Raw genomic sequence first — 72,089 nt, forward strand, 5'->3', positions numbered from 1 at the left:
TGGTGTGTATTAGTGTGGCGTTCTTTTGTAGCCTAATAGGACACTCGGCTATACGATGTGGACCTACACACTCACAACATTGAAGATGTGGTCTCTTAGCAGTGTCATTGATATTTTGGCCTCTTGCAGCAAGAGCAGCTACTTGATAGACAAGTTTGACTTGTCCCCAATAGTCCTCCGTGTCGTATTGTGGACTTTCTTCAAGCACATCCATCCCATAGGAAATATTAGGGTCCATATCTTCCTCACAGCCTTCCAAACAAGCAATAGATGACTCACAACCCACTTGATTCACAGAAGTGATTCTGGGATGTGGTGGTTGCGGTCCTAGCACTGGAGGTGTTAAGGGTGTTGTTTGAACAACATTTTGGGTCCTAGGGACCATGTGTTGTGCTGTTTTTTCAAGAGGTGGGGCCGGCATCAATGCAGGCACTCGAGGTGTGTCTGTCCATGCTAAGGTTTGTCTATTGGCCATCGTGCGCTTAAATACTATGCAATCCTTAGCTTGATGACCATACCTTCGACAGGCATTGCAATTCCCATTGGATTTTACTATAAAAGTAGGGCATTCACTGGTACTATGCGGTCCATAGCATACTAACCACCATTTTTGCTCCCTTCTTGGATACATATGATTGTTTTACGGAGCACGATTGTCTCTAAGACTCTCTTGAATAGCCTTGGTGAGATCTGCTAAATTCATCTCAGATATCTTTGACTCCTTAGCAATAGGCTTTAGGGTCATTGGATGATGCCTTGATGCTTGCAAGCTAATAGATTTAGGCTCAACAGACACTCTTTCTCCTTGAATCATTAAATTATCCTCCAATTGGATCGCATTGGTGGTGACTGCCTCCCAAGTGGTGATACCTCTAATGACTAGGCCATTGTAGATATCCTCATGTCATAATCCCCTAATGAATCTATCAAGAAATTGGTTATTGTTGAAGCGTTCATTTGGATTGCAATGATAATTAAAATGCTTTAAGCGACTAATAAAGTCTCTCACCGACTCTCCTTCCTCTCATTGGGCTTTCTGGAGCTAAGAGGCTACACCCCAAAGCACTCCCTCTCGTATGTATTCTTTCAAGAACAGCCTCCTAAGAGTAGGGTAAATCATTTTATTCTTCCACCCTTAGGGTTCTATACCAATCCCCTGCCTTCCTACTTAAGGTTAGGCTTAAAGAATTACTCTGATGCAGGTCATTGTGTTCTCCTAGAGAATCACATATTTGTTCAAACACTTTGATATGCTTTCTCACATCCCCGTCTCCACTAAATTTTTGTGTGAGCTTGGCTATTTGTACTGCCTTACTTCTAGGCTCTCTATCAGGCGTGTTACGCATATTCTCAGCAATAGATCGACCAATAGCTTGAGAAAATGTTGCCAAGTCACCTAAGTGAGCAGGCACTGTGGGTGAAGATACGCCAGAGACTACATGTGGAGTAAGTATTGGAATTGGTCTTGGCGCATAGGAAGCCCTTGGATTCCACATTCGGTACGATGTTGTGGCATGGGGTGGCCCAAAGTTCATATGTGTGGCCCTAAGCATAGCAGACGTTGGATGTGACATGCTAATGCTAGCCGGTATGGTCCCATGGAAATAAGAACTTGGGTGTTGTGGTTGTGGAGCATAGGTAGTTGAAACAATGGGAGGGGTAGGGACTACATGAGTACGAGGACCCATGGGTATATACAATTGATACACACTTGTAGGTACTGTTGCAGGCATTGAGCTACCTTGTAGTGGTGCTTTACTAACAAATGAGGTCCATGGCGTGTTTTTTGGAATGCCTATCATTGGGGTAGGCATGGTAGCCATGGTGTCATCAAGGGAAAGATGAGCTAGACTTGAAAAGGTAAAGCTATCACTTGTGGGCTTAGATTGCACTGAGACCCCTGGCGAAACAACATATGGGGGATCCATTGGACTTACCGAAGGAGTCTCCATTTGCAATAAGGTTGGTTGTTTAGCCTATCCTGTATCCAAGAATCTTATAAGACCCGTTGAAGGCATGTTGATCCCCTTGTTCTGTCTCTCTAACTCAATGACCCTATGGATGACCTCACAAACTCTTTGTTGTTGATCCTTCACACTAGTAGCACCCATTGTGGATTGGAGGACATCTAACCAACCCACGTGATAGGTGTGACCTGTGTATAGGTCGTTTAGAGTTTCTGTTTGTAGTTCGTACTCCTAGTCCTCATTTAGGAACGCTCCATCTAAGCTTGAGGTGCTAGGGGTGTCCTTTGAACAAGATGCAATGTTGCTTTCTAGGGGTTGGCCCTTAGCGGTTGCTAAGTCAGGAGTACTCAATTGATCTCCTAGCAAGGATATTGACATAGGGGCTTTCTCTTTTAACTATGTTCATTACTCCGCCTTGTGTAAGCTCTTGATTTTCTTTTCCCCTGCTGCAAGGAGATACCGCTCAAACTCTTGCACTTTGGCAAGGCTTCTACCATCAGGTAATACAACCTCAGAGGGGAATAGTTCTGAAAAGTCAGAGGGTACAATGAATGGAGTATTCACGTGCACATTCTCTAAGGGTATATGGTCTACTTGGTCATGAATGGAGAATTTACTTCCCCACCCCCCCTATCTATATCACTAGCTCCATGTTCGGAGCGAGTGGCACTACTAAAGGTTTCCTTCAAGCAGATAAGCACGCTCAACCCGGACCGCCAGCCCATGGCATGAATTTCTTGGCTTGAGCTATCGGGATTAGGCATTCGAAAACCTTCCATGACATCGTAGTCAGAGGAAGAGTCACTAGCCGCTATGTTCGGGTCTTGATTTGTACTACCTTGGGTCCCCGCCGAGGGCCCGGAACCTAAGGTAAGTGGATATTGAGAACTCGCGTAAGTCAAAATTATCTCTAGTTGCTCCGTCTCTAGCACATGACCAGAGCGCAAATGCATGTGTCTTTGGCACCGTACAAGCGTTGGCAAACAACCTCGAAGGTCAACCGCTTACGTTTTTAGGCATCTGTTTTCACTCGTTTTTTTATGTTTTTTAATGATCGGTTTTTTGATTAAAGTGTGTGATAGCTCAAAACGAGCATATCACGCAGAGGGTCGTGGTGTGCTTTACAGCACAATGTCCGGTCACCTGAAGCTCCGTTGGTCCTCAAAAAAGTCAATTTTTAGCTACGTGTGAAGCTAAAATACGTAATTTTAAAGGGTGACTGAGGCCTGAGCCTGAGCGTGAACTTGGGCTTGGGACTGGGCTTCGGTCTAGGAGATATTCCCGATCCCTGTCCTACCTTTAAATTTTTTTTCAAGTTTTTTTTTTTTGGGATAAAGTCGTCGCGGCCTACGCGCGAGCACACACACACTCTACCTACCTACTTACAACTAATACACCTATTGTTACACACTAACACACTTCATTAGCTCTAACAAATCTACTTCCTACTTACTGTACTTTACATTACACAGAACTAACAACCTTAATACTAACACCTTATCACAGAGAAAACACAGTACATTTCAAAACCTCATTAACAAAGAAATACACAGTAGCAAAAGAAAATCCTTCTTCTCAACACACACACCTTCCTTTCCTACCTTTCCTACAATTGAAATTGCACCACAAAGAAGCACAGAGTGCCACTCAAGCTTAGTGTATGGAATTTCCCCGGCAACGGCGCCAAAAATGTGCGCGTCTCTCGCACGTGTCAATGCAAGGAACTTGCCGATACACTGTGTGCGAGCCACAAAAGGCTGCAAGCATGCAACTAGCCTAAATTAGTAAGATCAAAGATGGCGATGGTGTGTCACTCACCGCTTTACGCTTGTTGTCGTGGAGGATTCCTCGCCATGAAGAAGAAGGAGCCACCACTGCGCCACGCTCAACCGCTTCGTTGCCGTCGTGCCGTCATCGCAATGCTCGACTACACTCTCTCTCTCTCTCTCTCTCTCTCTCTCTCTCTCTCTCTCTCTCTCTCTCACGCATACACACAGACACACACAAAGAGGTGAAGAAGAAGAAGATGGAGATGGAGCAAGAGCACTTTTCAATTGCACAAATGAAAGAATGAGTGAATTTTAGGTTTAGTTGACTTTTATATGAGCTCGCCCCATTCACACTTGGGCGCCCATGCTTAACCAACTAATCCCTTGAATGTTCCAGTTAGAGTGCGCCTCTCATCGACGATCACTCTTACCCTTTTCCTATTGGACCGACAATCCCGGTACTTGACTCTACCAAATAAATAATACAGCACCCGTTGTAGGTGATAGGAATGTGTGTGAGGGTTAACACTTGCTCACCAAGAATTTTTGGATTTGAATCAATTTTGCCCAACCAAAACTAACTTCTACAGTCTGTTGTGACGTTTGACACTGTTCTGTTTTTGGATCTTTTGACCACTTTTTGGAATTTTTTTGCATATGGTTCTTTTGGGAAAGTTGGTTATCTATGTTTGCCAAAAAAAAAATCAAAAAAATTTCATGAGGTACATGGATCGCGATCCATGTTTGACCTCATTTTGATATGAAACGTGGTCAACTTGTAGCCCTTGTTATAGTGACACTATTCCCCAAATCTTTTTGAATTTAGCCAACTTTTTCCTAATCAAAAGTGAGTTTTTCTGTCTGCCCTGCGATTTTTTACTAGTTTTTGTATTTGGCTATTTTGACTAGTTTCTGTATTTGGCTATTTTGACCAACTTTTTTCAATTTTTTGACATGGTCCCTTTTGGCAAAGTTGTTCCACTAGTTATCAAGGATGTACTTGTCAAATATCAGTCCCAAATGTCAAAAAGGTACATGGATCGTGATCCATGTTTGACAACATTTTTTCATGAATTTTATTCTGTTGGTTCACTATCCCCTGTAGAAGCCAAATCTCACCCCTTTTTGAATTTGGATCCCAAAAGTTGAAAAAACCCAACTTTTGTGTCTGAATCCGTGTTTTTTCTAATTTTTCCCCTAACAATCAATTCTGATGTGATTTTTCAATTTTTCTTTCAAGCAAACTTAATTAGAGCAATATCCCACACTGATGCTCAATGTCACTGATCACTTTTCACCAAAAATGGTCTCTAGGGTACATGGATCGCGATCCATGTTCCTCCATAGATTTTGGTCAAACTTTCCAGATTGCTTCTAGAGAGTTTGCTAATGCCCTTGATCCACAAATTTTTGAATTTGGGTCACTTTTGAAGTCTCTATCATCAAATTTTCACAATTTCAGAGTTATCGTCATTTCAACCAAAATATGGTTTTCACCCTTTTTTCCCTCAATCTTTTAGCCCAAATTTAATGGTGGTCTTATCCTACTCCTAAGTGCTGAAATGAAACATGAAACAAAAACAAACAAAACGGTACAAAAAAAAAGTCAAAACGGAAAATGGAACAACACTCTGAAAGCATAGAGAAAATTGAAGAATGAAATGCTTTTGGCTATCTCACTCACAACCCTCTTTACTTCTTAAGAATAGATCTAGCAAGTCCTCGACTTCTAGACTCTATCAAGCAGTAAACCCCGTGTCTAGCTGCTTCACTGCTAAGGTGTAAATGGAATGGAGAGACAAATCTTCGAAAAAAGGTGCTCTAAATATGCACTAGGTCACTCACCATCTAAGGATCATATCCCCGACAATGGCACCAATGTTAGCGGGTCGCCGTGACGAACGTCTGCAACATAGCTTTTTGGTACTAACATAATGTCAATACTCAGGGAAGTGACTCGGATGGGACACAAAGACTCTTTGAGATTGTCAATCTCAAGAAGTGAACCTTAACAAGTAGACACAACAACTCCACAAGAAAACCAACACTCAATGATTAGGGAAATCTGCCTATGTCCTTTCTCACAGCTCTAGGTCATCATGCCATTTTGGCACTCAAACGGACTTGAAATGCAACAAAACTTTAGGAGGGGGTCTAATACACCTAGGGGCACTATCCTAGCAAGTCTAGTTGCAATCCGACAAGGTACCAAAATCACGATCCATCATGAAAAAGGTCCTAAAAACTGCAACAGAACATTGCAAAAAATGTCGTCCTATGGTCTAAGAACACTCTCCTATGTTCAAAAGACTAAAAACAAATGATTTAAGCACTCAAATTTGCAATTAAGACTCACTAACATGTAGCCGTGAACCACAACAAAACTGACAATGCTTACACTAGAATGAAAGAGCAAAGAAAGAGGAGCACAATGCAAGTTTTGGAATTTTGAAAACTGATTACCCATTCATTAATTGTGATGATTACAAGTTGGAGCAGCTCGTAGCTTGAGCGTACGTTTTCAGAGCTCCGTTCTTCCCTAAAGATAAGCCTTCTTTTCACATTAAGGTTATTGACTTTATACTTAGGGCATTCTAAATGGCCAGTGGCCGGTTCACATGTACCTTTACAATTGTCATGATAGAATTACAACTTAGGAATTGACTGCTACTTTGGAATCAGGATTTACAAAGAGTATCACTACACTAGCTCGACAAAATAATAAACTACAAATGTGGTGTCCGGCTACGTGTCCAACCATTTGGGTGCCCGTTCAGTTTCTCCTCAAACACACACCCTTGCTCTCTTTGAGATTTCTAGGCTAGCTTGGTTGTGTGCTTGCAATCATCCGTGGCTCGTACACGTTGCTTGGCAAGTCTCCAGCTACGACATGTGTGATAGACATGTACAAAAACCAACTTCCCATATTGCTACCCTTATAGTTTCTGCCCTCTTATTTCCATATCCATCAGCAAATAATCCCTTTAGTACTTTATTAATATTTCTCATGCTAATAACTACTCCAATAATGCACATATCCAAAGGTACTTTTTTTGCACTGGTTTTTTTGAAGGAGTACGAGCGGAAGTGCGACGCGAGAGAGAGTGCGAGAAGAAGAGCACGACGATATGGTGAACTCTCTCTACTGTAATGTGTAGAGCATAGTGAGTTCTTATTAGGTTTTTACAAAAGAATATGTGTACATACCTGGCGGCCCGCCCACTTACCTAGGCAACCTCATTGGGCTTTATACCCCAACAACCTCCCACTTAAAGTCCAATGTGGTACTTTAAGTGTGAGAGAAGCTACTATACAAGCTAATATACAAGAGATGTAGAGAAGTGATGTACTACCCTACACCTAACTGCTTGCAAAAATGCGCAAAGCTCTCTGAGGGAAGTCCTTTTGTAAGTAGATCAACAGGATTTTCTGTGGTGTGAACTTTGACAAGCTGAAGTTCCCTGATGAAATGATACTTCACATCCACATGCTTTGTCTTTGAGTGATAAACAGGATTGCGAGCCAATTGTATAGCACTTTGACTATCACAATATAACACAGGCATCTCTTCTTTGATTCCCAAATCTGTTACTAGTCGATTAAGCCTAATTGATTCTTTGCATGCCTCTGATGCTGCAACATATTCAGCCTCTGTAGTAGACTGAGTAACACAATCTTGTAATCTAGAATGCCATGATACTGCTCCACCAGCCAATGTAAAGACATACCCTGACATAGACCTTCGATTGTCTAAGTCACCTGCATAATCTGAGTCTGTAAAACCCTTTACACTTAGCTCCTGACTCCCATAGCATATACGCATACTCTTTGTAGCTTTCAGGTATCTCAATATTCCTTTCACTGCCTCCCAATGTTTCTTGCCTGGGTTTGACATGTATCGACTTACTACTCCCACTGCAAATGCAATGTCTGGGTGAGTAGCAATCATTGCATACATCAAACTACCCATTGCAGACGCATATGGAATCTTATCCATTTCAGCCTGTTCTTCCTCAGACACAGGACAATCTTGTTTGCTAAGTTTCACATATGGTGGCAATGGAACACTCAATGCCTTTCCCTTATCCATATTGAAACGTTGCAAAACCTTGTCAATATAATCTATTTGAGATAACCAAATCAACTTCTTTGATCTGTCTCTCTCAATGCGCATACCAAGTATATGACTTACCTCACCCATGTCTTTCATGTCAAACGATTTTGCCATCTTTGACTTCAAAGATGAAATTTCTTCCAAGTGCTTGCCAGCAATCAACATGTCATCCACATACAAAATAAGGATCAGCCAACTGCCATCCTTAGCCTGCTTTGTATATAGACAGTGATTGAACTCACTACGTTTGTAGCCTTGAGAAAGCATAAACTTGTGGAATTTATGGTACCATGCCCTCGGTGATTGTTTTAAGCCATAAAGACTCTTTAACAACTGGCATACCCAATCTTCCTTGCCTTTCTCAACAAACCCTTCTGGCTGCTGCATGTAAATTTCCACATCTAAATCACCATGCAAGAACGCTGTCTTGACATCCATTTGGTGCAACACCAAATCTAATATGGCAACCAATGCAAGAAAGCATCTCAATGTAGTCATCTTGACCACTGGAGAGAAGACTTCATCAAAGTCAATGCCTTGTTCTTGCTTAAAGCCCTTGGCAACAAGCCTTGCTTTGTACTTTGGCTGACTATCATGAGCGGTGATCTTATACCTGTAAACCCATTTACAAGGTAGAGCCTTTTTTCCCTGGGGTAATTTAACTAGCTTCCATGTCTTGTTTTTATGCAAAGTTGTCATCTCTGACTGCATGGCCAATTGCCAATTCCCGGAGTCCTTCATTTGCACTGCTTCCTTGTAACATGAAGGCTCATTGCAATCAGTCAACATGACATAATCCATAGATGGAACAAACCTATCAGGAGGTCGCGTGACACGTCCAGATCTACGCACAATAGGTGGCTCAGGCTCAGCCACAACCTGTGGTTCCACTCTATCCTGTCCTTGCTCCTCTTGAGCTCTGACATTTTGTCTTGCACGTGCAGGTCCATCTTCTTGGAAGACAACTCTTCTAATCTCCTCAACCCTCTCTGGTTTAGAATGATATTTGGATTCATTAAAGTGAACATCATTGCTGCGGACAACCTTTCTGGATTCGGGATCCCAAAGTCTGTACCCCATCTCACCAGAATTACCATAGCCTAGAAAGATGCACTTTCTACTCTTTGGCTCAAGTTTGTTCCTAAATTCCTTTGGAACGTGAGTATATGCCTCACAGCCAAAGACTCTGAGATGTTTGTATGAGGGCATTTTGCCTGACCATACCATCTCTGGCACTGAATCCTTCTGCAAAACCTTGCTAGGAGATCTATTTATAAGATGAACAGCTGTTGATAAACCTTCAGCCCAAAACCCATTTGGCAGCTGTCTATTAGACAACATACTTTTGACCTTCTCTTGTATGGTCCTATTCATCCTCTCAGCAACACCATTTTGAGGAGGATTGTAAGGAGCAGTAAGTTCACGTTTTATACCTTTTGACTCACAAAAGTCCTGAAAGGCCTTTGAAACATACTCTCCACCATTGTCAGTGCGTAAGCATTTAAGCTTCTTGCCACTCTGGTTCTCCACAAGTGTCACAAACGTTTTGAAAACACTAAACGTTTCATCCTTGTGCTTGAGAAAGTAAACCCATACTTTCCTCGAGTAATCATCTATAAATTTCATAAAGTAAGAAGCTCCCCCTAGAGATAGGTTAGGCATAGGTCCACACAAATCACTATGAACAAGTGCCAACTGTGTATCTCTTCTACTCCTTCTATGCTTATGTGGCTGCTGTGTTTGCTTACCATATAGACAATGTTCACAGAATTCAAAATCATTAAATGAAAAGCCAGGCAAATAACCAGAACGAGACAAGATTTCCATTCCGTTCTTGGACATATGTCCTAACCGGCTATGCCACAAAGAAACGTTCGGCTGCTCGATTACATTGATTACATTTTTAGAGACATTTGATACATAAATCATGTAAAGTCCTCCAGACTTTACTCCATGTGCTACTGTCATAGAACCCTTGGATATCTTCCACATGTTCTGTCCAAAAATGGTGACGTAGCCAGCATTATCGAGTAAACCTGTGCTGATCAAGCTCTTTGTAATTGCGGGAACATGTCTCACATTCTTCAGCGTGAAAGAAGAGCCATTCTGAAACTTCAATTGAACATCTCCAACACCTAAGATCTCACATGTCTACCCATTGCCTAGCCGAACATGATCTTTAGTGATCACATAAGAAGTAAACCACTCCTTGTTTGGAGACACATGAAGTGATGCCCCTGAGTCTATAATCCAGTCACTGAGTGCATTTCCATCAGATGCTGTAAGAAGAGCTGAGTCCATTGTATTCTTCAAGAAGTAGATGTCTCCTGACACTAGACTGTCATCCTCTACAACAGTGTTTGTCACATTTATTTCTTGAATCTTCACTGAGGACTTGTTCTTCTCACCATGGTCTTCAGCTTTCTCTTTGCCTTTTTCTGCTTTCCATTCTCTGCAGTCTCTTTTCATGTGACCCTTGTTGCCACAATGGTAGCATTCTATGTCACTCTTGCCTTTAACACTGCGGGACTTGCTACGAGACTGATTCCTCTTTCCACCTTTGTACTTTTCTTTAGTCCTTCCCCTGACAACTAAGGCTGTTCCTTTGCCTTTGTCCATTGTCTTTCTATTGGTTTCTTCAGTAAGCAGACTTCCTTCTACACCTGCTATGTTCAAACCATCTGGAGGTGCAGAATTACTCAAAGTTGTGCGAAAAGTGTCCCAACTTTCCGGCAATGTGATCAACGGGAACATAGCTCTAACAGGTTCATCAAACTTGACACCTTGAGCTGACAACTGACTATAGATTGTGTTGAATTCATTCAGATGATTGGACATAGGTGTCCCTTCTTTCATCTTCAAGTCAATAAGCTTCTTAAGCCAGTATACTTGTGAAGTTGCACTCTGCTTCTCATAAAGATCACTCAGCTTTAACCATGCTTGATAAGCCGACATCTCGTCTGTTACATTGAAGTAAACGCTTTCTGCCAAAGTCAGCATAATGGTAGAAAGTGCTAATTCATCCATTTCGCTCCATTCATCTTCGTCCATATCTTCTGGTTTTATCCCCTTGAGCTTTATAGGTTTTATCTGCTTCTTTTGTACCAACACGTGCCAAATCTACTTCTTCCACAATGGGAAATTGGTTCCATCCAGCTTCTTGATATTGTAAAGAGCAGTGTCCTGTGATCCAGCCATAGCTACGCTTCACAGTAGTTTACTTTCCTGGGAAAAATTCGACAGAATTTCCCCTGTAAACTGACCTCTGAACCAATATCAACCTGTCAAATGAACCAAGAAAGCTTCAGATTTTGCAGAAATTTTCGCAGAGTCTCCTTTGTAAAATGGCTCTGGTGTACTAAAAACAGACCAAAAAACAGCTCAAAAAACATTGTCTCTCTGACACTGTAAGCTGTGGGTAAACCTGTCCTGCACCTGTACTGTCCTGTCACTGTCCTATAAGCATAGACTGCGACAATGCCTCAACGGCAGTAAAGCAAAGATGCAATCCCAACTGTCTAACTCACAGTCAATACATCCTAGCTGCCTATCTAAGGGTGCTCGAGGGATTGCTCCAAGACCTGTATCACCGAAAGCATCTCAACATTCGAGAATCCCCCAGTTCAATAAAACCTCACTCGACCCTCAACAAAGGCGGCAGTAAATCTGACAGTACATAGACTTCCCACAAAGTCATACATCCACAAATTTCCCACTGTATGCTGTAACCGCTGCGGCGGTTGTTTGCTGCGTGACTCACAGCCAGCAAACCCTCAACAGACATACATCATCTCTGACAATACATCCCATGTGGAAGTACCTGCAATGTCAGGATGAAATCTAGAATATCAAGCAGCAAACACAAGCTACCTGATGAACTAGTGGATGTCGCCTACAATCTGTGTGTAGATGCGCCCGTGTCGTATGTGACACGCCTCCAAGAACTGTGAGCCGTCCTTCGATGTGTAGACAGCCACAAATCAACACTCTGTGAGTGTCGATATCCTCAGCACCTGCAGTCGTAGGCCGAAAACCCCAAATTTGCAAAGTCGGATCTGCACCCGTCGAGACCACGTAGTCGAAAATGGCCTATGCAGACCTTTGTCGAAGTCGAACGGTGGCCGAGATGACCTCAGAATCAAATTCTGACAACATCGAGCCCTTCGAGATGTCCCACGAGATTTGGGACCGTGTCTTCGCCTGTCGAATTTCACTCCAATCTGAGTTGGTGACTCTAGCCTCCTGCAGTGCTGCCCCGAACCTCGATCTGAGCTCTGATACCAGTTGAAGGAGTACGAGCGGAAGTGCGACGCGAGAGAGAGAGTGCGAGAAGAAGAGCACGACGATATGGTGAACTCGCTCTACTGTAATGTGTAGAGCATAGTGAGTTCTTATTAGGTTTTTACAAAAGAATATGTGTACATACCTGGCGGCCCGCCCACTTACCTGGGAGACCTCATTGGGCTTTATACCCCAACATTTTTCCCTTTGATCATCCAATTTAGAACCTCACCATTCTACTTCTCTTGTATGCACTCATAATAAAAAAATAAACAGAAGCCTCACCATTATGCTACTACAACGGAAAAATGTGGCATCACCTCTTCCATAAGAGACAAATTTGGAACATTTTGATCTACAGCAGAATGAATCTCATCAACAGATTCAGTGAAAAATGAAGATAGCCCATCAAAAACCTTCCAAATCCTCCACGGACACTTCTCAATAGTGCCCAAGGATGGGCACTAAAATCAAAAGAGGGGAATGAAAACTGAGTCAACATCAATTAACAAAAGCTGCAAAATGCCCAAGTCTTGCAAGTTCACATCAAGGACAAATACGAAGAAACAATGAAGATTGGAGTTACACATTTTTCACATTTTCCCAAAATGGCCATGTATTGTAATCTCCCTATTTATTTCGAACCATTGTAATATTTGTAATGTGTTACGGGCTCAATGAGAGTTCCAAGCTATAAAGAATAGGTCAGTTATTGAACATAGATTTTAGATTTAATAAGTTGTGGAGCCCCAAAGGCCCTGGGTACCCAGACATTGCATAATTTTACCCTAGGTATATAAGGTAATGTGTAAATGGAATTAGGGTTCTCATCCTCATTTGTTGAGACTAATCTTTTAGTGAGATCTCATGAGATGTGTGGCTATGAAGTCCTTGAGAATCTCCTTGCTCATGTGATTTGATTATCACCAATCCATGCTTAATTCTCTTTCACTATGACTCTCTCATACTCTCTTGTGATTGTTAATGATACTTGATTAGCTTGATCTTAACTAGCTAGTGGTTAATCTTGCTCTAATCTTGTGTGATTTCCCTCTATTATTTGTGTGTGGATATAGGTTTGAATGGAGTGCAGATGCTCAATAGATCTATGTGCGTGTGCTTGTGGTTAGTGTGCATGATGGGATTAGTGATGTGTGCAATGTTGCAATTGTTAGTGTGTGATTGGGTTGATGTGAGGTGGAGAGAAGTGGATGTGGATATTTCCAATCATTGTGGATTAGCTCCTCCATAGGCCAAGAAGCTCACCTTGTAGAATTGTTGTTCATGTTGCCATGATTAGCTCACTAATCGGGCGAGTGTTTCCATGCCCTACTCGTGTAGCTCATCACTGCCGATTGACAATTTTTGTTGGTCTTCATTGGAGCTATGCTACGATAGTACCCCCAAAAATTAGCTATGTGCTAAAAAAATTTAAGAAATTTAGGCATTACTTATTAGCTAATAAGTTTGTCTTCTTTGTGGACCAACAAGCCCTACTTTATCTTGTCAACAAGCCTTGTAATACTAGTAGGATTGTGAGATGGTTTATCATCTTGTTAAAGTTTGATTTTACGGTAGTAGTCAAGAAGGGCACCACACATCAACAAGAAGATCACCTTTTAAGGATCACTTCAAGAGAACCTCCCAAAGGATTTGATGATGATTTGCCAAATGCTTATCTATTCTCTGTTGAAATGGTTTCAAGATGATCAAAAGAACTTGTCTCTCTAATGACCATAGCTCAAGTAGATTTGTAGATCCCACTTCCAACTAATCAAGCAATCTGCTTTGTATTTGTTGACTGGAAATTTGTACCCGAAAAGACAAGGATGGGATTCTACTTTTGAGCATAAGTCCCAAAGAATAAGCTAACTACTTAAATCAAGCTCATGTAACTATAGTGGGAATCCATTTTGCAGAAGACCCAACTTTGCAATGACTAACGTTGTTGGTGTTTACTGGCCTACTATCATGTGTACCACTTATGTACTCAATAGGTGTCCTACAAAATCCTTGTAGTCTATGACTCCATATGAAGCTCGGAGGGTGCACTATCTAATCATGTTAATGTATAACGTGGGTTCGAAAGGAGGGTTTTAAAATGCAAAAACTTTAGGTAATTTAATAGAGATATATTAAAATAAGGGGTTTTTATATTCAATTTTAGAAAAAAAATCCTAAAATAAGGGGTCATTTTATTCATTTAGACATGTTAAAAAGGGGGTTTTTTTAAAACCCCGCGAACGCACGTTATATGGGGGGTACTGAACGGTGAACCCCCTAAGATATGAAGCATGGCATGATAGAAAGCCTTCTATTGATCACATGCGCGTTTTTGGATGTTTGGCTTATGCTTTGGTGCCATAAATGCAACATAGAAAATTGGATGATAAAGGCTAAAAAATGTATTTTTGTTGACTACAGTACTGAAAGCAAAGGTTACAAGTTGTACCATCCGCAAACAAAGTGTATCTTGGTTTCACGGGATGTTGTGTTTGTGGAAGATTTTGTTTATCCCTTGCTATCATGTATTAGAGACTATAATATAAGCTCATAGGACATTTATGACAATTTGTTGGAAATGTGAATGTAAATTCAAATGAGGAAATCAACCTATTATTGATGCAGATGTACATGATCTACTTGATGTGGAAAGGGCTGAGAATGAACAGGCTAGAGGTATGCCAAAATGACTAGAGCATACTTTGCGTGACAATAAATTGGATGCAGCTTTGTCTAATCGTACTTGTTCAGGTTCTTGCCATGCATCTTATGCAGTATTATTATGCTTTGTTTGTCTCTAGTTTATGGGATATTGAGGAAAAATTGGATGGCTATCATGCAATCAGAATATGATGCACTTATAGAAAATGACACATGGACTCTATGTGATTTGCCTCGTGGAAAAAGACCATTCGTACAAAGTGATTTTACAAGTTGAAATGCAAGCCGGATGGTGAGATTGATTGTTATATAAGGCGCGACTTGCTACAAAAGGTTATGCAAAGCAGAAAGGCATAGATTATGAAGAGACTTTTGCTCCCCTCTTGTGGTATGACTACTATGCATTTTCTATGTGCATTGGCAGTTTATTTTGGATAAGATGTACATCAATCAGGTATTGTTACTACTTTCTTGAATGGGGACATATTTGAGGAAGTTTATGTAATGCAGCCTCGCGGTTTTGTCATTAAAGGACAGGAAGATAAAGTGTGAAAATGTAAGAAAGCTTTGTATGCATTGAAGCAATCTCCTCATGCTTGGTATGAGAAAGTTGCAATTCATTTGGTTAATCGAGCCTTCTATAACAGTTCAACACAAAGCACTTTGTAAGTAAAATGTGAAGGCAATGTACTTCTCATCGTTGTTCTATATGTGGATGATTTGTTGATCATTGGTATGAATGAGGAACATATTGTTGAATTTAAGGTTGATTTGAAAGCTATATTCAAGATAAAAGATTTGTGGTTGTTGCATCATTGCTTGGGCATATAGTTTAAGCAGTGTGATTGGTGGTATTGCCTTGTGTCAGACAAGCTGCATAGAGATATTGCTATGTAAGTTTGGACTTGAGGTTTGAAAACCTATTGCCACTTCCATGGAAACACGTTTGAAATTGAGTCTTCATGATGCTGGTGATTGTGTCAATGTCACTCTTTACCAAACTTTTGTTGGATGCCTTATTTATGTATGCAACATGAGGTTGGATATTCAGTTTGCAGTCTCACAGGTCAGCAAATTTATGCATAACCCATGGTCTAAGCATTGGCAAGCTGTTAAGTGGATTTTTCACTACTTGAGTGGCACTTCACATCTTGGGTTGTTTTATCCCAAGGGGGGATCATTCCAACCAGATTTGCATGATTTTTCAAACTCATATTGGGCAGGTTGTTATGATGTTTTTGTCTCATGCTTGTCAGTTCATGCATATCATGGTTGAGCAAGAAGCAACCTATTGTACGGACTTCAAGTTGTGAGGCTGAATATAGAGCAGTGTTACAACTTCAATTGAGCGTGTATGGCTCAAACACCTTCTGCCTGATTTGGATGTTGGACAAGACACTTCCAATATCATCTACACTGATAGACATAGTGCATTGCCAATTGCAAGTAACCAGTATTTCATGCTTGCACAAAGCCAATTGAGGTGCATTACTACTTTGTCATGGAGAAACTCTCAGAAGGAGAGATTAGTTTGGCTTATGTGTCAACCGTTGGGACAACATTGCAGATCTTTTCACAAAGGCATTGTCTCATGAGAAGTTCGAAGCTTTCCACAAAGATTTGGGCTTACTCTATAAATTCCAAAAACATGACTATATCAATGTACAGAATACAAAATTGAGAAAATAAGGCTTGCTAAGCATCCCCACGTACGTATTCCAAGATGATTTTGACCTTGGACTCTTTTTAGATGAAGCCCGTGTGTATGTTTTGGATGACCTTGAAAGGTCATATCATGATAGCCCTCACCCTTCTTCCTAGAAAGAACATATGCATTACCAACCACCTTCAAGTACAATAAGCATCGGTTGTTGTGATGTAAAGTTGGAACTTTTGGAAACAAAATCCCATTAGCAAATGAGACACAAAATCCCTCTAGATTTATGGCACATGTTGTGTCCATGATCATCCCTTTGAAAGGCCTCTAGATTTTTAATCACTTTCTTGTATGAATGAGTGGAGTCTTTCTACTAGTAATCATTTATCATATAAATGCATTTGTTTTGTATCCATCTTAATCTTCAATTACTTCAAATATTGGTATGAAAACCTATAGATGAGATTAATGTATTCTTTATCTCTTAGATCCTAGGAATAAGCTCATGTTGGTAAAATTTACAATCCCTTTTCTATTTTTTTAAACATTATTCCTTAATAAAGTCATAAAGTGACTATTAGCTAGAAAGATAATAAAACCTTTCTACCTCCCTAATATGAAGGAGGGATCCTTTGATAATTGTATGTCATGCTCTATACTTGGTTTCAAGTCCAAATATACATAAAGAAATGTGGGTTGAGCTCAAGAAACACTTTTCAGCACCCTAGTCCTCTCAATTCCTAGTTTGGCACTAACAAAACCATCAAGTAGTTCACTCATCTATTCTCACCGAAAGCACTTGATTATGCAATGCCTCTTGGGTTAGACCTATCATATAGCTTGCCATGTCACCTTTCAAGATCTCACCTCAAAGGGTTACTCATACTAGGAGAACCACCTTCCAAGTGTGGTCTTTGTCTGTGGAGTAACCCTTCCAAGTGTGGTCTTTGTCTGTGGAGTAAACACAGTTGGCCATAGAGAATATATGGAGTAAACACCACCTTGGTCTTAAGTTTTTACTTGATGCACATATTACCATTTGTACGTGGTCTATTATTTTACCAAATAGACTAGCTAGAAGCAATCCTTGAGAAATGTGGGATGGAGCAAGTGCTTGGTGCATTACCCTTATCTCTTGGATGGATAGCTCCTCCTTCACTTCACCATTAGGGTCTCATTTTGTAAGAACCCCCCATAGGGAGATAAGTAATTTTTAAAACAAGAAAAGAAAACAAAAAGATGAAGATTGAGCAACTATATACGTTCTTCACAACAAAGCTTCTCACCCTCCTTTTGTAAGAGTGGACCCCACCCCTTGAAAAATGCTACTCAAAATACACAGGCATGAAAACTCTTTAGATTCATCCCTCTTTCACTTCTCTCTTATCATTCGTTACTTTCTATCTCTCTTCTCGTATCTCAAATGTATAGATATATATTTGACATTATTTAATTTCCAAATCTACATCAAAGGCAAAGAAGAAATTTATTTATCTATGAACTCAGTATTAGTGTTGTTGAGTAAGCATTGCATATCTTATCTAAACTCCATTATAGGACCAAAAAGTAAGAATTGCATGAAAACTATCCATTAGGAAGAGAATGGGGTCTAGGAGGGTCTGTAATTTAAGGAAGTCAAACATCTAGTATTAAGAAAGCAAGCAAAGGACGACTTTTGAATTCAAAAAAGCAAAATGGCTACTTTATTTGAATTCAAAATTTCTCCCAAATTGAAATTTAGAATCTAGTGGACAAAACTATATCATGTAATATATCTACGGAAATAGTCCAGCTCGGCATGTAGATCACAGATCTATAATCTCTGTTTAAATCAAAGATTTCATGTGGGAGTTATCAAAGGTCAAAAATAATAAAATTATCCCCGTCCCCCCCCCCCCCCCCCCCCCCCCCCCCCCCCCTCTCTTTGGAATGCACCTATCTTACATCTCTCTTACACACCCACCATTCCTACACACATAACATGCACCTGTTCATCAAAATGCTAATCTCAAGTTTTAGGGCAGGAAATAATAATCGTGATTATTATCTTCTAGCCTAAAATGAGGATTTTTCCACAGTTCTTGACCTACTTTAGATGTGCAAATTGTAGGCATGCTACTTGACAAGTTTCATGAGGTTTGGATTACTCTTCAAGTTTTTAGCTCACTTTGGATATAACTAGCAATCAATAGATTCAAATCACTTTCAACTTAAATCATAGGCTCAATACACTATAGTCTAGCCTGTGGTATACTTAATTCATGAATAGTCTACAATTTTGGAGCCGGGGATAATAATTGTGGTTTTTATTTGTGAGCCTAGAATTGCAAAACTTTCAACTCTTGGTGATTTCCATAGTTAGTACAAAGTATTTCAAGATTTGTCAACAATTTTAAAAAAATTTGGCTCAATTTTGATATACTTACCTTCACTTTACCAGTCAATCAAAGGAGGATGTAATTTTGGCATGAAATTTCAAGACAATTCAACTCAAAACTAGTGAAGCTTTCAGAAAATTTCTATTACTTCACCTTGACAAGACACACCTTGACCCAAGGTGCAATTTTTGTAGCCTAAAATTAATGGTGATTATTGTCTGATGGTAAAAAAATTGCACTTTTTTGCAAGTTTGATGTCAATCAATTTTTTACAATGTATTGCAAGCACTCTTAGCAAGAAAAACTTAGATTTTCATGCATTAATCTCAAGGGAGATAATAATCTCTTTTTTCACAAACCTTTGAAAATTTCCTCCAATGTTATGACTTACCACGATGCTCCTACAGCTTCCACAAGATTAGGTTTTGACCTAAAACACCATTTGGTGGTCTTTTAAGCTTACCTTAAGAGCCCAAAACTTGAAACTCTAAAATTTCAAAGAGCAATTCAATGATAATTATTCAGAGAGTGAGATATATTGGAAATCCATCTTGTTGCCTGCTTACCCTCCTACTCTTAATCCAAACAAAACGTGGGTAGTGGAAAGTGTCCACAAACATTGACTTTTTCCTTGTTTTTTATGAAGTGAGTGTCAATTTTCAGACTTTGACATCGTCTAACTCATCAAACTTTTGGATGTGAGGTGCAACTTAAATGTATCGCACAATATGGCATCGACAGTGCAAAACGAATAGCTCAATTGTGCCAATTGTTGTCTACTTAATAGATTGACAAAGGAGTGCAGATTTGGAGCGAGCTTTGCGAGCAAGCTGTGGAGCAAGCTTTTGGGTTTTCTCGTGCCACGTGGCTGGTCTGCCCTAAAAAATCTCACCTTCAAAGCTCTATTCCAACAAAAATAGCTCTCTTCAAGCTCACTCTTGAAGCAACAATATTTCCATCAATTTCTCAACACTTGAGTGAGGAGTACTAACACAATTACAAAAATCAATAAAGTCACAATTTACTCTCAGTGGAGATCTCTAATGAGGAGTCTGATTGAAAGACATGAAATTTCCACAATCTAGAAGGTGTGATGCGCATTGAACACGCGTGCAAGGTTCTCATTTGTGAGCTTACATTGATGGATGAACATGTCATGGTTTACATCCAACCCAAAGATACGCAAGAAGATATAGTAGACGGGTTTGCATGCTATGTATGGTCATCCTTGTGCTGCTCGATCTGCAAAGTCTCTACATGTACATATGGGGTTTCTGGTCATGTGCACTTCATACACCTCATCACGTACAAGTGAACTCGACCTTCTCACAACTCTTCATCTAAGCATTATATGATTATATACATATGGGGTGACTTATGATATCTTTCACTTAGTGTTTTGCCAAAGAGAAGCTCACTCTAGCATGCATAAAGCTTGAGAGCTTTGCATTGAGCATATCTCACAAAGTCTTTTGCACACAAAGGTTAAGCTTGGCACAAGGCAATTGGAGTTATGCATTTTTCTTTCTAGTAATACCCAATTGTTATAGGTGATTGGAGGTGATTATGATTGCATATTTGAGCTTAATTGCAAGATATGTCTTGAGAAGTAAGGTGAAAGAGGGTGGGAACTAGACTTTGATCTAATAGGTCAGTAAAATTAGTAAATAAAAAGGGTATCTAGAGATGATCCATATAGAAATTTATAAATGGTGGATAATGAGGGTGGAAATCTCAACGAGATAGAATTATTTTTTGGTCCATTCTAAAAAAAATGGTGATTTGGTTCCTCCATTGTTTGCATGTCAAGACTCCCTTACCTTTTCCTCATACATTCAAGTAGATATGCTTTTGCTTTGGATTAGACTCTTCCCAAAGTTGTTAGGTGTTATTTTTTTTCATACTATTTATAATGGCAATTATAGCTAGAAGTGCATTTAAATAAATAGGATAGTAAAAAACATACCTTTATTGGAATAAAATAAATATAAAAACGGACACTTATTAATGGTGCCCACTTAGGGTTAGGATTTGTGGGCAAGTACACTTTTTAGGAGTACGTATGCATGTCCAATTTGATTTTTTTTTGGGCTATACTTAGACCAAAAAACAATTGATAGGAATTGAAACCTAAAGCAAACACAACATATAAATGCAAACAACAACATATAAATGCAAAAAACAACACATAAATATTTGCAAGCACCACACACATAAATTGGGAATCATAATGGCACCACCTAGTTTTGTGGACCACAAACTGAGGCACTTGGGAAGGGGGGGCGGAGAGAGAGAGAGAGAGAGAGAGAGAGAGAGAGAGAGAGAGAGAGAGAGAGAGAGAGAGAGAGAGAGAGAGAGAATATATATGACACTGCGGTAACAAAACTTTTAATAAAAACTCTTTGAAAACTTCAACTACACAAGAAAGAGAGCATAATTATGACTTAATCAAACTGAACACTTGAACTTGAAAATCACAAGCTTTGACTTGGCCATTTCATAGATGGGCTCCTTAAATCAAACCACAACATGCATAGAACCAATTTATCATAATGCTTGCAAGAACTCATCAAAACCCTTAACCATAACTAAATCTTACACTCAAGAGAACCATGACATGCACTACCTCAGCGCTAGGGGAGTCTTCTTCACCTTGCCACCGTCTTCTTGCAACTTACTAAGGGCTATGGCCTTTACCTTGCCACCCTCTTTCCACAATATTAAGGGCTATGGCCACAATCACACTCATATATTAATCCAAGGTAGCACCAATCACATGAAAAACAAAGAGAAACTTGAAAAATTATGATGCATGGGTTTCATGATAAGTAGTTGATAAGATGAAAGGAAAATTGCAACAATATGGAGCTCAATCACATCTTCAGATCCACCAAATGGAAGCTTAAACAAGTAGAAATAGGGCCACACAATACTCCCCTCACTCTTGACTTCTCTAGCTAATGTGCATGTTGCACTCTCTTTCAATTGTCCTAGCCTAAGAGGTACTCATGTATTACCACTAATTAATAAGCTTTAACTCTTGTGGCACCAAACCACCAATGATGGTAGTTAAGCTAGATAGTGTGAAGATTCACCAACAATCCAAGGTCATCGAACAACTCAAGATTTAAAACTAGAAGGGTTAAACTGATGAAAAAGAATTAACATAAACCAAACAACAAAAGCATGCCAATCCCTAGATATTAGCAAAAATATTTCCATCAATTTCTCAACACATGAGTGAGGAGTACCAACAAAATTACAGAAATCAATAAAGTCACAATTGTACTCCCAGTGGAGATCTCTAATGAGGAGTCTGATTGAAAGACATGAAATTTCCACAATCTAGAAGGTGCGATACGCATTGAACACGCGAGCAAGGTTCTCATTTGTGAGCTTGCATTGATGGATGAACATGTTATGGTTTACATCTAACCCAAAGATACGCAAGAAGATATAGTAGATGTGTTTGCATGCTATGTATGGTTGTCCTTGTGCTGCTCGATTTGCAAAGTCTCTACATGTACACATGGGGTTTGTGGCGATGTGCACCTTGTACACCTCATCACCTACAAAAGTCCCCACCATAAACCTCTCATGCTGTTTTTCTTTGATTACAACATGCTCCTCAATCTTAGCCTCCATAGATATTGCAGAGTCAATTCTTTTGGCTGAAGCGGTTGAGACACCTGGACGATACCGCATGTTTGTCGGCTCATTTGCTAGCCTCTTTTGAATCTTAAATCCTCCTTCCTCTAACATCTTCATTTCCACTAGATTCAAATTTGTTCCTTTTTCCAAAGGCCATGTGTTTGGCACTCGCCCTGGACAATGGGTTATTGTGTTGCAAATTTGCCACGTGTGATCCACACTGTCGTTGCAAAACCACATGTATTGGGCTTTTGATCCACGACCTTTCCCTCCCTCATTTCCATTGTCCCAAGTTCTAATGCCCCAAAATGATGGTTCTACTACACCCATTCCACTGTTTCTAATATTGTTTTTGCATTTTCCAGCTTGACCACCCAGCCATCATTGACATTGTACTCTGCTATCTCTAGGGACTCTTCGAATTGCCCACATTGTTTTGTGAATATCAGATTCTTCAGCAATCATATCTTCATTTTTATCGTCTTCCATGATTGTTGGTGTTGCTTGAGATGTATTTCTTCCCCTCCTTGGTAAATTTTGAGTGACATACTCTGGTCTATGGGAAGCATTTTCCTCCTCTTGTGTCATAGTACTAGTCGTTCTTCACTTTCGTGTTACTGTGATATTATCCCCTTCCACATGAGGCCATTGGTAAATTGGGGTTCCCCCAATCGCCTCATCTACCTCTCGAGAAAGTGTTGCAGCAGCTGGAGCAGGCCCTTGTGGCATCCGTCTTGCTAGTTTTTCTACAGTAGGTCTAGCCCCATGGTATCTACCTTCCACAAATGCAAGCATCTTCACGCTTTGCAGCGGGTTTGCTAGATCAGAAACACTTGCATCATACAGATTGAGCATTTGTTTGTTTCCTTCTCTTGCTAGCCAACTTGCATGTTTTGTCTCAGATAAATTTGTTGTCGGAATGAATGTAATGTCTTCTGGATCCTAAAAACATTTCCCATCATAAAAAAATTGTTCAAAATTTGACCAACGATAACACGCACACTACATCTACTTACAGCCACTAGAAACTTTCTCCAACGTGGATAGCGAACATGCCACCAACTCATCCAACAATCCATTTGGGGAATATTTAGATCTGAGACCTTGTAGAAGCCCACCAAGCACGGATCCAACGCCACATTTCACAAAGGCTTTTGTGCTCGTCTTGAAAGTTCTTGTTTACAAACTGGTTAGTGTGAATATTTAGGATTTCTTCCCAATGAAACAAACATGAGCGTTCTCTACCATCCATCACATTTTGCGGTCCTCCGTTGAAAACAGTTCGAACTGCTCTCCAGTTTGTAGCAGCTTCATCAGCCATGAACCCTCGAAAATCTGCTGGCAAATGTCCATTATCTAGCATCACTGCATTCATCATCTCCAAGAACATGACCTGGAATTTTGTATCCTTCTCTTTCATTTCACATATTGCTATCGTTTGCATCTCTTGGATCCTGCAATATAATATAAGACAAACTCATTTTCAGAAGCAATGACTCGACTGATTGTATTCACACAAACGTACGTTGGATCGTACACATGTGCTGCCATGGTTATCCAACTGGACACCCTTCTAACATGATAAAAGCAAACCCAACTCCTACGTAGATCACTGGATCCATCCCGACGCATTCTATTAACTAGCTCAATTCCAGAACCAGGTCTAGTGGTTGACATTTTGAAAACGTGACATCTTCTATCTTGGTCAGTACTTTGACCAGGAAACAAAATGCCATGGAAAAAAGGATATATAATTTTAGTAGCTGTGTTTCAATACCAACACCAATTCTGCTACCACTGGCCTCCTTCATCATTTGTTTGAATCTACATTAAACAAAATGTGTAAGTGCCTAAAAATGAACAGGAAATATGTTTCTAGTTAAGCTAGTTACAGGAAAAACCTTTGCATATGCACCAAGGGTCTCATCTCTTCCAAAATTGACAAGAGTTCATTGCTGTTTAATTCACCACCATCCTCTCGTATGACAACTCCGATCACCATTTGTTTAGCAAGATTCAATTGCATCTGTCTTGGTCGTGCTGAGGGTACATTGGAAATGACACGGGACACAAGTTCACGTGTTCTTATAATAGCAGACCTCAACACTCCTTTGGCCACTGGATGATTGTGTGTACCTTGATGAATGAACAAACGAGTCTTGTTGTTATCTGTTAACACATAATATACATAGCATGGGCAATCCTGTAACATTATCGGTGCTTCATCGCAATGGAAGCAAGCGAGAGAACCATTTGCATTGCTTTTTATACCAATTGATGGGATGACATGCAAAAGTTTTCCAATCCATGCTGTCTCATTTGGTACACCACTATGGGCTCTAATGGGACACATGGGGTTATTGCACATCAGATGTCCGCCACATTTACTTTGCCTCACCATAGCAAGAAACTTCATTCTAGTTTGCACCGGCTTCACCCAACAATGACCATCATATTTTTGTTCCATCCCCACCATAGTTGAGCCTCCATCACGAACAGGGGGCAATTCGTATACGCAATTTCCATTGTAGTGCTCTGGAATCTCATCAACTTGTTCAATAATTTCACAACTTAAAATAATTATGCTCAATCTATGATACTTGTGCTTAGAAAGAAGAATGCACTGCAAAGTGCTTTCTGCACCAGCAAAATCAAGTGCAATACTCTCAAAATTCTCCATTTTCTGATACGTTCCATGTTTGCCATGGCAACCAAGGAAGCCAAAGTCCTTTACTATTTCTTCATTGCAACTGTCACTCAAAACCTCATATTCAAAGGATGGACGAATTGGTTTTTCATCAAGTGCATCCGAAGAACTTGATGATATATCGATAATAGGCTCTTTGTTCTTTTTTTGAAAAATGTCAAGTGTCATATTACTTGAGGATCCTTTGTTTTGAATGATCAAGAACTTCTTTGCAAAAGTCAAATCCAACACAAAGTGGAAATCCCCCCCTATCATGACACCATCTGTGACACGAGTTTGAATCTCACCCTCAGGAGCAGGCACAAGAGCAAACACCTCAAAGTTGCTTGACCCTCCATGATCTTTTGGGTTGAGCATAGCATATCTCTGTGAACAATCAATAGCAATAGGTTGTGAAGCAGTAGAGCCCAAAAATAAACTCACCATATGAGAAGAATTCATAATACGAGACTTGTTGATAAACTAGTGATATTTAGGATAGATTAATGCTCAAGACCATATTAGGTAAACTGGGAAAATCCCAATTCCCAGGTTGGACAACTTTCAATATATCATGTACAAAATATAGAGATTTTGTCAAAAATTTAAGTTTTCTTAAGGTCTCATTCCACTTTATGCACATACAATACACAATGAAAACAACTAAAATACCATGGTTTCAATCAATTGGATTATTAGGAGACGAGTATATTGCATCCATTATCGTTGTCTATGTTCTACTGTCCTACCTACAACTTATCTCAACATGGAGATCTTGGTTTCTAGGTCCACCACTTGTCCAAGTTAATGTAAAAGTGACTCAAGGTTCACAACTTGTGAAAGCAAGGATCCATTGAGGAATACAATCCACTTGGCTATTTTTCCTTAATTTATTGCATGTGACATTCAAGCAAGGTCCACTTCTAATCTATAACTTCTTAATTTGAGGCATGGGGCATACATAAAATATGTAGCATATGCTCTATTGCCTCATAGGAAGGTTGGTTTCAAGGTGCACTTATCCATGCTAGCCTATCTTGGAGAAATGATGGAGCTTGCTTCTCTCCTTGTTTCAATGGAGACTAGCTTGGACAAGTGGTGGACCTTTGCTTCTCTCTATGTTTCAATAGAGTTAGCTTGGACAAGTGGTGATCTTGGAACAAAACCCCCATGTAAAACATATCATGGGTATTCCAAGTGATTAGAAAGATTACCATTTAAGATATAACCTTATAGGTTGGACAAATGGAGCTTGGCTTGGAGAAATGGTGGACCTTTGATTCTCTCCATGTTTCAATGGAGCCTATCTTGGAGAAATGGTGGAGCTTGCTTCTGTCCATGTTTCGATGGAGCCTAGCTTGAACAGTTGGTGGACCTTTTCTTCTCTCTATGTTTCAATAGAGTTAGCTTAGACACGTGGTGGATCTTCAAACTAAGCCAACTACTATCAATGTTTCCTAATTTGGACAAGTGGTGGAGTGTTTCTCTACTCCATGTTTCAATGGATCTTATCTTGGACAAGTGTTGGACCTTAAAACAAAAACCCCATGTACAACATAGAATGGATTTTCTAGATTTCAATGGAGTCTAGATTTAACAAATGGTGGAGCTTGTCTTCATCCATGTTTCAATGAAACTAGCTTGGAAAAGTGGTGGACCTTGTAACAAACCCCCCCATGTACAACATATCATTGGTTTTCTAAGTGATGGGAAGGAATACCATTCAAGATATAAACTTATAGCTTGGATAAGTAGTTGACTTTAAAACCAAATTCATCATAATACAATGAAATACAGGTTAGCCAATTCCTAAATCTTGAGACCAAACCTCCCATGCTATTAGAGATAATATATTGGATAAGTGGTGGACCTTCTATTATTTTCCCATGCCTAGTTTAGACTATCGGTACACTTTGCAGCTATAAAGGTTGGACGAGTTGTGGAGCCTTGTTTCTATCCATGTTTTAATGGATCCTAGCTTGGACAAGTGGTGGACCTTGGAAAAAAGCTTCCATGTACAACATATATGAGGTTTTCCATGTTTTAATGGAACCTATCTTGGACAAATGGTGAAGCTTGCTTCTCTCCATGTTGATTTTGGAACTACCTTAGACAAGTGGTGGAGCTTTGCTTTTCTACTCTTCATAATACAATGAAGTATAGGTTGGTTACATGGTGAATCTTAAGGCCAAACCTCCCATTTTACTAGAGATGATAGGTTGGACAAGTGGATCAACCTTCTATCATTTCTCCATGACTATATTGGACAATTAGTAGACCTAACATCTCTCTATTTTGTCTAGAGATAAGCTTGGACAAGTGATGGACCCTGCTTCTCTCTTCCCTTGGTTTACTAGTTTGAAGACTCAGTATATATACTTTCTTAGATCTAGCTTGAACAAGTGGTGGACCTTGTATCCACAATCTTAATTCATTACAAAAAAATATATGATAAAATAACATAGGAATCTTGGTTTGAAGGTCAAGCAATTAGGTTCCAAATGCACATAATAATATATTTTCCACCCATAATAAAAGAAAGTTAAATATGTTATTACCAAATTGACAAAGGTAACGTACTCCAAGAATTCTAGCTTTGCATCTTGTCAGATCTAAATCTTCATCAAGGCGACATGCATGTATACATCAACTTTGAAGCCATTCAAGAATACATGCACTTAGATTCCATAGTTTTGTTTTCAAAGTCTTTTAGGTTCTAAAACTCTTTCACGTAAAGTATGTAATGACAAAATTCTTGAAGCAAACATTTGTGCCCAAGAAAAAGATCCCTCTCACATATTTAAAGTCCATGAATTCTCTGATCCATACTTACAAGTTTTATTTTGACATCAAACATCAATTCTCTCATAGTTACAAATAAATGCAACCTCGATATGAATCGACAAAAAATGAATTTCTTTTACTATATGACCCAACATAGGCCCCAATCAAATAAAAAATGAGTCTCCAAAAATTTGGGTGCACTCTAGCAATACATCAGAGTCCCCTTACAAAAGGATGCACTCCAATAGTACATTGAAGTCCCCTTAGAGTAGGGTGCACTCCATTCAAGTGTTCATAAAATTGACACACCTTTGTTTTTTTATAAAAAAGACTATATCAAATTATACAAATGTTGAAAGATACACACTAGAATAAAAAAATCATCTTATGGCCATATTTATTCAATTCTTTCGTGTTGACAAGTACACACCAAGGACATAATTTGTTTCAGAATCACTATACTGATTTACAATTGTGTTGTATGTATAGACTCTCTTATCTCTTGCATACAACCATCCTACCAACCATGGAATTATGGTTCTCTGCAAGAAGTTTTGAAGTTGCTCGGAAGTTTACCTCCACATCTTTGGAAATATAAGATATGTCCCTGGCATGTTCCACATCACCCTATATGGAGTGTCATCAAAAATTAAGGTATTGTTTGCATCCAAATCCTCAAATATCTTCCAAATATCACTCAAATTTTTGTGATAAACCCTTGTAAATCCTAACATAATATTTGGATTTTGGCAATTTTTGTTACTCATAAACACCTTGAACTTGGTATACTGCTCAGGAAAACATTTTTGTGTGATGCGTTGCACCCTTGTTAAGTTATAGCAACTCCATATCCATAGCTCAAAGTATTCAGCACAAAAATCCAAAAAACTTTGTGCGTCTGGTCGCACCACATGATAAACTTAATCTTTATCCTCCACAAGTCGCATGTGTTGAGCCCAAGATGGCATAGAATCTCCATGTTTCATTTCAATTGTCTTGAGAAGTAACCCCTCTAGATCCAAGATAAGTACTCTTTTGATGTCCTTGAAAGAAAGTGGTAGGTGATAAGGAGGTGATTCATTCCTTGGACAAGGTCTTGGAGGAGGTTGGATGGGTAATTCAATAGTTTTCTTCAATTTATGCCAGCATATAGCCAATCTATTTTTCTGTAATGGTTCTGAAATTAAAGAACAAGAACACTTAATGCAAACACAATAATAGACATGAGTTTTACATTGTCTACCCTAAGGTTTTATTAGATACCAAAATCCATCTATGATCTACTCATTAATAGAAAGAAAGTCAAATTAAGATCCTGACTCTTTTTTATGCTACACTCTCTCTTAGTCTCAATACCATGGAGGTCAACTAGACTTAAGTCAACTAATAACTACTACTTGTTCTTAAAGGTATGCTTGAAGTGCATAAGGCTTAACCAATGCTCTAGTGTAGAATGGGTATTTAGGTCTCAAGGTCTACCACTTATCCAAGAAAAGATCCATTTAGATATGGAAACCCAATTTTTCTTAATATAATGATATAGAGTGGACAAGTGGTGAATCCTGAGACCAAACCACTCATGCTACTAGGGATAATAGGTTGGACAAGTGGTGGACCTTGAATGTAAACCCCCCATGTACAAAGTATCAGGGGTTTTGGGTATTTCAATCGACTCTAGCATCTTCGAGACATTGTGGAGCTTACTTCTCTCCATGTTTCAATGGAGTCTATCTTGGATAAATGGTGGAGCATCATTCTCTCCATGTTTCAATGGAGCCTAGCTTGAACAAGTGGTGGACGTTTGTTTCTCTCTATGTTTGAACAGATTTAGCTTGGACAAGTGGTGGACCTTGGAACAAAATCCCCATGTAAAACATATCATGGACATTACAAGTGGTGAGAAAAAATACCATTCAATATATAACCTTATAGGTTGGACAAGTGGTGGACCTTAACACCCAATTATTATTAATATAATGACATAGAGTGGACAAGTGGTGAATCTTGCGACCAAACCTACTAGGAAAAGTAGGTTGGACAAGTGGTGGACCTTGAATGCAAACCCCCCATGTACAAAATATCACTCATGCTACTAGGAATAATTTGGTATTAAGGTCCATGTTTCAATGGAGCCTAGCTTGGAAAAGTGGTGGACCTTTGCTTCTCTCTATGTTTCAATAGAATTAGCTTGGACAAGTGGTGAACCTTGGAACAAAACCCCCATGTAAAGCATGTCATGGGCATTACAAGTGGTGAGAAAAAATACCATTCAAGGTATAACCTTATAGGTTGGACAAGTGGTGGACCTTAGCACCCAATTCCTCTTATTATAATGACATAGAGTGGAAAAGTGGTGAATTGTGAGACCAAACCTACTAGGGATAATAGGGTGGACAAATGGTTGACCTTGAATGTAAATCACCCATGTACAAAATATCATGGGTTTTGCGTATTTCAATGGAGCTTAGCATCTAGGAGACCTGGTGGAACTTACTTATGTCCATGTTTTAATGGAGCCTATCTAGGAGAAATGGTAGAGGTTCCTTCTCTCCATGTTTCAATGGAGCCTAGCTTGGACAAGTCGTGGACCTTTGTTTCTCTCTATGTTTAAATATGGTTAGCTTGGACAAGTGGTGGATCTTGGAATGAAACTCCCATGTAAAACATATCATGGGCATTTCAAGTGGCGAGAAAGGATACCATTTAATATATATCCTTATAGGTTGGACAAGTGGTGAACCTTAACACAATATAATGACATAGAGTGTACAAGTGGTGAATCTTGAAACCAAACCACTCATGCTACTAGGGATAATAGGTTAAACAAGTGGTGGGCCTTGAAATAAAACCCCCTAGAGTGTTTCAATGGAGCCTAGCTTGGAAACATGGTAAAGCTTGCTTCTATCCATGTTTCAATGCAGCCTATCTTGGATAAATGGTGGAGCATCATTCTCTCCATGTTTCAATGGAGCCTAGCTTGGACAAGTGGTGGACCTTTATTTCTCTCTATGTTTGAATAGAGTTATCTTGGAAAAGTGGTGGACCTTGGAACAAAACCCCCATGTAAAACATATCATGGGCATTACAAGTGGTGAGAAAAAATACCATTTAATATATAACCTTATAGGTTGGACAAGTGGTGGACCTTAACACCCAATTATTTTTAATATAATGACATAGAGTGGATAAGTGGTGAACTTGGGACCAAACCTACTAGGGAAATAGGTTCGACAAGTGGTGGACCTTGAATGTAAACCCCCCATGTACAAAATATCACTCATGCTACTAGAAATAATTTGGTATTAAGGTCCATGTTTCAATGCATCCTAGCTTGGAAAAGTGGTGGACCTTTGTTTCTCTCTATGTTTCAATAGATTTAGCTTGGACACGTGGTGGACCTTGGAACAAAACCCCCATGTAAATTGAAACATTTAATGGCCTAAAATCTTATGTGTAGCGGAAATTAGCATGAACATAGTGAGCATTTCATTAGAGTTGATTCCTAATGAGAATTACAAGAGTGCTTGGGTGGAGAGAGCAACAAAAAGCATAACACCTAGTTAGATAGCATCGACAATACTTTCAAAAGAGAGAGCAATTAAGCTATTGACAACAGTTGAGGACCGGATTTGCATGGAGCCGGTCCCCCCTCCAAAAGGCTTTGTATTATGGTTTCTCCCATCAAGAGAGACATTGTACAATACAATTCTTTGTGTTCCTTCAAGACGAGCTAGTGCAATGAAGATGGAAGCTTCATACACCAAGCAAAACACTTAATCAAACACAACTTGAATTATCCCCGTTCTCAGACCCAAGACCTCACACACCTTCGAAGATGGTGAGAGCTAGCAGGGTATGAGAGTAGATTGAGAGGAAAAAGAAGTATCTTACGAGAAAGAAGTACATCTCCTCACATAATCACTCATATTAGCATAGCTTAGCTTAGTAATTAGCTTGGTAGAGAAGATGAGCATGCATTGAAGCTTGGCTCTTGGTTGGATTTGCATCCACATGCCAAGAGAGTGTTGATGTAGGCTTCTAGCTCACAAGCTTGGAGTAGGTGATGAGCTCTCCATTAAAGCTTGGGAGGAGATAGAGTATTTTCCCTTCACACATGGTCAAGTGTGAGAGTGTGTGTGTCAATGCCAAGCAAAAATCAGCCCCCTCTCTCTCTTGGGCGAGCCCTAGCTGCTAAGTTAGTCTGGCTTTTGCCTCATTGGACCTCCCCAGGTCAAGCCAATAGGGATTAAGCAGCATAAGTGATAGCCTTCTGACATGTGTCCCCCTTTCCCCTTTTGTGAGAGCTTTAGATAATTAAATAATTAAACTAAACTCTCATTGGACCCCTTTGCCTCCTGGCCAATAGGAATCAGGCAAGCCATGGGGCTCCTGAATGCTCATTGGACCCCTTGGGAGACTGCCCAATAGTCTTCTAGGACACTTAATTCTTATTGGTTTCTTTTATTAAATGTTTTTAAATTAATTAAACTAGATTTACTCTAGCCTAATTCTCATTGGTCCACTTCAAGGGTCTTCCAATAGGAATTGGGCATACCTTGTGGGCATCTGGCCTAGGGAGCTGACATGTGTCCCTCATTCCCTTTGTGTAAAGGGAGCCTGTGTGTGTGTGTGTGGCTTTCTCTCTCATCCCCTAGCTTTGGGGCTCGCCCCCTCCCATGTAGGGATGTAGAAAGACTTTTTGGGCACACACTAAGCATCCAATTTTCCCTAAGGTTGACCTTTGGACACAACCTTTGAATTTTGGAACCTTAGCATTTTGGAAGTCTTAATGGGCTGAACCTTAGGGTCTTTTTAGCCCGTTGTTTCACATGGCTCTTTTGCAGATGGCCCCCCCTTTGGATCCCTATTTTCCCTCCTTTGGATCCCTACTGTGGCCGGTCTGCTAACTTAACCAATATTCTAGCTTTTTCTCCCTTGGCACTTCCCCACATTAAATGATCAGTTTAATATGAGAAAATCATTTAGGAGAATTAGATATTGATTATGAAAAGCATTGTGTATGAGCCAATGATTGGGCAACTTAAGTTGATAGGCCATCTCATTGATTGGCCTAAGAATCTGGAAGGGACCATAGTACCTTTTTGCTAGTTTAGCATAGTACTTTTGGTGGCCCGTAGGATTCTTGCCCGTCGTGTGCCTTAATCGAGCCTTGGGAAACTTTAACAAGACCCAATCGTTTTCTTTAAAGGCTTGGGCTCTTCTGTGCTTGTCAGCAGTAGCCTTTTGCCTTTGCTGTGAGATAGAGATAGCATCCTTAATCTTTTGGAAAGATTCTTGTAGGTCTCGGCTATACTCATCTGCAGCGAAGATCTTCCCATGTACCTTAAGTAGCAAGGGACTTTTTGATCTTCCCTCAATTACCTCGAAAGGTGCTTTTCCTGTAGAAGTATGTACAGTGTTATTGTAAGCATACTCTACTAAGGGTAAGTACTTCTCCCATTGGGATCTTTGATCTACTTCCGTTACATAGGCTTTTAGTAGATCGAGAATAGTTAGGTTAGCTATTTCACTTTGGCCATCAGTTTGTGGATGATAGGCCGAAGAGAAGTTTAGCCTTGTTCCTAAATTCTCAAAGAGACCCTTCCAGAAATTACTGGTCATTCTAGGATCTCTATCCGACACTATGGACATTGGCAAGCCATGGTACTTGAAAATTTGCGAAATGAAGAGGGTTGCCATTTGATGGGCTTTGATAGTCTTTTTGACAGGTATAAAATGAGCTTGTTTACTGAACCTGTCTACTATCGTCCATATTCCCGTATTCCCATGGATAGACTTAGGCAATCCAAAGATAAAATCCATGGATATGCTCTCCCATGGTGAATTAGGGATTGGCAAGGGTTGAAGCAATCCAAGTTGCTTCCCTCTATCAAATTTTGTCTTTTGACATACCACACATTTGGAAACATACTCATGTATGTTCACTTTCATGGTAGGCCAATAGAAATATGTTTCAATTCCCTTTAGGGTAGACTGAATCCCTCTATGCCCCGCATATGGGGGAGCATGAGATTCATACATTACTTTCTCACGTAGTGAGTTAGTAACGCATAGTCTATTGCCATAGAGAAGATAGCCATCTTGTAAAGTAAATGGTTCTTCTTTCTTCCCTAAGGCAAGGGCTGAAATCACATCTCTAAAATCGGGATCAATAGCATACTCATCTATCATTAAAGATAGATCATTGTGAGTTGCTATGGAAACCGCATTCACTCTCGGTCGTCTTGAGAGTGCATCGGCTACTTGATTATGCTTGCCAGCAATGTGAGCAATATGAAAATGAAATTGCGAAAGGAAATTTGCCCACCTCATTTGTTTGTCGGAGAGCTTGGTCTGCGTCATGAAGTACTTAAGACTTTGGTGATCCGTTCGCAGAATGAAAGGAGTCCCCAATAAATAGTGCTTCCATGAGTCTAAGGCATGTAGAACTGCAAGGAGTTCTTTTTCGTATATGCCTAGAGCTTGCTCAACAGGGTCGAGCCTTCGACTCTCATAGCCTATGGCGTGCCCTTCTTGGAGCAAAACAGTCCCAAGGCAATCACCACAAGCATCACATTGGACCTCAAATGGTTTTGAGAGATCCGGTAGTGTAAGCACAGGTTGAGAGATAAGCTTTTCTTTAAGCTTTTCGAAAGCATTGTTCTCCTTAGCAGACCACGTATACCTAACATTTTTCTTTGTTAGGTCATGTAATGGTCCCGCAATTTGTGAGAACTTTTCTATGAAGCGTCTATAGTATGCACACATACCTATAAAGCTTCTTAGTTCATGAAGATTCCTTGGTTTAGGCCATCCTTTTATTACCTCTAACTTGGATGGATCCATTTGGATTCCATCTTGAGAGATAATGTGACCTAAATATTGAATCTCTTGCAAGAAAAATTCACTTTTCTTTCGATTAACATAAAGTTTATTCTCTCTTAAAACTTGAAATATTACCTGGAGGTGTTGCTTATGTTCCTCTAATGAATTAGAGTAGATGATAATATCATCAAAGAACACTCCAGTGAAGGTTCGATGAGGTCTGAACAGCTTCTCCATCAAGCGGTTAAATGTGGCTGGTGCATTAGTCAAGCCAAAAGGCATGACAATGTATTCGTAAAGACCAAATGTAGTACGAAATGCGGTCTTTACAATGTCTTGATCAACTATCCTTATTTGATGATAGCCACTTTTTAGGTCAATCCTACTGAAGTAGGTCGATCCTTGTAGCTTATCAAATAGGTCTTCTACCCGTGGAACGGGAAACCTATTCTTGATAGTGATCCTATTTAGTGCTCTATAGTCGACACACATACGATATGTGCCGTCTTTCTTTTGCACTAATAGCACAGGTGAGCAAAATGGAGATGAGCTAGGCCTAACCATGCCCTTCTCAATTAACTCATGCACTTGCCGCATAATCTCCTCTTGTTGAGCTTGAGAAACTCTATAAGGAGGTTTGTTAGGCGGTGAACTTCCTGGAAGAAGTTCAATTGCATGGTCGTCATTACCTCGTTTAGGAGGTAGCTCAGAAGGGATGTCGTCAATAAAGACATCTTGAAACCCCTTGAGAAAATTGGATAACTCTAATTCCTTTTGGTTGCTTTTATTTTCTTTTGCTAAAGCATTAGGTTCATTTTGAGAATCTTTAACAAAAATCATGTACACGGAAATAGAGCTCTTTATTGACTTGTTGAAAGCTGGTGTATGTACAATGGGGATGGTGTTACCCATCTCCCTAGCATCTATATACATGTCCTTTTCCCTGAACTTAAAGGAGATTCTCCTTTCAGGAAATTTAACATGGGCAGCCAGACGGTCAAACCATGGTGCCCCTAGGATTACATCCTCATGCTTGAGAGGAGAGATAAAGAAATCCTCTTTGTCCACATAGCCTTGGACATGAAGCCTCAATTTCCCGATTAAGGGAGTGACTGAAGCTTCTTGCCCCTTGAAGGCACTGTCTGCGGGTAGGATATCTCCCATCTCGTAGGATTGTATGCCTAGCTTGGTGGCTAACTCCATAGATATGAAATTGTGAGTAGAACCAGGGTCAAAGAGAATAAAAGCATCATGTTCTCTTACCTTTCCCCAAGCATGGCATAGAGGAGATCCTTTGTGGTGAGTTTGGTGAATCTCCTCCTCTTGGATTTCAACCAAAGAAGCTCTAGGAGGATCTTGGCGGTTGTTCTTTTGGGGACAAGCGCGGTACGCATGCCCTTGTTCGCCGCACTTGAAACACCGGTTATCTTTACGATAACGCTCAAGCTCTTCAGGAGAGAGTTTATTCTTTCCTTTGTAAACTCCCTTCTCTTTAGCTTTGTTGGAATTGCCCTTAGGAGACTTTTGGACATTGTCCTTCCCCTTAGGCTCATTGGAACCTTTGTTTTCCGGGGGCTTATTATTTCTTTTACCCCCCGTTTGGAAATTGATTCGCGAGGCCACCATAGTATGGTGTATTACCGCCGATATGGTACGTGGCCTTTGGGAGTTGACATACTCCGCCATTTCTTCGGTTAAGCCCGCACAAAATTGTTGCTTTTGCTCTCCAAAATCCAACTTTTTGAAGACAGTGGCTTTGAGTTGTAGGTCCCAAAACTTGTCTACATATTTGTGGATGGATTCATTGGGAGAGAGCTTTAAGCTTCGCCATTCGGTGAGTACTTTGTCTTTGGCATCGGTGGCCAAAAACTGCTTCATAATGGAAGCTCTTAAAGCCTTCCATGTTCGTGGAGCTTCACCGTTGGCTCGTAGGCTAGACCACCATTGTCTGGCGGACTTTTGAAAGTGCATAGCTACATGGCGTAGCTTAGAGGACTCCGTGAAGCCCTCATCTCCAAACGCCGCATCGGATTGCTGGATAAAGGCCAAAACTTTGTCTGTAGCACCGAAGGTGCCATCATAGGTAAGGAAAGAGATGCTCTTCCCTCCCTCTTTGAATTTCTTCAGCTTGGACGACCTCTTCCATGCGGCATAGGATTTCCTATGGCCTCTTCTTTTTGATGGTTCAAAAGTTCCACCATCACTTTCTTCAGAAGATGAAGAATTTGAAGAAGGTGGAGAAGAGGGTGACCTCTTTCTCGCCTTTTTCTTGTCTTGATCTTTGTCGTCTTCACCATAGCTTTCATAAGAGGAAGAGGATAAAGAAGATGGAGAAGAGGGTGTCCTCTTTCTCGCCTTTTTCTTCTCTTGCTTTTTATCATCCCTCTTTGAATTATGGCGTGGAGAAGAGTGTGATGGTCTTCTCCGCTTTGGTGGTGATGGAGAGCGTTTAGCCCGCCGTCTTCGTGGAGCCATCTCCGCCGAGGTGGCGGGAGACTCGCTTCTTTCTCGTTCCTTCGGTGGAGGCTCTTGAGTTCTCCTTTGGGAAGGAGATGCATCATCAAGAAGTAAGTTCTTGAGCCTTTCATATGGATTCTCTTCTTCTTCCCGAATCGGAGAGAGACCTCTTTTGGTAGTCTCACAAGGAGGCTTCCTAGGTGTTCTCTCGTCATGGTGATGAGCTTGGAGAATCCCGTGAGCACGGAGCTGCCGTTGCACTTCACTTTGGAGAGATGGATTGCCCATGGCTTGTTGAAGCCTAGAAACAAGATAATTAACAAGCATTGAAGCATCATTAGTAGCTTGCTCATGAGCAAAATCAAAGTTATCAACATTAATTTCACTCTCTTTAATATTGTCAGCCATTCTAACAACTTTTAGGTGTAAACTTTTTAGGTGTACTTTGGCACTTCAAGCCCTAGTTGCTACTCCTCTTTACCCCTTTAGAAAAAGCACTCAAGCTACTGTACCCGCGGCTCGAATACCATTAATTGCAAGGAATAGAAGAGAGGGTCTTTCGACACCAAAACAGCACCGGCTCCTGTCAAGCTTCTAATAGCTCAATAGTGGTTAAGCCGTAGGCAAGCCCCGTAGGACTCCACTATTAAGACCATAGCTCTCGACGGTGATGCCCCGTTAACTGCACAAAGGCAGGCGCACTGCAAGGCTGAAAAATCCCTATTCTACTTACTCACAGGCAATTAATAATACCAACCATTTGTAGCTAGCTTGAGGACCTCCCTTCTTGAGCAAGAAAAGAGAAACCTTGAGCTCTGATACCAATGAACCATTTAATGGCCTAAAATCTTATGTGTAGCGGAAATTAGCATGAACATAGTGAGCATTTCATTAGAGTTGATTCCTAATGAGAATTACAAGAGTGCTTGGGTGGAGAGAGCAACAAAAAGCATAACACCTAGTTAGATAGCATCGACAATACTTTCAAAAGAGAGAGCAATTAAGCTATTGACAACAGTTGAGGACCGGATTTTCATGGAGCCGGTCCCCCCTCCAAAAGGCTTTGTATTATGGTTTCTCCCATCAAGAGAGACATTGTACAATACAATTCTTTGTGTTCCTTCAAGACGAGCTAGTGCAATGAAGATGGAAGCTTCATACACCAAGCAAAACACTTAATCAAACACAACTTGAATTATCCCCGTTCTCAGACCCAAGACCTCACACACCTTCGAAGATGGTGAGAGCTAGCAGGGTATGAGAGTAGATTGAGAGGAAAAAGAAGTATCTTACGAGAAAGAAGTACATCTCCTCACATAATCACTCATATTAGCATAGCTTAGCTTAGTAATTAGCTTGGTAGAGAAGATGAGCATGCATTGAAGCTTGGCTCTTGGTTGGATTTGCATCCACATGCCAAGAGAGTGTTGATGTAGGCTTCTATCTCACAAGCTTGGAGTAGGTGATGAGCTCTCCATTAAAGCTTGGGAGGAGATAGAGTATTTTCCCTTCACACATGGTCAAGTGTGAGAGTGTGTGTGTCAATGCCAAGCAAAAATCAGCCCCCTCTCTCTCTTGGGCGAGCCCTAGCTGCTAAGTTAGTCTGGCTTTTGCCTCATTGGACCTCCCCAGGTCAAGCCAATAGGGATTAAGCAGCATAAGTGATAGCCTTCTGACATGTGTCCCCCTTTCCCCTTTTGTGAGAGCTTTAGATAATTAAATAATTAAACTAAACTCTCATTGGACCCCTTTGCCTCCTGGCCAATAGGAATCAGGCAAGCCATGGGGCTCCTGAATGCTCATTGGACCCCTTGGGAGACTGCCCAATAGTCTTCTAGGACACTTAATTCTTATTGGTTTCTTTTATTAAATGTTTTTAAATTAATTAAACTAGATTTACTCTAGCCTAATTCTCATTGGTCCACTTCAAGGGTCTTCCAATAGGAATTGGGCATACCTTGTGGGCATCTGGCCTAGGGAGCTGACATGTGTCCCTCATTCCCTTTGTGTAAAGGGAGCCTGTGTGTGTGTGTGTGGCTTTCTCTCTCATCCCCTAGCTTTGGGGCTCGCCCCCTCCCATGTAGGGATGTAGAAAGACTTTTTGGGCACACACTAAGCATCCAATTTTCCCTAAGGTTGACCTTTGGACACAACCTTTGAATTTTGGAACCTTAGCATTTTGGAAGTCTTAATGGGCTGAACCTTAGGGTCTTTTTAGCCCGTTGTTTCACATGGCTCTTTTGCAGATGGCCCCCCCTTTGGATCCCTATTTTCCCTCCTTTGGATCCCTACTGTGGCCGGTCTGCTAACTTAACCAATATTCTAGCTTTTTCTCCCTTGGCACTTCCCCACATTAAATGATCAGTTTAATATGAGAAAATCATTTAGGAGAATTAGATATTGATTATTATGACATAAATCATGTCATGGGCATTACAAGTGGTGAGAAAAAATACCATTCAAGCTATAACATTATAGGTTGGACAAGTGGTGGACTTTAACACCCAATTCCTCTTAATATAATGACATAGAGTGGACAAGTGGTGAATCATGAGACCAAACCTACTAGGGATAATAGGTTGGACAAGTGGTGAACCTTGAATGTAAACCCCCCATGTACAAAATATTATGGGTATTGGGTATTTCAATGGAGCCTAGCAACTTGGAGACATGGTGGAGCTTATTTCTCTCCATGTTTCAATGGAGCCTATCTAGGAGAAAGAGTGGAGGTTGCTTCTCTCCATGTTTCAATGAGCCTAGCTTGGACAAGTGGTGGACCTTTCTTTCTCTATATGTTTTAATAGAGTTAGCTTGGACAAGTGGTGGACCTTGGAATGAAACCCCCATGTAAAACATATCATGGGCATTTCAAGTGGTGAGAAAGGATACCATTTAAAATATAACCTTATAGGTTGGACAAGTGGTGGACCTTAACACATAGTTCTTCTTAGTATAATGACATAGAGTGTACAAGTGGTGAATCTTGAGACCAAACCACTCGTGCTACTAGGGATAATAGGTTGGACAAGTGGTGGACCTTGAATGTAAACCCCTCATGTACAAAATTATGGGTTTAGGGTATTTCAATGGAGCCTAGCTTGGAGACATGGTGGAGATTGCTTCTCTCAATGTTTCAATGGAACCTATCTTGGAGAAATGGTGGATCATCCTTCTCTCCATGTTTCAATGGAGCCTACCTTGGACAAGTGGTGGACCTTTGCTTATCTCTATGTTTCAATAGAGTTAGCTTGGACAAGTGGTGGGTCTTGGAACAAAACCCCTTTGTAAAACATAGCATGGACATTACAAGTGATAAGGAAAAATATCATTCAAGATATAACCTTACAGGTTGGAAAAGTGGTGATGGACCTTGACAAGTGGTGAAGGATACCATTTAAGATATACCCTTATAGGTTGGACAAGTGGTGGACCTTAACACCCAGTTATTCTTAATATAATGACATAGAGTGGATAAGTGGTGAATCTTAAGACCAAACCACTCATGCTACTAGATATAATACGTTAGAGAAGTGGTAGACCTTGAATGTAAACACCCCATGTACAAAATATCATGGTTTTAGGGTGTTTCAATGGAGCCTAGAATCTTGGAGACATGGTAGATCTTGATTCTTTCCACGTTTGAATGGCACCTATCTTGGAAAAATGATGGAGGTTACTTCTCTCCATGCTTCAATGGGCTTAGCTTTGACAAGTGGTAAACCTTTGCTTCTCTCTATGTTTGAATAGAGTTAGCTTGAACAAGTGGTGGACCTTTGCTTCTCTCTATGTTTGAATAGAGTTAGCTTGGACAAGTGGTGGACCTTGGAATGAAACCCCCATGTAAAACATATCATGGGCATTTCAAGTGGTGAGAAAGGATACCATTTAAGATATAACCTTATAGGTTGGACAAGTGGTGGACCTTAATACATAGTTCTTCCTAATATAATGACATAGAGTGTACAAGTGGTGTATCTTGAGACCAAACCACTCGTGCTACTAGGGATAATAGGTTAGACAAGTGGTGGGCCTTGAAATAAAACCCCCCATGTACAAAATAAAATGGGTTTAGGGCATTTAAATGGATCCTAGCTTGGAGACATGGTGGATCTTTCTTCTCTCCATGTTTCAATGAAGCCTATCTTGGAGAAATGGTGGAGCATCCTTCTCTCCATGTTTCAATATAGCTTAGCTTGGACAAGTGGTGGATCTTTGGTTCTCTCTATGTTTCAATAGAGTTAGCTTGGACAAGTGGTGGACATTGAAACAAAACTCCCATGTAAAACATATCATGGGTAGTTCAAGTTGTGAGAAAAAAAACCATTTAAAATATAACCTTATAGGTTGGACAAGTGGTGGACCTTAACACCCAATCCTTTTTAATACAATGACATAGAGTGGACAAGTGGTGAATCTTGAGACCAAAGCTATCAAGCTACTAGGGATACTAGGTTGGACAAGTGGTGGATCTTGAATGTACATCCCCTATGTACAAAATATCATGGGTTTAGGGTGTTTCAATGGAGTCTAGCATATTGGAGACATGGTGGAGCTTGCTTCGCTCCATGTTTCAAGTGGTGGACCTTCAATTATTTTCCCATACCTAGTTTAGACAACCCATACACTTTGCAACTCTAAAGGTTGGACGAGTGGTGGAGCTTTGTTTATTTTCATGTTTTAATGGATCCTAGCTTGGACAAGTGGTGGACCTTGGAAAAAAGTCCCCCCTGTACAACATAACTGAGTTTTTTCATGTTTTAATGGAAGAGAGATTTGACAAATGGTGGAGCTTGCTTATCTCCATGTGGATTTTAGAACTAGCTTGGACAAGTGGTGGAGCTTTGCTTTTCTACTCTTCATAATACAATGATGTATAGGTTGGTTACATGGTGAATCTTAAGGCCAAACCTCCCATCTTACTAGAGATGATAGGTTGGACAAGTGTTCAACCTTCTATCATTTCTCCATGCCTATAATTAGACAATTAGTAGAACTAGCATCTTTCTATGTTGTCTAGAGCTGAGCTTGGACAAGTAGTGGACCTTGCTACTCTCTTCCCTTAGTTTATTAGTTTGAAGACTCATTGTATATACTTGCTTAGATCTATATAATTACTCATTAGTTAGGTTACAAGTAGGTATGTAATTTGTTAGCCTCAAGGGACTTTGAATATTGAATAGTAAGAAAGTCAAGTGCTGGTTTGAAGATCTTTTGCTTTTCTAAACTAGACTCTAACTCAATAATAAGTCTCTTAAGTTCCACGAATTGTCCTATCTAGGCTCCAAAAGAGTCTTAATTGGTTTGTGCTAGATTCTAACTTCCTTGATGGGGTAGAATCCTAGAAAAATGAGGCACTATAAGTTTTACCTTAGCTCAAATGGATTTTCACTTAAACTAGACTGCAATTTGGCACTCTAGTATCTTTGTCTTGATGGAGTTTAACACTAGATACATAGTAGTGATATTTAAGCTTCATGTCTCTTCACTTGATCGAGATATGAGACCATACTTTCAAGGTCACCACTTGTCTTACCTAAAGACCAATGTGAGACATGGGAGCAAGAAAGCCATCCGATATTGTTTTAAGGACTATTACATAGACAATCAATAACTTAAGTAAAGCAAAAAGACTTGGATCTTTCACAATTAATAACTTAAGTAAAGCCAAAAAGACTTGGATCTTTGACAGTTTTTTTCAAACTAAAAAAGCACAATCTCATGCTAACAAAACTATAAATCACAATTGAAAGTTTTGAACGAGAAAAAGATCAGCAATCTTATAAGAAGGATACTTTTCATTTCATTTGATGATTACAAACTAAAAGAAATTCTCTCAAGAAATTGATAAACAAAAAATGTAGGTGACTGCTTCATTATTTTGAGCAAACATATCAAAATCTCTATTGATTGAGCTCCATCTAGTAGTATCCTTTGTAAGATCCTGCAGGAAGGAATAAAAAGAAAGATTTGTTAGATACCATGCACATGAGTGTTCAAGTATGTGTATCAAGAATACATGACATGTCACTAGTACCTTAGGGTTGCTTTCTATCCAGCCTTAGAAGATTGTTCTCAGCTTTCACCTTATTTATATAAGCCTTTGCTGTGGTTGCCTTCAAAACTCCTTTTGTGTTACAACCCAATTGCCTAGCTAAAGTGGTCAATTGTGACACCTTCATGCTTTCAATGGGTGTACGCTCCTTTGCTAAGATCTCTTGTATTTGGGCTCTTCTCATTTCATTGCGGTGGCTTGTGTCACTTGCATTTTCAATGATAGTTTCATCCCTGTCACCTTTTTCAGGTGGTATTCTTCTTGTAAAGAACACCTTAGATGACCAAACATAATTTTTCTGCTTCCAATACTCCATGATTTGTTTGTATTCACTATCATTTGTCACTATAGGTTGTCCATAACGATTAGAAGCAATTAAATCACGCACATCCCTTCTCTCATCAAGCTGAATCAAGTATGGCAGTAGCTCCTCCAAGAGCATATTGTCAACCATCTTCTCAGCATCAAATTGTGGTGGAAAAATGCAATTGTTTACTGGTGAAATACATCCCTTGTAAGGAGAGTCATCAATAAGCAGTGTTCTTTGTGGATCACATTCAAACCCCATGGCAATTTTGGCTAGAGGCTTGAACATTGCCTCAACGTTTTGATTGTCGGGTCTAAACAATTTTTGAGTTTGAGCGGTGTAGCAAACATCTTGCGACCAAATTGCAAAGAAAGGCAATGTATCCTTAGCTAAGTTGTTTAGTGCTGCAAGGATTTGATACACATTATTCCTAGTAGCTGTCGACCAAATTGCAACATTAAACCTCTGTAAAATAGTCTTCAAGAATTGGATGCAACCTGGCTTGAGTATAATATATCTTTTTGAATCCATTTGCACTGAGTTGTGGTGTGAGGATGGTTGAGGGGAATGTTTCAACAATAGACCATTTAAATCCAATATAATTGTAAGCATGGATTTCTCAACATCTACGCTACATGACGTAGTACCAATTGGCAATAGCTCGTGAGTGGACTTTTCAGTCTCTTTTGATGTATGTTGCATTTTTGAAGCATCGATTTCTTGGTTCTCATTATTGGAAGCTTGCTCAAGTTGCACAACACTAGACTCTAGTATAGAAATATCATCCATCTTGGGCACTTTAGAAACCATAGAATGTATGGATTCTATAGTTGTTGACTGAACCATAGGAGCATTATCCATCCCAGTTTGTGAATCTAAGAAAACACACACACAAATGGTATCTCAAAACCACTAGAATTTTATTCACCATATTTATATGTAGAACTCCTAGTAAGAAATTTATTTAAGGTAAAGTCGTTGTTAGAATCCTTGCAACCATTTTCAGCATTCGTACACCAAACACCACTTGTCTAAAATACAATCTACTAACTCAACATTTTCCATCCTACACTTTATTAAAGATGAGTACTTAAAGTGAAAACTAAAAGCCACCCTTGTTGAGGAAACATGGATACAAGGTCCACCAAATGTCCAACCTAGACTACAAGCAAACAATTAGAGATTTGGCTTAGATTTGGATTCAAAGGCCACCACTTATTCAAGTAAGATAACTCCACTTGTTTAAGACAGTAATGTTTGAAGCCCCACCACTTGTCCAACCTAGACATTGATTAAATTTTGGTAAGATTTATCACAAATCTAGAGTAGAATCAAGATTCTATGGCCAAGGTAGTCAAATAAGTTAGACAACACACAAAGCATAAGAGCACTTTAGATTCTCGTTGAGCATAAACTAAACAATAATCAAATGTTATATTCACTTGATATTTCATCCATGAAAAATGAAAATGATGCATGTACTTGAGATTTCGATCCATGTACAATACTTTACAATGTCAAGTAAAGTTATAGTCAGCAAACAACTCTTCTCCTGCTTCAACTTGACAAATAGTCTCAATGCATACATGGCCATATTCTTCTGACTTTATGTGTGAAGAGGTGCATTTATGCCAAGGTGGAAAATTTGGATCAAATGTATAGCGTACGTTGGGACAGAAATTTGTACTGTGAGAACTATTTATATAGCCCGACACGTTTCCTTCTTCTACACAACCAATAATGTATGATTGATCTTCCTCTTCTTCTATGTTTGGATCCTCTAGAAGAGAATATTTATAAGCTCTTGGAAAAATTTTGCATATCTTTTTCTAGTCTTGAAATCTATACTTATGCCCTCCATAGTTTAGAATAGTCAAACCACTTTCCAGGGTAGTATGCACAAATAACCCATAACCAGCTCCTTCAATACATGAAAGTCGCACTTCAAAATCCACACCGTTAATATCGAAAATTACATCTTTGGGAATAGGAAAAGTTGGTGTCCCAAAAGGATCTTCATGCCAATCATAGTGTGAAATACATCTAGTTTTATATCACTTAACTCTTTTGTGTCTGCAAAGAGAAGAAAATATTATGCATAAAATAATGAAAATATCAAAGAAAGATATCATTATTTTATAGTCCAATAGGTCTATTGTATGGAAGACTTAGAGTGCCTCTTACATGGTGCCTCCAAGGTTTCCAAAAAATAAAATCATTGGAAAAAAAAGGCCACTGTGTCTCCAATCTATTGCCCATTTGAAGCATAGAAAGAACCAAGGTCCACCACTTGTCCAAGCTAGACATGGAGCATTGACACAAGATCCAACACTTATCCAAGAACCCTATAGTATATGTGGTAAAATGGGATGCATTGATGCAACAAAAGTAGTCTAGCCTCCTCATCCATCTCTTTTTTCTTGTAGCCTAGAGGGATTAGTTTCAAGGTCTATCACTAGTAAAAAACTACACATAGAACATTGATACAAGGTTCCACCACATGTGAAACCTATCATCTCTAGTAGCATGGATGGTTTGATATCAAGGTTCACTGCGTGTCCTACCTATACTCTATTGTAGCATAGAGATTCTGGTTTGGTGGTACTACACTTGTCCAAACTTGGCTTGTTGTTGATATCTGGAGGTAATCAAGGGTCCTCCACTTGTCCAAGTTAGGCATATAAAACAATTGCAAGTTCCACCATGTGTACAACATATGATTGATTATAGCATGCATGGTCCTATTTCATGGGCAACCATCTTCTCTCCAACATGTGTCCAACCTCGGCTCCATTGAAGCATGGAGAGAAGCAAGGTCCACCACTTATCAAAGCTATTATTTTCTCCCAGTGCTTTCAAAACCCATAATACGTTGTACATGGGGGGGGGGATTCTTGTTTCAAGGTCCACCACTTGGCTAAGATTGGATCCATTGAAACATAAAGAGAAGCAAGCTCTACCATTTTTCCAAGCTAGGTGCCATTGAAACATGAAAACCCCATAATATGTTGTATACGGGGGGGTTTTTCACGGTCTACCACTTGTCTAAGCTATGGTCCATTGGAACATGGAGAGAATCAAAGCTCCACCACTTTTCTAAGTTAGTATCCATTGAAACATGGAGAGAAGCAAGCTCCATTGTTTGTCTAAGCTAGGCTCCATTGGAACATGGAGAAAACAAGCTCCACCACTTGCCTATTATTGCATAGAGATTCTGGTTTGAAGGTCCACCACTTGTCCAACCATGCCTTCAAGTATGGAGATAATAAAGAGTGCAATGCTTCTCTAAGCTAGGTACATAAAAGATTTTCAAGGTCCACTACATATACGATCTATGATGGGTTGTAGCATGGGAGGTTTCATTTTAAGGTTGACCACTTCTCCAGCTCCGCTTGTCCAACCTCAGATCCATTGAAGAATGGAGAATAAAGGTGTACCAACTCTCCAAAATAGGCAAGAAAATCTCTATAAAACCCATGAATTGTTAATATATGCTATGCTGTGGAGTTTTGTTTGAAGGTCCACTCCTTATCCAAGCTACAATCCATTGAAGCATGGAAATAAGTAAGATATATCTATAGTCCAAGATAGGATCCATTGAAACATAGAGAGAATCAAGGTCCACCACTTGTCCAAGCTATGCATGGGTAATTGATATAAGGACCACTACGTCACCTATACTATGCTCTATCATGGATGGTTTCATATACCACCAATTTTCCAACCTATTTAGTAGGTTGTATTATGGGGGTTTGGTTTCAAGGTACTTCACTTGTCTAAGGTGGGTTCCATTGAACCATGGAGAGAAACAATGTCTACCACTTGTCCGAAATATGCTCCTTTAAAACATAAAAACAAGGTCCACCACTTGTCCAAGCTAATGTTTCTCTCCATTGAAGCATGGAGAGAAACAAGGTCTACCACCTGTCCAAAATATGCTCCATTGAAGCATGGAGAGAAACAAGGTCTACCACCTGTCCAAAATATGCTCCATTGAAACATAAAAGCAAGGTCCACCACTTGTCCAAGCTAATATAACAAATGGGTGTTGGTTACAAGGTGTACCACACTTGTCTAAACTAGTCTCCATGCAAGGTCCACCACATGTCCAAGCTATATGATCTTGGTTTGAAGGTCTACCACACCTCTTGAAATTAGGATCCATGTAAGGTCCACCTTTTGTCAAGCTATGCCTTTAGTGAGTACTAAAACTAAGTAAATTGCAGTACTTAAATACCTTTCCAAGCTCATTAAGATTTTGGTCTCTAAGGCCACCACCACATGTCTAATCTATGCTCTAATTGATTACTTATGCTAGTTCTCAAAGTCCAAACATAAGCTCCCTTCTAGCAAGGTTAGTTTAAATTTAGGCTCCAACACCTGTCTAAGCTAGGTTCAATTTATGAAGCATCACCATTTAACCATGCTACGATCTAATGTATCATATCAAGGGGGTATTGATAAAAGGTCCAAAACTTATTGAGTTCAAGCTCTTAAGTAATTAAGTCTTTGTGAGTATTAAATGTTATAGTTTTAGTCTAAAGATCCACCATTCAAAAACTCAAGTAATTTATTATTTACATTCAAACCTTGAATGCTTGAGATAAAAAATACAAACTCAATCAATACTATATAAAGCAAAATCTAACATTAAGAGTATCAAATCAGTAACAAGAAACACTAACATGCACAAGAAACTCAAAACATACGTGTCTCCATTTCCAAAAGTCCTCCATTGACAGAGGATGTTGTTGTTGTTCTTCTTCTTCTCTTTGTGGAGAGCACTCCTCTGTAATAGGCACAATGTCATCTGATTGCAAAGTGGATTGTTGAATTCCAGCCCATTTTTCTATATCTTCATGAGACTTAGCAAAGTCTAGCAGCATGGTCTCCACGTTTTTTGCCTCCTCCACACTATCAATTAAGCATATAACTTCTTTTTTCTGTTGTATTCCTTCTTGTGCAACCAAGGAGCCATCACCAAAAACATCAACAAGCTTGCGGTCTTCAAAACAATATGTACGAATGTAGTGCTTGACCAAAGCTCTTTTTTTGGCCTCCAAATATTGCAAATCTGACATATCGTTATCTGCTACTTGAAGAAGAGAACAATCAATTGGCATGGGATGTTCCTCTGATCTTCTTCTCAGGTCTTCAAATGCATTGCCTTGTCCCAAGAAGGCAATAACTGTTAGGAATTGAATTGCTCCTTTGCAAGGAGCTGATGGAAAGTGATGCAATGCACCACAACAATGGTAGCTCAGATTATCTCCCATGGCGTGAAAGGCACATTGCAATTTTGTGAAGTTAGTGAAATCCACAAATGCAAGAAAGACAAATCCAGGATCTGTTGACCCTCCAACAATAGCCAAGATCCCATCCAAAGCATTGTTAAATGTCTCCTCACTCCACTTCAAATTGCCTCCAACGTTTTTTGTCATATCTAAAACACATAAGCCAATAGGCACTTTATTATTGAAGTGGCGCATCAAGTAGAGATTGCCTTCCATTTGTAGGCTCACCACATAGATTGACCATGGAAAATCTCTAGACTCAGTTTTCTCCTTTTGAAGATGAATTGCCCATTGCATGTATTTTATTGCTCCATCTGGAAAAGCCATTTTCTTTGTTCCACACGTCAAACTAGATTTGATCCATTCCTCGCATAGCATTAAAATTGTTTTATAAACAACATCATTGATGTTATACATTTTGACCACCTCCTCCCAGTATTTACATGGTGAAGACTCATTCAAATTGTTGAAGCCTTCAAGAAGTGCATCTTGAATCAATTTGTCTTGCTTCAACTGCTTGATTCGATCATACATGTCAGTTGCATCACCATCCTTTGCACTCTTTGACAGTAAAATCTTCTCATCTCTAATCTCTTCTTGAATAGTCTTTACCTCTGATTCCTCAAGGCCACAAAGGTATCTAAATACAATTGTTGGGGGTTTCTTATTCTCCTCTTCTAGCTTTTCAATGATTTCTATCCAGCAATCATAAACTAAATCAGAGTACGTGACCATGTGTGCCTGTTTAGCAATCCAACTTGCTGCTGCACTCATTCTTGCCAATCGAAAAAAGGCCTAAAAAGAAATAGAGAAATAATTAAACTATTGACCAAGATTTGTTAATTAAACACTATCAAAAAGACAAAGAAAATAACTTACATCCCATCCGGCACGAGATGCATGTCCCTCTGCAATTCCACTTGCTGCCTTTGGTGGTCGTCCTGAGAAGATCCATTGACTCCGTAAATGTCTCAATATTTGGCTGTAAGGTTGCTTGACATACAATGCCTAAGCCTCCTCATTTGCAATGGCAGATATAGCAGTTGCAACAAATGGAGGAGCATTCACAACAATGCGAGCCTTTCTAAATTTATACACGCTAATCAGTCTTTCAAATACCTCTTTGTTGTTTTGTTCATTGTGAAGCAAAACTTTTGCAGCATAGATTGAATGCTGCCCATCAAGAATCCAATAATGATAATCTTTAATTTTTTGCTCCTCTACCTCTTCTACTGCCAAAGGAGTCCCCTTCTTTGATTTTGCATTTCGAACAGGCATCAAATATGCACATGCTGCAGGCTTGGTCGTACTCCGTGAAAATCCAAATAACACACTTTCAGCGTGTTTTTTATCCATAATACGTGCATTATAGTGATCAGGAGCAAGCCAACAATTTTGAATAGGGATATCAAATTCCCTATATTGAAAAGGAAAATAATTTATGTACTTATTCATTCCACCTGTATCTTTTTCTTGTCCTTTCATGGCCTCAGCTTCTAAAACATCTGGATCCACATTTCTCATCTTTGACATTGAACCCTCTGTTGATGAGGATGTCAAAGATGCCTTGTCTACATCCAAAATGGAACTAGTTCGCTTAGCTGCTACTTTTTGCACTTTTGCTTGCTTCTTTGTGGATGGTGGTCGTGAAGCTTTCACCTTTTTTCGTTGTAGTGTGGCAATGATGGAGCTTTGAAGTTGATCTGCTGTGATGTTTGGATTTGATTCTGTAAACTTCCATCCTCGAGAAAACATTGTCTCTTCTTTGTTTCTAGACATGCGCTCCAATGCATATGCTCCTGGAGATAGTTGAAATTCTAGATTCATTGGAACTAGAATGTCAATGCATTCCACCTCCGGATGACTATCAACTACAGAGACAGATGCTTCCACAACTTGTCCAACATCTTCAAACAAGCTCTCATTCTTCTTTTTGGCAATAAATAGATGCACCTTATGAAATTGTGCACCCTCTATACCATGTATGTCCAAATACCATTTCCTAACATCATTGCAAGTATAGTCAACTGAGACAGCAACCCTTGCAACCTGTTTTTTTGGAGCCATCTTTCCTGAAACAAAAAAAACCAAATGTTATTTTAGCATATACTTTTTTGTAATGAATTAAGTTTGTGTGAATACAAGGTCCACCACTTGTTCAAGTTAGATCTAAGCAAGTCTACATAGTAATCTTTTAAGCTAGTAAACTAAGGGAAGGGAGAAGTAAGGTCCACTACTTGTCCAAGCTCAGCTCTAGACAACATGGAGAGATTCGAGGGTATTATTTCTCACCACTTGAAATGTCCATGATATGTTTTACATGGGGGTTTGGTTCCAAGGTCCACCACTTGTCCAAGCTAACTCTATTGAAACATAGAGAGAAACAAAGGTCCACCACTTGTCCAAGCTAGGCTCCATTGAAACATGGAGAGAAGGATGCTCTATCATTTGTCGAAGCTAACTCTATTGAAACATGGGGGGTTTACATTCAAGTTCCACCACTTGTCCAACCTATTAACGCTAGTAGCATGAGTGGTTTGGTCTCAAGATTCACCACTTTTTCACTCTATGTCATTATATTAAGAATATCTGGGTGTTAAGGTCCACCACTTGTCCAACCTATAAGGCTATATCTTAAGGGTTATTCTTTCTCACCACTTGGAGTGACCATGATAGGTTTTACATGGGGGTTTGGTTCCAAGGTCCACCACTTGTCCAAGATAACTCTATTGAAACATAGAGAGAAGCAAAGGTCCATCACTTGTCCACGCTAGGGTCCATTGAAACATGGAGAGAAGGATGCTCCACCATTTGTCCAAGATACGCTCCATTGAAACATAAAGAGAAGCAAGCTACACCATGTCTCCAAGATGCTAATCTCCATTGAAATACCTTAAACCCATGATATTTCGTACATGGGGGGTTTACATTCAAGGTCCACCACTTGTCCAACCTATTATCTCTAGTAGCATGAGTGGTTTGGTCTCAAGATTCACCACTTTTCCACTCAATGTCATTATATTAAGAATATCTGGGTGCTAAGGTCCACCACTTGTCCAACCTATAAGGCTATATCTTAAACTTTATTCTTTCTCACCACTTGGAGTTACCATGATAGGTTTTACATGGGAGTTTGGTTACAAGGCCCACCACTTGTCAAAACTAAATCTATTGAAACATAGAGAGAAGCAAAGGTCCACCACTTGTCCAAGCTAGGCTCCATTGAACCATGGAGAGAAGGATGCTCCACCATTTGTCCAAGATAGGCTCCATTGAAACATGAAGAGAAGCAAGCTGCACCATGTCTCCAAGATGCTAGGCTCCATCAAAATACCTTAAACCCACGATATTTCATAGATGGGGGGATTACTTTCAAGGTCCACCACTTGTCCAACCTATTATCCTTAGTAGCATCAGTGGTTGGTTCTCAAGATTCACCACTTTTCCACTCTATGTCGTTATATTAAGAAGATCTAGGTTTTAAGGTCGACCACTTGTCCAACCTATAAGGCTAGATCTTAAAGGGTATTATTTCTCACCACTTGGAATGACCATGATATGTTTTACATGGGGGTTTGGTTCCAAGGTCCACCACTTGTCCAAGGTGACTCTATGGAAACATAGAGAGAAGCAAAGGTCCACCACTTGTCCAAGCTAGGCTCCATTGAGACATTTAAAGAAGGATGATCCCCCATTGGTGGAAGATAGGCTCCATCAAAACATGAAGAGAAGCAAGCTGCACCATGTCTCCAAGATTCTAGGCTTCATCAAAATACCTTAAACCCAGGATATTTTGTACATGGGGGGTTTACATTCAAGGTCCACCACTTGTCCAAGCTATTATCGCTAGTAGAATGAGTGGTTTTGTCTCAAGATTCACCACTTTTCCACTCTATGTCATTATATTAAGAATATGTGGGTGTTAAGGTCCACCACTTGTCCAACCTATAAGTCTATATCTTAAAGGTTATTCTTTCTTACCACTTTGAGTGACCATGATAGGTTTTATATGGGGGTTTGGTTCCAAGCTCCACCACTTGTCCAAGCTAACTCTATTGAAACAGAGAGAGGAGCAAAGGTCCACCACTTGTCCAAGCTAGGCTCCATTGAAACATGGAGAGAGAGGAGCAAAGGTCCACCACTTGTCCAAGCTAGGCTCCATTGAAACATGGAGAGAAGGATGCTCCACCACTTTTCCAAGATAGGCTCCATTGAAACATGACGAGAAGCAAGCTGCACCATGTCTCCAAGATGCTAGGCTCCATCGAAAAACATTAAACCCACGATATGTCGTAGATGAGGGGTTTACATTCAAGGTCCAACACTTGTCCAAGCTATTATTGGTAGTAGACTGAGTGGTTTGGTCTCAAGATTCACCACTTTTCCACTCTATGTCATTATATTAAGAATATGTGGGTGTTAAGGTCCACCACTTGTCCAACCTATAAGGCTACATCTTAAAGGTTATTCTTTCGTACCACTTGGAGTGACCATGATAGGTTTTACATGGGGGTTTGGTTCCAAGGTCCACCACTTGTCCAAGCTAACTGTATTGAATCATAGAGAGAAGCAAAGGTCCACCACTTGTCCAAGCTAGGCTCCATTGAAACATGGAGAGAAGGATGCTCCACCATTTGTCGAAGTTAACTCTATTGAAACATGGGGGGTTTACGTTCAAGGTCCACCACTTTTCAAAGCTATTACCGCTAGTAGCATGAGTGGTTTTGTCTCAAGATTCACCACTTTTTCACTCTATGTCATTATGGTAAGAATATTTGGGTGTTAAGGTCCACCACTTGTCCAACCTATAAGACTATATCTTAAAGGTTATTCTTTCTCATGACTTGAAGTGACCATGATAGGTTTTACATTGGGGTTTTGTTCCAAGGTCCACCACTTGTCCAAGCTAACTCTATTGAAACATAGAGAGAAGCAAAGGTCCACCACTTGTCCAAGCTAGGGTCCATTGAAACATGGAGAGAAGGATGCTCCACCATTTGTCCAATATAGGCTCCATTGAAACATGAAGAGAAGCAAGGTGCACCATGTCTCCAAGATGCTAGGGTCCATCTAAATACCTTAAACCCACCATATTTCGTAGATGGGGGGTTTACATTCAAGGTCCACCACTTGTCCAACCTATAAGTCTATATCTTAAAGGTTATTCTTTCTTACCACTTGGAGTGACCATGATAGGTTTTATATGGGGGTTTGGTTCCAAGCTCCACCACTTGTCCAAGCTAACTCTATTGAAACAGAGAGAGAAGCAAAGGTCCACCAGTTGTCCAAGCTAGGCTTCATTGAAACATGGAGAGAAGGATGCTCCACCATTTGTCCAAGATAGGCTCCATTGAAACATGACGAGAAGCAAGCTGCACCATGTCTCCAAGATGCTAGGCTCCATCGAAAAACATTAAACCCATGATATGTCGTAGATGAGGGGTTTACATTCAAGGTCCAACACTTGTCCAAGCTATTATTGGTAGTAGCCTGAGTGGTTTGGTTTCAAGATTCACCACTTTTCCACTCTATGTCATTATATTAAGAATATGTGGGTGTTAAGGTCCAGCACTTGTACAACCTATAAGGCTACATCTTAAAGGTTATTCTTTCTTACCGCAACAGCCCAAGGGCCCTGAAAAGCTATAAAAAGACCCCCTTCTTTCACAAAATATTAGACTCGGAGCCTTGATACATTCTGTCTCATCTAGAGGGACCTCTACGCAGAAATTACTAGAGAGCAAAGCTCTAGTTGGTTAATCAACGATAATTAGCACTAACCTTTTTTAATTAGTAAGACTATGTTAACCTATTTATATTTTTCTTAATTAATTGAAGATTAAACCTATGTATACTCTAAAATTCTCCCTTAATTCAAAACTTCTCTGCTGATTATTGAAATTAAGCTTAGGGACATTAAGCTAATTAATTATTATATTATATTAGGATTGAAATTACTCATTTTAACCATAAATTAATGATAATTATACTAATTAAATTTAGATTAAGATGAGATAATTATCAGAGCTGTGTTAGACTGTCATTATACTAAGAAAATTATCTTTCAATTTTTAAATAATCATTTAAGTAGAATTACATTGTTTTTAAGAGAAAAGTAAAGGGGGAAATGATCAAATTAATCCAAAATGCTTTGAGATAATTATCAGAGGAATAACACATCCTACGTAATCAATAATAATTATCTTGACCTCAGATAATTAGTTTAACTAATTATCTGAGTAGAATTACACTATTTTTAGGAAAAAATAAAAGGGGGAAAATAGAAAACTAATCCAACATGCTTTGAGATAATTAATTCTACTATTTTTAGGAAAAAATAAAAGGGGGAAAATAGAAAACTAATCCAACATGCTTTGAGATAATTATCATAGGAAAAAAACATCTTATGAAACCTATGGAAATTATCTTATTCTCAGATAATTAGTTTAACTAATTATCTCAACAAAATTACACTATTTTTAAAGAAAAAGAAAAGGGGGAAATAGCAAACTAATTCAAAATGCTTTGAGATAATTAATAGTGGTAAAATACATCTTAATAAACCATGATAATTATCTTAACCTAGGATAATTAGTTTAACTAATTATCTCATCAGAGAAACACTGTTTTTAAGGGAAAATACGAAGGGGAAAATAGCAAATTCATCCAAACAGCTTTGAGGTAATTATCAGAGGAAAAATGCATCTTTTTAACACGTGATACTTATCTTAACATCAAATAATTAGTTCAACTAATTATCTCAATAGAAAAACATTGTTTTCAAGGAAAAGCAAAAAATAGTAAACTAATCCAAAAAACTTTGAGATAATTATCACAAGCAAAACTCATTCTAAGAAACTCATGATAATTATTTTAATGTCAGATAATTAGTTTAACTAATTATCTCAGTAGAAAAACACTATTTTTATGAAAAAAAGAAAAAAAGAAAACTAATTCAAAAAGCTTTGAGATAATTATCAGAGATAAAACATATTATAGGAAAATCGTGATAATTATCTTAACATTAGACAATTAGCTTAACTAATTATCTTAGTAGAAAAACACTATTTTTGTGGAAAAAGAAAAAAATAAAAATAGGAAACTAATTTAAAAAGCTTTGATATAATCATCACAAGTAAAACACATCTTAAGGAACCCGTGATAAAAATCTTAATCTCCGATAAATAGTTTAATTAATTATCTCAATAGAAAAACATTATTTTCAAGGGAAAATAAAAGAGAAAAAATAGCAAATTAATCCAAAAACCTTTGAGATAATTATGAGAGGTAAAAAACAACTTGAGGAACCCATGATAAATATCTTAACCTCAGATAATTAGTTAAAATACTTATTTTTATTAAAAGTAACCGATTTTGTGTATAAACCGGGGAAAGGAAATTAGTAAATGAATTTAAATAATTACCCAATAATTACCAGAGGTCAAAAATCACTCCTGAAGGTTGGGAAAATTACCTTAGCCTAAATAATTAGTATAACAAATTACTGTCGGCTAATTTTTCCTAAATTAGACCATAAATATAGAAGGGAAAAGTTATAAATCAATTTTATGAGTTAACCAAAAAATTCTTAAAGATAGAACATATCAAATTCCATTTAGGGTAAGTATTCCACTAGCAGATCGGTAATTCATAATTTACTAAGGCCAAAAATAGGATATTCTTAGAATATAGACTAAGGAGAAATCCAATAAAATAGTTTCCATAATTATATGATAATTATGGGAGAATACTAAGTACAAGGAAGTTACAGGAGAAATATCTCATCCAATAACTAACAAGGATACCTATTTATTCCAAAAATCCTTATTTTTGGGCAAAAAGGAAGAAAAGAGATTATTCATTTAATTCTCTAATCGATTAAGTCCTCTTACAAAGGCTGTCAATATGGCTCCAAAGAGAACCAGAGGAAATCCTCTTACCGATGGAGGAAAGTCTGCAGGCACCAGCGCAGCAGCACATGGCTGACCAGTCACATGTGAATTTCCATTTTGTTCACTTAAGTCTTTAATTAGATTAAAGTTCATTTCTAAATTAACATTGCATACGTAAGGGTTAAGAAGGATTAATTGGCCGTAAACGGAGGGTAACTTCCAAGAAACCAACGAGCAATGGTTGTAAATAGGAAAGAAATGATTGGGTTACGACTGATTGACCTAGGAAAGAAATGTTTGATCATCCTTAAGACAGCTTGTCTCAAAGCACCTCTGATTCCTTGGAATATTTTACTCCAGGTAATGAGTAATGATGGCGATTCTGCCATGGATGAGTCGGTTTTCTCAGTGCGCGTGGAGTCTTTACCTCGTGCTTGTTTGTGCTTGTGGATATTACTTAGGATATCGAGTTTATCCTAGAGGAACCGCCCAGTTGTATGGGCAACCGGTTGACATATGGACGCTCGGACTATGGGTGATGGCTTTTTTCACCCCGGTTTTTATAAATAAGGAATGGGTACCAATTATTTTTCACCCCTGTATAGATGGTCTTGAGACAAGCCAATATTGGTCAAAGATACTCCAGAATGACAATACCTTGTCTTAAGTCTAAAGATGTTTGTTTGTTAAAAGAATGTTTTTAATACTGTTTTCAAGGGTTGTCTTAATGAAATTCATGAAAGTTAAAAGAAATCATTTTTTTTATTGTGGCAAAAATGTGGTAGTAATTAAACAACAAAGAATCATGTATGAGTGTGGGGTGGTAAGTGGGGATTGACTAAGGTTGTCAATCACGGACGAGTGGACCTGATTAGTCAGGTAACTATCCATTTCTGCGTACTAAATACGTCTAGAAACTTCTTCAATTGGAAGAGGAATCCACCACGGCTGTGTCCTCACATATGTTAGGGGGAAAAAGTGTTGGCTAAGGAAACCTTAATCCGAATGATGGAAGTTATAGGGCTGGAATAGTTTTTTTTCTAATTCAACAAATTGTCCCGCTTCCACTGCGAGATAGGACTAGGTCTCCTTCTAGGGCTATAAACCTAAACCATTATCAATGGTACGGGTGAATTCCCTGGAATTCTTCTTGTTTAGGGACTCAAATTTTATTAGGCCTAGAGACCTGTCAAGGGTCCCATCCCGCTTTAGGTGTCGGCGGGTTTGGGGTCCTCACAAACATTCATTATGACTGACGTCAGCATAGATGTGTTCAAGATGTTTGCTTGTAAGGATATGTTGGATGAGGACAATTACCCTATGTGGGCTTACATGATGCAACATGTACTTGTGTCAAAGGGTGTTTGGAACATTGTGCAGGGCATTGATGTATGTCCTAGTTCTGACGATACAGGCGATGTTGAGGATGTTGCAGGTCTTGCTGTTGTTAGAGATGTTTTGTCTACAGCTGAGCAAGCTCGTTGGGATGTAAAAGATGTTCAAGCTCATGCATTGATTCCGTTGTCTATGAAGCGCACTATTACTCCCCACATTCGCTCAGCTAAAACTACAAACGGGCTTGGGATATTCTGGCTGGTCTTTATGCAAGTCACAATGAGGCAAAAATTACATTGTTTTGCAAAGAGCTGGAGTTGAAGATTCTGCATGAGGAAGATGACATGCACATTTTCCTTACTGGTTTCAAGGATATCAATGAGAAACTTATTTCTACAAGTGAAGTCATTTCTGATAGTTCCCTTGTGCAGACTATTCTTGATGCTTTGCCAGATTCTTACCAAACGTTTGCTAGTACTTGGAGACTTATGACCTAAGGAAGTCCTAAAGTTGTCAAGTTTGATAAGTTATGCACATTGTTGTTGCAAGAGTCACTTTCCAAAAAAACAGGACTAGATGGTGTGCAATTGAACATGCCTTTATTGTTGCTCAAAGAAAAGGTGATAAAACAATGTAGCCACTTCTCATGGTTCTTCTAGGAGTGGTAAATTGCATGTTCCTAATGCTTTTGTTGGCAGAAATTCGTCTGGGAATTTTGGTGATAAGGGAAAAAAAAATATGCGTTGCCATTATTGTAAAGCTAATGATCATTTGATCAAGCAATGTCCTAAGTTGAAGGCCAAAGAGGCTAAGAAGAAAGAGGTTGGTTCCACTACTAATGCTGGTTCCACTACAAATGCAACCATTGTTGAGTCTTCTGTGAAAGGATACTGTGATGTTGATGTTGATGCAGAACGGGATTTTAGTTTAGAGTGCACTAATGATCCTTCTTTCCATGATGCATGTTTGTCAGTTGTTGCAGATGCTCAAGTGTGGTACATTGATAATGGTGCTACAAAGCACATTACCTCTGATTGTGACTTGTTTACCTCTCTTGAGGATGTCTCTCATGGGAATTCAATCACTTGTGCTAACAATGCCTCTTATCCGGTCAAGGGAACTTGGTATATCTGCTTAAAGCAAAGTTCAATGTGTTTTTTTGCTTCAAGCAATATGGCTGAAAATGTCTTGAAATGTACTATGGACACCCTCCATTTCGATCAAGGGAGGGAGTATATGTCTCATGAATATAATGCATTTTTGGCTAGTTGTGGGATAAAATACCAATGTACAGTGCATTATATGCCTCAAAAAACTGGTATTGCTAAGAGGAAAAATAGGTCACTCACAAAAATGGCACGATGTATGGTCAAAAGTCAAGCTTTGCTGCATTTGTTTTGGCTTGATGCCATCATGTGTGCCACTTATGTACTAAACAAGTGTCCTACGAAATATTTGCAGTCTATGACTCCATATGAAGCATGGCATGATACAAAGCCTTCTATTGAGCACATGTGTGTTTTTGGATATTTGGCATATGCTTTGGTGCCACAAATGCAACACACAAAATTGGATGATAGGGCTATCAAATGTATTTTTGTTGGTTATAGTGCTGAAAGCAAAGGTTACAGGTTGTATCATCTACAAACAAAGCGTATCTTGGTCACAAGATGTTGCGTTTGTGGAAGATTCTATTCAACCCTTGCTATCATGAACTAGAGACAGTAATGTACACTCACATAACATTTATGACACTTTGTTGCCTCTTTTCAGTGGTGGAAGTTCGAATGTAAATTCCAATGAGGCAAATGTACAGCCTATGGGGGTTTTTGTAAATGTTACAGATCAGCGTATTACTAATGTAGATGTACATGATGAGGAAAATGCTAAGAATGATCAGGCTAGAGGTATGCCTAAATGACTGGTGCATACTTTGTGTGACAGTAAATTGGATGCACCTTTGTCTGGTCGTACTCGTTTAGGTTCTCACCATGCATCTTATTCATCAAATTGTTATGCTTTGGTTGCGTCTAGCTTACATGATGTTGAAGAACTTTTGTCTTTTGATGAAGCACAAAATTCAAAAAATGGGATGGCTGCCATGCAATCTAAATATGATGCACTTATAGAAAACGACACATGGACTTTATGTGATTTGCCTCCTAGAAAAAAGGCCATTGGTACAAAGTGGATTTACAAGTTGAAACGAAAGCTAGATGGTGAGATTCACTATAAGGGTCGACTTGTTGCAAAAGGTTATGTACAACAAAAAGGCATAGATTATGGAGAGAATTTTTCTCCCACTTGTTGTATGACTACCGTGTGTTTTCTTTGTGCATTGGTAGCTAATTTGGCTGGGGTTTACATTAGCCAGACATTGTTACTGCTTTCTTGAATGGTGACATATTTGAGGAAGTTTATGTAACACAGCCTTGCGGTTTTGTCATTAAAGGGTAGGAAGATAAAGTGTGCAAATGTAAGAAAGCCTTGTATGGGTTGAAGAAATCTCCTCGTGCTTGGTATGAGAAGGCTAACACTCATTTGGTCAAACGCGGCTTTCATAACAATCCATTCATAATAATCTAACAAAAATCACATTGTATGTAAAGCATGAGGGTGATGTACTTCTTGTCGTTGTTCTCTATGTGGATGATTTGCTAATCACTAGACCAAATGAGAGACATATTGCTAAATTTAAGGCTGATTTGAATGCTACTTTCAAGATGAAATATTTGGGGTTGTTGCATCATTAGTTAGGTATACAGTTTAAGCAGTGTGATGGTGTATTGCCTTGTGTCAAAAAAGTTACATAGAGACATTGCTATGTAAGTTTGGACTTGAGAATTGCAAACCTATTGCCACTTCCATGGAAACAAGCTTGACGTCGAGTCTTCATGATGTTGGTGATCTTATCGATGTCAGTCTTTACCAAACGGTTGTTGGTTGCCTCATTTATGTATGCAATACGAGGTCTGATATTCAATATGCAATCTCACAGGTCAGCAGATTCATGCATAGCCCAGGGTCTCAGACTATTAAGAGGATTTCTTTACATCTTGAATTGTTTTATCCCAAGGGGGAATCATTGTCGTCAGATTTACATGCTTTTTCAGACTAAAATTGGGCTAGTTGTTTTGACACACGAGTGTCCAAAAGTGGTTTTTGTTTCATACTTGGAAGCTCATTCATATCATGGTTGAGCAAGAAGAAACCTATTATGGCTGTGAGGCTGAGTACATGGAAATCTTTATAGCTACGATTGAGTGTGTATGGTTTAGACGCCTTATGGATGATTTGGGTGTTGATCAGACATTGCCAGCACTATCTACATGTTAAGTATAGAGCATGTTTACCCCTTGTAATTTTTTTTAAAAAAAATGCACATATGTAAGGCCCCCATTATGAGGATAAGCCATCATGCATGAAGAAAAATAACTCACCGCCGGAAAACCAAAATTTCCATGGCTAGTCTTGAGCTTTGCTCGTGACGGGCATCATTTCGCCGAAATATTATGGTCGACCGATGACTGGAAAGTGGTTGAAAAATAGCCAGTCGACTGGCCAGTGGGCTAGTAGTCAATGGCCAGTGGCCGAATTCAAGACGGACTTGTTTTCTCAAGCGGCCACACATGGGCACATTGGAGAGTCCAACTTGGACTTGTCTACAAGAGGACAACTACACACGTTTCCTCTCATGAGAGAGGGAAAATCTTTTGGCCTATAAAAGGAGGCCTTTTCTACACACATTTTGGATTGTGAAGTTGATGGAACAAGGTGGGTGTGAGGTGGTGAGAGTGAAGCAAGGTGGGAGCTCTATTGAGGGTATAGCTTGTTTGTAACCTACTTCTTGTTTAAAGTTCTAAAGCCATTGAGTGATTGCTTTCCTTTGGATGTAGCCCACATTGGGTGAACCACATATATCATGTGCTCTCTCTCTCTCTCTCTCTCTCTCTCTCTCTCTCTCTCTCTCTCTCTCTCTCTCTCTCTCTCTCTAATCTCTCGTGTGTGAAAATTTGTCTCTCTCCATTAAGTAAGCTACTCTACTATCTATTTAGCTACGTCTTATTTCCTAACACCACACAGACAGTTGGAGCCCATTGACAGTTGCGAGAAACAATTTTTCATGCTTGCACAAAGCACATTGAGGTGCATTACCACTATGTCAGGGAGAGGCTCTCAGTAGGAGAGATCAACTTGGCTTATGTGCAACACAGGACAACCTTGCAGATCCTTTCACAAAGGCATTGTCTCATGAGAAGTTCAAAGCTTTCTGCAAAGCTTTGGGCTTACTCTCCTTTGTGGGCTGATCATGTCTGGCACTTCCCTATACTTTGTGTGCCAGCTTTCATTTACTGCATCACTCCCAAGGGGGATTTGTTACCATATACATGTGGTAGTGATGTGTGTGAACACACTTAGGACCGCCGGGGCATTTTTTCCCTTACTAGGAGGTTTTTTCCCCTGTGTATTGTAGATACGCCCATCACTCTAGGATATCTTATCTTTCCATTGCACACTAAGTAGTATACTCTTTGTTGTGTGCCTTGAGCTTCCTTCATCTTTCTCAAGTTGTGTGTGTTGTTGTGCAGCCCTAATTCCAACATCAATAGGGATCAAGCTAGAGTAGAGAGAGAGAGAGAGAGAGAGAGAGAGAGAGAGAGAGAGAGAGAGAGAGAGAGAGAGGGGGGGGGGGTCGACCTAGGCATGGAAGGGAGACTCATTTTTGTCATTCTCACACACATTCTCTCATTGTGTTAAGATCTCCATCCCCTTCTCCAAGATTGAGAAGTAGAGAGCCTACACCAACACCTCTTGGATATGGAATGCAAATTCAACCAAGAGTCAAGCTTCAATGGCATGCTCATCTTCTCTACCATCTATATTACTGTGTTAAGCTAAGCTCCAAGAGTAATCTATGGTGAGGAAAGTACTTCATTCTCGTATGCTACTTCTTCTTCCTCTTCCTTTCCCTCACTCCCTGCTAGCTCTCTCCACCTTTGAAGGTGTTTGAGGTCTTGGGATTGAGGTCAAGGACAAGTTAATGCTTTTACAAGATTAGTTACGAGCATAATACTGGTGTATGAATCTTACCATCTTGATGGCATCAACAAGGTCTGAAGGAACACAAAGTGTGTATTGTACCAAGTCTCTCTTCAAAGGAGAATCTATAATTCAAACTCCTTTTGGAGGGGAGACCGACTCCAAGTAAATCCGGTCCTCAATTGTTGTCCATTTCTCTAATTCTCTTTCTCTTTTACAAGTATTGTTCATGCTAAGCTAACTACGTATAATGTTCATTTTTCTTTCTATAATCAAGTACTTTCCCTTATGCTCTCTAAGAATTCTCTTTAGGAAATGCTCACTATTGTTACTTTAATTCCACTACGCTACAATCAATGTTATAGCCATATTCCATTACATTGGTATCAGAGCTATTGGTTTCTCTTTTCTTGCTTAAGAAGAGAGGTCCTTATGTTGTCCATGAAAGATTGGACTTGTTCATTGCAAGAGGGTAAGTGGGACAGGGATTTATTATCCTGGTTGGAATGAACTAAGTTCGAGGTACACCGTTGGGAACTTAATAATGGAGTCTTTCGAGGCTTGCCTTTGGCTTAACCATTATTAAGCTACTAGAAATCTCAAAAGGAACCATAATCAACTGAGCATTGTGAGACCCTCTCGACTACTCTTTGCAATCAAGAGTCTCTAAACCATGGGTGTGGATAGTTGAGAGCTATTTTCAAACATAAAGAAGAGTAGCAACTAAAGTTTTGAGTTTCCAAAGCACAAAGTAGCATAGATATAAATTTAGTTAGCACAACTGACAATAATAAAGAGAGTAGAATGGATATTGACAACTTTGATTTTGCATGTGAAGGTGATACTATTGATGCCTCCATGTTTGTGAACTATCTTGTTACTAGGTTGCAACAAGCTATGGGCAACCATGCCTTGCAAGCTAAAGTTAACCAACAACTTTGCACTCATGGGATCCTCCAAACTCCCCAAGAATAGAGAGAGCTTAGGAAGCCTCTTGTAGAGACTTCCAAAAGAAGACTCTCTCTGGTGAGAGAAGAGGAGGAACCCTATGAAAGACAAAGAAGTGAATCTCCCAATTCCTTGAAAGATGTGGCTCTATGAAGAAAACGGTCTCCACAATCCCCAACTCCTTTGCTAACCACTCAACACAGGAAAACACAAATTTTGTATTATTTATTTTGACAAACTCATTGTAATTATTTTTTGAGACTCAATCAAGTTTCCAAATTTTAATATACTAATTGTGTGGATTAGCCAAATCCATGGCAGGAAGTAGAAGCCAATTTTGATAAGTTAGAACCTCCAAGGCTGAGGTATAAAAGCCAATTTTTGTAACCCTAAGGGCAACTTTTGAATTAATCATCTTTTGAGCTCAACTAAGTGTGCCGTGAGTTTTGTGTGAGAGGGGGAGTGATCTTCTTCCACTCTCTACGTGCACTACAAAAGCTACCTTGAAAAGGCAACTACACCATCACATTAGCAATGGCCACAGCTACACGCCAATGCCAAGCTTGCACAATTTTGGTCTCTTTGCAAAGAGCTCTCCCACGAGCTTCAAGGGAGTGATCTTATTCTACTCTCTATGCGTGCTACAACAGCTACATTGCAAAGGCAACTACACTATCGCGTTAGCCATGGCAACAGCTACACGCCAATGCCAAGCTTGCACGATTTTGGTCTCTTCGCAAAGAGCTTTCCCACGAGCTTCAAGGTGTGTTTTCTCTCTAATCGTGCATCTATTTTGATATTTCTATATGTCATTGTGTTCCCAACAAGGAGAGCTACACATTAGGCATAAACAAGTTGAGAATTGATGATGTGTAATTTTTGGCATGTCTTCACATGCGTTTTCTACATCAAGTGTTTACAAGTAGCGAGTTGGGTTAGACACTTTAGGGTAGTGTCCTCTAGGTGTGTAGAGATCATCCCATGAGTTTTGTGACAATTCAAAAACAGTAGGTCTTGTTTCAAAGAGTGTAGCCGTTCCAGATAAGATAGCAGTCCTTCATACATAGTGTGCTTTGAGTTGATGTTCCTTGTTAGTGATTGTCCATAGAAGGTTGAGGAGATGATTGACACCCATCTATTGTATTCCATGCGCCTACGAGTCAAACTCCATCCTTGGTTGAAATCTTGTTTGTTGGGTTCACTCTACTAGCAATTGCAAGCATCATATCTATCCAGCAACATTGGCATCCTTGTTGGGGACAAGAGCCCTAGGTAGTGACATTAGACTAGTCCTACAAGGTGAGAGTTCCTTTGGTTCGCCGGAGTCTTGTTCTTTTAATCTAGGTAGGATCAGAGAGTAGGACTCTTGAGATCTTAGAGAGTTCTAGGGAGCGTGTGTTTCGCCTGGGTCTTTCACGATAGACAATTTTAGTTAGTTTGGTATAATGTGATTGTTGGTGTTTGAGTGGTTGTAGTGGTGTAAAAGAGTTTACTAGTCCGTGTGTAGTAGTAAAGTGTTTTTATATCCACATTCGCAAAACCCACATGATGAATAGGAGTAGTTGTAGATAGGACATGTGATTGGGATCTAGAGCTATCCATCATCGAGTTATTTTCTTGTATGCTTGCTTGATTGGTAATCTCTAAAAGGCTGATTTTTGGGGATAATATGCAATGAACAAGATGAACGAGAGCTAGCACATAGAGTAAAAGGAAGTGCCATGCTCTGAGGACATGATCAGTCTCCTTTCATAGAAGATTCAACAATAGCTTCATTTGTATATGGTAATAGTAATTCCTCCATAGGGCAAAATTTTATGTAGCGTTTCAACCTTAAGACTGCCTCTCTAACGGATTCTCTGTCTTTTTGCTTGAACTTATGGATTTGCGAGACTGTATTATTTTCAAAATCTCTACGCTCAACAGAGTCAAACCAGGTGGTGGCATCCTCCTCTAGAGTTAACCCAAATCGTGTGAATTGTATGGAAAAGTCTAGTACTTCCTCAGCCTTGATGACACGCACAAAGGCTACCATGTGATCCCTTTATTCCCTATTTTCAGAATATTTTTGATTCACCCATTTTTGGACTTGAGAAGGTATGATCCTTCGGTGATCTACCATTCTAAACATAGGATCCTCTATTACTCCTCTATGAGACCTTTTTGGTCTAGGATACGGTACATGTTCCTCCCCTAGGGGTGCTCCTAATCCATAGTTCATGACTAGTCTAGCAAGTGTTCATTCTTCTGCTTGGCTTCTTTCTTCTTGTTCTCATTGTGGTGCTTCAGGTGAAGTATGGAGATTGATTCACCCCTTGTCATTTTTTGTATTTAAAATGCACATTTGTAAGGCCCTCGTTATGATGAGAAGCCATTGTGCGTGAAAAAAAATCACTCGCCGGAAAACCAAAATTTTGTCACAATATTATAGCTTGACGGCAACCGAAAAGTGGTTTTAAAAATCCGATCGATTGGCCGGTTGGGCAGTGGCCAATAGTCAATGGCTGGTGGCCAATTTTCAAATCAGACTTGTCTTCTCAAGGGTGGCCACACATGGGTGCATGGGAGAATTCAACTCGGACTTGCCTACACAAGGGTGGCTACACATGGGTGCCTCTCATGAGAAGAGGGATCCCTACATTGTCTAGGTGAATTGGCTTGTATTCTTGTCTGACCTTATTGACAAAAATAATGTGGTTTCCCGTTATTGACTCATATAAAAACAAGTACAGGACTTTGAACATGCTTAACTCGTTCACATGGGGCTCCATGCACCGGTAGTAAGAGGTGACTCTTCCTTGTTCGTGCTTGTAAATCCCAAATTTTTCATGAATCATTGCCATTCTCTAACTCTCTTGTCATGAATGTAGCAGGCTCCAAAAATAGTGAGTTTAGGAGGTATTTCTTGAGTCTCCATGGCCATCTTTCCTTTTTCTACATTGTCTCCATATCGATTACCATGATTATTGCTAATCCTCTCGCTGGTCGTTCTTCAATACAAATGCATTGACGTCCTCGGGCATCAACATACATCAAGGCCCCATGGTCATTGGTTCCCTTAAGAAAAATTATAGTGTATTTTGTCATGTTTAAGTGTTTTTGAGAGGTGCACCCCCCATGGTCCCTTGCTGCTAGAAACCTCCAAGTTGTCGGTTAGTCATCCACTGATATGATCCTTTAAAAGAGGTGTCAATATCACTACCCTCTTTTATGATTGGTGCTAAGGGATCTATCCTTGCCTGGTTTACACTCTCTTCTATCAACACTAAGCTAACTTAATCTCTAGCCACTCTATGTTCTCTTTGAATACACCTTCCAAATCTCAAATTCATCAAATTCTTAATCACTACCCTCTTTTATGATTGGTGCTAAGGGATCTATCCTTGCTTGGTTTACACTCTCTTCTATCAACACTAAGCTAACTTAATCTCTAGCCACTCTATGTTCTCTTTGAGTACACCTTCCAAATCTCAAATTCATCAAATTCTTAACACAAACAACTATAAACCCAAACCTCTTACCTTAGAAGTCTGTTACAGTTGTTCCTTTTAAGGGCACTAATCACTTGGTATTGAACCGGGTTAGAACCAAGCAATTAGGGACTTGTATGAACATTTCAAGATCTGTATTTGCTTCATTCGGACCTATGTCTATATATCTAGTAACCAATCTAAACGCTAGTACTTTTTCATGTCAGGCACACTATCTTGATTCTGCCTATGAATGTGCAGGACAAAATCTATGTAATAGATCCAAATTATATTGCCTACGCTTAGAACAATGGAGTGTCATTTTTGACGTTGTTGGGCTGGTTCAATGAAGTAAACTGAGAACTAGCACGCTTTTTGGTCACTACATACAATCAAAGTTGAGTTTTGTGTCTGTATGCAAAGCTATGTTGGATTTAGGATCTTACTCTTTCTCATCGTTGATAGTTTTGATGTTTTCTTTTTGTGTAGTGAACATTGGAGTCTGGTGTTATTTGACATTGAAATGAAGGTCGTCTACCACGAAAACTCTAGGAAATGCAAGGGATTCCATGGGTGTGTAAAGGCGTAAGGCTTATCTTTATGCTTTTGCATGTAGTGTCTGTTTCTAATGCCCTACTGAAGCAAGTGCTTATGTATGTAGTTCCGCGAGAAAATTTGTTTGATGTGTGGAGCACATTTTGTTAGAACATGATCTAGGTGCTACAACTGAGCATCGACGGGTCAGTGTGCCCACTCAAACGGATGATTTCAGCTGTGGCTGGAGGACGTGTATGAATGCTATGCTCCTTCTAAGACAAATTTTGGAGGTACCAAATGCAAGTATCCATGTTGTTTTAGTGCTTGTATCGCTACAATGTCTTTATGAAAAGAAGTTACTTCTTTACTTACTTTCTTATTATCACACATCTATAGGACCTTGAATTACATGACCACATCCCCTATGATGCGCACAAATTTTTTGTAATGGCCATTCAACATATTATAATTTTAGTGCTTAGTCGGTCAAGATAGGAAAGCACACGAGCTGAGGAGTTTGAACATGCCCGTATTGACAAAATCTTGCAAAGGTACCATCAGACTCAAGAGAAGGTTTGAAATGTGCAAGAAGCAATCAATCAATATTATGCGGCCTCCACAAAAGTAGAGGATTGGGTTACACATCAACGACAAGAGAGAGAACAGAATGAAGCTTCACATGCTCAAGATGAATGGGAAGCCATGGACGAATCCTAGGTATACGAGCAACGTGAAAGGGCACCCAAGACCAGCATCCCCTAAGGGAGAAGGAGCAGCAATTGGGGGAGAGGGCAGGGGAGCAGTGGTAGCAAAGGAGCAGGGGGCAGGCGAGCAATGGTAGCAATCGAGGCAGGGGGCAAGGGAGCAGTGGTAGCAACCGAGGTAGGGGGCAGGGGAGCAATGGTAGCAACACGGGAAGGGGACAATAATCATCACCCCTTTGTAGAAAATTTAATTGAAAAAATACAATGTATAAAGCCTTGAGACAATACAAAGTTTACAATTTTGAGACAATGGTTGAGCGGCACAATATGTCTTTGTATTAATCATTTTGGGGTGTACATCTTGGATGGCATGGAAGTAAAACTCATTGCGTGCACAAGGTATGTGACCTAGCTTTTGGTTGAAGCAATCAAGTGAAGTGTATTTGAGAGGGACTCCTTGCACAATGTTGTTTTCTCCTTGCGTCTTAAAATCTGAGAAAAACAAAGTGTTAGTATCTATATCTTTAAGGCATTAAAGACAAATGAAATTTATCCATTTAGTTAGTACCTTTCTATTTTTGAGACTGAATATTCGTATACACTTCTGGCAGTAGTGGTAGGTCTTCATATGTAAGATCTACGCTAAGCTATGCAAGAATTGTACTTAACGTTGTGTCCATCACAGTCAGTAGGCTCTCTCGAAAGTAGGTCTCCAGCTCTAAAGGTTTGTTCTCAGAGCTTGACTCTATATCTTGGTCAAGTGGAATAAGCCACCCACTAAGAAGATGATATCTAAAATAGTAAAATGACACTATGAAATTTTGAGAGCTTATAATGTATTTGCAAATTATGGACTTCTTTTACAAAATACATATTTTTTCCTCCAACTATTTCCTATCCCAATTATCATCTAAAAAGTCCAAACAGCTCTCAGACTTGCAAATGAACATTGTTGTGGTAGTTCTTATTTTCTCATCGAAGAAGAAATCTACAAACACTTCAACAGGGATACATAGAGTGAGCCTAACAATCTTTGTAGCAATCAAATACTTGAGGGACTTCTGTATATCGTGAAACAACCTATTCCTAAAGTTTTCACTAGTCTGGGATGCTAGCAAAGTCCAATACTTGTTGTCAAATGATGGAAGTAGCAAATGAGTCACACGACCCCAGCCAAATGATATTCAGGGTTCCAAATATGAAATATCATAAAAGAATATTTCATATCTGCAAGCTTCTTGTGCAGTCTTCTTCGGTACATTTGCTCACCAATAAATGCATGGAAAGCATCAAAAATCCCAACTATGCTCTTCAATGCTTGCCAGTCCTTGTTCTGTTTGATGGATAAATATATGCACCATATCAAACTTGATATCAACCATAATCCGTAAAAAATAAACATGCACTAAATGAGATATATGCTCAAAATACCCTACAATTGGGTCGATCCTTTGTGCGCACACTTTAAACTCTTTAACTTGTCCCTTGAAAGCTTCTACAAAATCATTGCGTTGCCTTCTCTGCCTCCTTGTCTCCAATAGTACCCAACTCCCGATAGTTATTCTAAATGGTACCCACAATTGATCATCTGTAGTATAACTATTAAAAATGGTAACAGAGTCAATTGTAGTGCTAGGCCTTCAAGAGGTACTCATGGTGTGCACTAAAATACACAGTAAAGTTAGCAAAATATGAAAAAGTGAAGATAGTTTTGAGAGGGATGTAGAGTTACTCAAAGTAGTGTTTGGGCAGGAATATAGATACTGGATGGAGGCTTCAACGCAAGTTCTCAAATTCTTCGATACAAAGTTAGTACGGTTTATGGAATTTATGCTTTGAAAATGTGACATTGTATAATTTGAATAACAAAAAAAAAAATCCCTTATTTTCTCAACGAATTTCGTTTTAAAATTTCGATTTTGAACGTAACATTAGCCTCTTCCTCATTGGTCGAGTGCCACTGTCTCTTTAGAACTAAAATGCCAAAAAGTGAGTCCAACTTTCTCCTAATGTGCCAAGGACACATAACCTTGTACCGTGGCACACATACCTCTAACTTTGGGGAGTGTGTTTTATGTGACAAACTCAATCATGCTTGCATTCGAGCACCCCTTGCATCGACCCAATTTGGAAGCTCTTGAAACCGTGAGCATCATCACTTTTGATGTTGATGTGGAAGTCCTACATGGTGATAGACCTCTCGTTGTGGGGGAGGCTCCATTCAAGTGGAGATGGATGATGGCGAGTGGTTTCACTTTTGTATGGAAAATCTGTAGCGGACAGGCTGGGAGCATGACTTTGACATGGTCATTGGTCCTATGTGTCTTAGACAGGAAGGGAGCTTCTGCAGTGCACATCCCATTGCCCGATGATATAGGAGTCACACAGGTGGCCTTTTTCTCTTTGAGGTCCTGCGCAGATGGCTCCAACAATGCGCAAGCAAGGTCTTTTGTGAGAAGCAAGCGAGCTCAAGTACTGGTGGTCCTTCAACTTCTTAAAGGTTGTCTTTGTTCTAACATCTGACAATGTAGAGCCTGGAAAGTTCATTGAAACACATTAATGGCCTCCTTTAATGCTTAAAGAGCACCACCATGTACTCACTTTGCAAACATTGGTAGATCGATTGCATTTTGATCCTATAGTTGTTCATTAACAATGAAGGGGAATTTAATTGGATTCTTGGAAATTCTTGGGTTGTGTTGATCATATATTTTTTTATTGCCTTCATCTTTTGCTTCTTTTCCAAGGATGAGATATTCACGCCTTTTCACCGATGTGATGAATGATTTGGAGGTAGCGTAGGCTAAGGATGCTGGGACAGTCTAGAACCAAGGTTCTGTTTCTTTCTTGGCTTTTTTGGGGGGGTCTGGACAATAAGCAGTAGTAGGGCCTTGACGGCTACTGAGCCTCTAGAAGGCTATTGATGCTGAGGAGTATGAGAAGTCATTTGGACACACATGAGGTGCCTTACGTAGGTTGGAATTGCAATTTAAGTCGATTTTGTTGCACGGTTTGGAAAATAACATTCTTGGTATTTAGAAGAGATTGCACATGCCCTTTTTTTTGCACACACAAGTGGTATTTCGGAAGTCTGTTTTTGAACAACACTGCTGATGTCTATAAATTTCCTAAAAACTGGTAAGCAATAACGATGAACTGCAGGCCCCTCTTTTGAGGAGAGGATGTGTATAACTTGAGTTTGGAGGTAATTCATAAATACTACTAAACCAAGGCTCAATCGGACTTATGACTATCATGTGTAGGAAACTTTAGCTTT

Source organism: Adiantum capillus-veneris, chromosome 12 (genome assembly GCF_014529385.1).
Source record: "Adiantum capillus-veneris isolate H3 chromosome 12, ASM1452938v2, whole genome shotgun sequence".
NCBI classification, from domain to species: Eukaryota; Viridiplantae; Streptophyta; class Polypodiopsida; order Polypodiales; family Pteridaceae; genus Adiantum; species Adiantum capillus-veneris.